Raw genomic sequence first — 72,089 nt, 5'->3', positions numbered from 1 at the left:
TAACATACTGTTCATTTTCCAGGTGATGCAGGATTTTTCCTTCCTTCTTTTATCATTGATTTCCAGTTTCATTCCATTATGGTCAGATATGGTGCATGGTATTATCTCCACACCTTTATATTTACTGAGAGTTGCCCTATGGCATAATATATTGTCTATCTTTGAGTAGGATCCATGTGCTGCTGAGAAGAATGTGTATCCACTTGATGATGGTTGATATATTCTATATATGTCGGTTAAGTCTAGGTTATTGATTGCGTTATTGAGTTTTATAATTTCTTTGTTCAGCTTTTGTCTAGAGGATCTGTCCAATGGCGAGAGCGGTGTGTTAAAGTCCCCCATAATTATTGTGTTGTGGTCTATTTGACTCTTGAACTTGAGGAGAGTTTGTTTTATGAACTTTGTGGCACCATTGTTTGGTGCATACAAATTGATAATTGTTATGTCTTGATGGTGGATGGTTCCTTTTAACAGTATATAGTGTCCTTCTTTATCCCTTTTGATTAACTTAGGTTTAAAGTTGTTTTTATTCAATATGAGTATGGCCACTCCTGCTTGCTTCCGAGGGCCATGTGAGTGGTATGATTTTTCCCAACCTTCACCTTCGGCCTGTGTATGTCTTTTTCTATCATATGAGTCTCCTGAAGGCAGCATATTGTTGGATTTGTTTTTTTAATCCAGGTTACTAGCCTATGTCTCTTGATTGGTGAATTTAAGCCATTAACATTTAAGGTTACAATTGAAATATGGTTTGTACTTCCAGTCATGTTTATTTATTTATTTATTTTAGTTTGGCTAGTTTTTTCTCTTTTATTATTTTTCTCCCCCTTTACTGAGATACCTCCCACTGTTAGTTTTGGGAGCTATTTTTCAATTCCTCTTCTTGTAGTATTTTGCTCAAAATGCTTTGCAGTGCTGGTTTTCTGGCTGTGAGTTCTTTTAGCTTTTGTTTATCATGAAATATTTTAATTTCATTGTCAAATCTGAAGCTTAATTTTGCTGGATACAGTATTCTTGGTTGGAATCCATTATTTTTCAGCATTTGAAATACGTTGTTCCAGGATCTTCTCGCTTTCAAAGTCTGTGATGAAAAATCAGTCGTTAACCTAATTGGTTTACCCCTGAATGTAATCTGCCTCCTTTCTCTCGCAGCTTTTAATATTCTCTCCTTGTTCTGTATGTTAGCTATCTTCATAATTATATGTTTTGGAGTTGGTCTATTATGGTTTGGGATGTTTGGGGTCCTGTAGGCTTCCAGGATTTGGCAACCCATTCCATCTTTCATCTCTGGGAAGTTTTCTAGGATTATTTCATTTAATAGGTTGTCCATTCCTTTTGTTTGAAACTCTGTGCCTTCTTCTATCCCAATGACTCTCAAATTTGTTTTTTTTATGAGATCCCATATCTCTTGGATAGATTGCTCGTGAGATTTAAGCATCTTTTCTGTGTTGACTATATTCTTTTCAAGTTGATAAATTTTGTCTTCATTGTCTGATGTTCTGACTTCTACTTGATCTAGTCTATTTGTAATATTCTCGTTAGAGTTTTTAATCTGGTTTATGGTTTTCTGCATTTCTAGGATTACTATTTTTTTAATCTCTATCTCCTGGTAAAGCTTGTTCTTTGCAGTTTGAATTTGTTTGTTTAATTCGTTTTCAAAATATACTTTCATTGCTTGGACTTGCTGTCTCATGTCTTCTCTAATATTCCATTCCATCTGAGTTAGGTATGCCTTGATTTCTTTCCCTGTCCATGTTTCTGATGCTTCTAGGCCCTCCTGTAGATTTAAGTTGTCCTGCATTGTTTGTACTCCTTTTTTCCCTTGTTTTTTTCATGTTGTTCACGTTACTTTCCAGCTCTGTTTGACTGCTTTGTAACTCTCTCCTATACATTTGTTTTGGCTTTGTATATCTCTGTTGTCTCTCCTTTGTGGTGGGAGATTATGCCTAGAAATGTTGGGCTTTATTGTACTTTAAAGCTGATTCATTCAATTCATAAAAGGCTTCCAGGTTCTGTATGCATATAGTGATTTGTTGTTCATTCTTAGGACTTTATGTTTAGGTTAGGTGCTATGATGGTATGAGGGTTAATATGTCTTGGCTACTTTAGAAGATTGCTCTACTGAAGGTGGATACTAACAGGCAATTGGATCAGGGTGTTGGTAGTAGCTAGGTATTTAGGAGCCCTATAGACAGCCTTGAGACATTCACCTATTTTCATTTAGACAATTACATGTAATGGAAGACGTAATGCTTGGGATGAAAGTTGAGGGGTAGGGGAATGAAGGTGCTCTTAAAAAGAAAGAAGGAGAGAGAGAGAGATAGATTAGAGGAGAATGAAAAGAACAATAAAACTTGAAACGGGAAAGAAAGAAAGAAGGAAAAGGGGAGAAAGGAACAGAGAGAGAAAGAAGAAGAAAAAGAAAAAAATTGAAGTCTTAGAGATCCATTTTCTTCTCTTCCAGTAGGCGGAGCTGTGCCCTCCGGGGGAGCTTCTGCCCTCTACCTGCCGATAGCAATCCCTGTAAGGCATCTCCTGGGAGTCTCTCAGACTTGTCAGTCCAGAGCTGTTTCACTTCTCCGGCCCTTCCCCCCCCTTCCTCCTGTCAGCCAGCCAGCCATGTCCTGTTCACCAGAAGTGGTTCCCCAGAGATCTAGTTACACTTGCAGTCCCACCGCGTGTTCCATTTAAGCCCCAGTGCTGCGGTAAACTGGCGGCTAATAACTTGGGAGTCACCACTGGTGATATGGGGGGTTGGGGGTCGGGGATCCCCTCTGCTTCCCTACAGACACGACCCCTGAGAGATCCCTGAAGTTTCCTGGCTGCTTGTATCTGGATGGGGAGGGAGTCACACACCTGCTAAAGTGGATTCTGCCGGGAAGGAATTCTGTCGGCCCGAACTCCGATGATGTCACCTCTCTGCTATGGCAGGCCCCAGGCTCCTTGCAGGAGTGTCCGAAGGGAGGGGTGGGACTGGTCCATCCCCAGTTGGCCTCAGCTCCCGGCTCGCTAGTTCATGAAGGCTTGGCTAAAGACCTCTTCCTGCCAAGCTGCATCTCGGAGGCTAAGGGGGCCCAGTCATGTTGGCTGCGGGTGGTCGGGCCAGCAGCCGTGCCACGGTGCTCGGACTGCGGCTGGCGGATCTGGACCTCTGTGTCTCATCTCATGGCGGGGATTAGCTCGTCTGGGGCAAACTGTCACTTCAAAAAATTCTAGTAGCTCCCGGCCAGTCTCTCTTCAGCTGAATTTTGCTAGGAGATTCTCCGTTGGTAGAATCTAAGCGTTATCTATGCGTCTTTATGACCCCATCACTGAGGGGGTATTGAAAGCGCTGCCTCTCTACCCGCCGCCATGTTGAATCTCCCATTACCTGTATTCTTGATAATTGCCATTCTGCCTGGAGTGAGATGGAATCTCAGTGTAGTTTTTATTTGCATTTCTCTAATTGCTAGAGATGTTGAGCATATTTTCATATATTGTTGATCATTCGTATTTCATCTTCTGTGAAATGCATGTTCAGTTCCTTTGCCTATTTATGGATTGGGTTATTATTATTATTATTATTATTATTAAGCTTTTTGAGTTATTTATATATCCTGGACATTAATGCTCTATCTGAGGTGAATATGGCAAAGATTTTATCCCATATCGTAGGCTATCTTTTCATGTTATTGATTGTTTCCTTTGCTGTGAAGAAGCTTTTTAATTTGATGCCATCCCATTCATTGATTTTTTGTTTCACTTCTTGCACTTTAGGAGTCTTACTGAGGAATTTGGTTTCTAAGCTGAGATGATGGAAATTTGGTCCTACATTTTCTTCTAGTAGGCACAGGGTCTCTGCTCTGAAGCCTTATTCCACTTTGGGTTAATTTTTTCATGCTGGCATTCTTAATGATTACCTACTTATTGGATATTTGGGAGAAACTGAAGTAAAATATGAAGCTTGGGTTTATTTAGTGGCTTCAAAAGGCAAAGTTGATAAAAACAACTAAAAATTAGAGATATAGTTTTGGTATTATAATACAATAAGTTGAAATAAAATAGATGAGTGAACCCCATCATCAGAATCATCTTCTCATTTCCTTTGCTTTGATCTCATGGTCAGATATTATGTTCTAGAAATTCTGTGCATAGGAATCAAAATGCCCCTAAATGGTTATGATCACTTCAATAGATGCAGAAGAATCATAAGACAAAACTTAACATCACCTGATGATAAAAACTCTCAATATATTCAGTATTAAAGGAATACACCTCACTGTAATGAAGGGCTTATATGATAAGCCCACAGCTTATCATGAACAATAGTGAAAAACTGAAAACTTTCTTCCCAGGATAAGGGAAAAGGCAATGATTCTCACTCTAGCAGCTTCTATTCAACATACTACCAGAAGTCCTAGATAGAGAAATCAGGCAATAAAAACAAATAAAAGGCATCCAAATGGGAAAGGAAGAAGTAAAATTGTTTGTTTGCAGTTGACATGACTTTATATATAGAAATCCCCAAATACTCCACCAACACTATTAGAACTAACAAATGATTTCAATAAGGTAGCAAGATACAAAATCAACATACAAATCAGTTGGGTGTTTGTATGCTAACAATGAATTATCTGAAAAATGAATTAATAAAATAATCCCATTTATAATACCATCAAGATAATAATATATTTAGGAATAAATTTAACCAAGAAGGTAAAAGATTTGTACACTGAAAGCTACAAAACACTGATCAAAGAAAGTGAAAATGATGATAAATAAATGGAAATATATCCTCTGTTCTTGGATTGGAAGAATTAGTATTCTTAAAATATTCATACTGCTAAAAATGATCTATAGATTCAATACACTTCCTATCGATATTCCAATGGGCTTTTCACAGAAATAGAGGGAAAAAATCTTAAAATCTACATAAAACCATAAAAGACCCAAAATAGTCAAAACAGTCTTCAAAAAGAAGAATGAAGATGAAGGTATTATATTTCCTGATTTCAAAATATATTACAAAGCTATGGTAATCATAATAGTATGGTACCATCACAAACGCAAACATACAGACCAATAAAACAGAAAAGATAGCTAAGAAATAATTCTGTTTTTACAGTCAACTGATCTTTGATAGGGTTGTCAGGAATACTCAGTGGGTAAAGGAAATTCTCTTCAATAACTGGTGCTAGCAAAATTAGATATCCACACATGAAATAATGAAACTAGACACCTATCTCACACTATAAACAAAAATCAACTAAAATTTGATTGAAGGCTTAAGTTTAAGATCTGAAACTATTGGGCTGGGGATGTACCTCAAGCAGTAATGCGCTCACCTGGCATGTGCAGGGTGCTGGGTTCCATCCTCAGCACCACATAAAAATAAAATAAAGATGTTGGACCTACTGAAAACTGAAAAATAAATATTAAAAAATTCTCTCTCTCTTTAAAAAAAAGATCTGAAACTATAAAATTACTAGAAGAAAACGTGAGAGGAAAACTTTACGACATTGGTCTGGGTAATGTTGGGAGTTTTTGTTTTTGTTTTTGGATATGTTCTAAGGCACAGGCAACAAGAACAAACATAAACAAATGCCATCACATTAAACTAAGAAGCTCTGCACAGCAAAGGAACAGCAGAGTGAAGAGACAATCTATAAACTGGAAGAAAATATTTGCTAACTATGTATCAATATCCAAAATACATAAAGAGCCGGGAGTGGTTGCGTGTGCCTGTAATCCCAGTTACTCAGTAGACTGAGGCAGAAGGATCACAAGTTTAAGGTCAGCCTGGGAAATTTGGGAAAATCCTGTCTCAAAATAAAAAATAAAAATGGCTAGGGAAGCAGCTCAATATATAGCATCCCTAGGTTCAATCCCCAGTATGTACCAAAATTTAAAATATATTATGTGTGTGTTTATAAACAGTAGTGAAAGGACCTGAATAGACATTTCTTGAAAGAAGACCGATGGCCAATAGGATATGACTCAACATCACTATTAGGGAAATGCAAATTAAAAACTCAATGAGATATCACCTCACACCTGTTAGAATGGCTATTACCCAAAATAAAAAAGATAGCAAGTGTTGATGAGATATAGAGAAAAGGAATTTTTAAACACCATTGGTAAGAACATAATTAGTCATAATGGAAAACAGTGTAGATGTTTCTTTAAAAATTAAAATAGAACTTTCATATGATCCAACAATTTTACTTCTGGGTATATATTCAAAAGCAATGCAATCAGTACCTTGAAGAAGAGATATGTGTATTCCCATGTTCTTTGCAACATAATTCAAAATAGCCAAGATATAGATCAACCTATCTATCAACAGATGGATGGAAAAAGAATATGTGGTTTAATATAATACACACTCATGTACATACAAACACACTACATAATGGAATATCATTCATTCATCCTTAAAGAAGGAAACACTGACAATTGTGATAGCATAAATGAAACTGGTGGGCATTATGCTAAGTGAAATAAGCCAGCCACAGAAAGAATAGATACTGCATGATCTCATTTATATGTGAAATCTAAGAATGTTTAATTCATTGAAGTAGAATAGAATGGTGGTTGCCAGGAGCTGGAGGTTGGAGAAGTGGAGTAATGTTGATTTTTTTAAAGGTACAACTTTTAATTTAGACAGGATAAAAAAAGATCTAGGAATCTAATGTACATCATGGTGATTACAGTTAATAGTATCAGACTGTATACTTGAAATTTACTAAGAGAGTAGATCTTAAGTGTTCTTAAAAATTTTAATGAAAGGTTAATAATCTTGAGAACTGTTTGCTAATCTTGTTCCCAGAATGTGCTGTCCCCAACTGCCAAACTGCAGAATGTATTCCCTCACCTGGTTGCAGGCAAACCGCCCACTCGCCCTGACGAGTCAATGAACTTCCCTCCCTGCCCTTTCCAAGGAAAGTATATAAGCTCTGCTTAAGCTGTTCTCAGGGCTCTTTGCTCTATCTCTCTTTGCTCTAGTGAGCTCTGAGCCCCAGCATGCTGGTCCCCAAATAAACCCTTTTGCTGTTGCATGAGAAAGTCTCTTGGTGGTCTCTTCCTCCGACGTTTCGCCGGTCCCTTACAAAATGTTCTTTAAAAAATTTTTTAGTTGTAGAGGGACACACAATATCTTTTTTTATTAATTTATGTTTTATGTGGTGCTGAGGATCAAATGAGTGCCTCACACATGCTAGGCAAGTGCTTTGCCACTGAGCTACAGCCCCAGCCCCTATCTTCAGTGTTCTTACCACACACATTACACACACACACACACACACACACACACACAAACACACACACAAACACACACACACATACACATATACACACAGTACCTATTCAAGGTGATAGACATGTTAATTGGCTTGGTTTTGGTATTTCATTATGTGTACATATGTTGAAACATAAAATTTTTAATACATAAAATTTTTACGTGTCAACTATATCTCAAGAAGTCTGGGGGAGAAAAGAATGTAGTATGTGTTGTGTTCTAGAGTCAACTAAAAAGTTTATTTTTCTTCCCTGTGTATTGTTACATCATCAACTTGATATACAGTGAGGTTTTCATTTCAGTTTGTTTTCAGGTTTTTAGGGAGCGATTTCTTTTCAAATATTTTATGTAAGTATTAGTGTTGAAACATTTAAGGGCTTGGAATGTAGCTCAGTGGTAGAGAGCTTGCCTAGCATGCATGAGACCCTGGGTTCAATTCCCAGCACCACAAAAAATAATAAGTAAATATTTTAAAACACTTTATAATTACTAAAGTATAAGTTATGTAATAAGATGTATTGGGAGATGTCTAATTCCCATCTCTCTTCCTTCCTCACATTCTCTTCTTTTACCTTTTCATTAAATTTGCTTCATGTTTTCAGTTTTTTCTCTCAAATATAAGAAAATTCATTTTTATATTGTATGTTCTCCATTCCTTATAAGAGGTTATATTATATACATTGTGTTGTGCCTTGCTTTCATTTCTACTTAACACTACATATTTGGGTTCACTCTATAGAAATAATTGGTCATTTTCTTTACCCCTTTTACAGCTGCATAGGACTCCATTTTGCTTATAGCATTCAAAGCTCAGTCAGTATTCAACTGACAGAAATTGGAATTATGTGGCTATTTTTCTATTAAAATAACAATATAATATGCTACCATGTTATTTTCTATTTTGCCAGTAACTTATTGAAATTCAAAGATGAATGTATATTCCATTTTTCTTGCATTTGCATCAATGATGATGATGGGGTTAGGATTCTCTTATGTCAAATGGGAGAGAGATTTTCCCAGATTATGCTCTAGCCTTAGCTCTCAAACCTCTTTCTTTGGGGTTTTGTTTTGTTCCAGATAACAGTACTCAGCTAACTTCCATATCCTAAAACATTTCTCATAAATATTTAAAATATTAGTTTCTGAATTCCATCATGAATAAATAATAAATAAGGGCTGGGGATGTGGCTCAAGGGGTAGCGCGCTCGCCTGGCATGCGTGCGGCCCGGGTTCGATCCTCAGCACCACATACCAACAAAGATGTTGTGTCCTCCGAGAACTAAAAAATAAATATTAAAAATTCTCTCTCTCTCTCTCTCTCTCTCTCCTCTCTCACTCTCTCTTTAAAAAAATAATAATAATAATAAATAAACATGAAAGATCATGTTTATGACGTTTCACAACTTGAATTGGCAGAAAAATCTAGGAACCCATGTCAGTTTGTACTCTTGTTTGTTTTTTAAAAATTTTTCTTGTAAAACTGAGTTTTGTCATATAATGATATCTTACCTATGTTCCCTCACAAATAAAATATCTATGTATTTATTCATTTACTGTTGCTTTTTTAATGATTATATATATCCCTACCTACTTGATAGGTAATAATGGCTATAGTTTTTATAAACAATAACTTCAGTTTTAATGTTTAGTTTGTTATACACAGTTCTCTCAATTTTTAAATAAATCCTGTTTAATAATAATATTCAATTCTCAGAAATGTATTTCTCTTCCACAACTGTGGAATACATTTTATTTTTTGATGGAAAGAATTTTAAATTTTTAACATTTTGATCCAAATATAGTTTATTATAATTTGTAATATGAAATGTAGACCCAAATTTATTATTCACCATACCAACATCCTATAGGATCAACATTATTTAATAATAGTGTTTCCTTTGCCTGTTGATATTTCCTTCTGCTTATTTGGTAAGTACTTAAAAATTAGATTTAAGAACTCATAAAAGTAACTTTGAATTTTACAGATAATTTCATGCAGTTTTAATTTTTTACAGATTTTTTAAATCTTCAACACAGTGAGATAATTTTCAAGGTAATGACTTTCAGTTTTGTTTATTCCAAAAGTTCAGATGCCCTTGGAATTTTTTACTGACACCATACCAAAAGTTTAAAAGTAGTATCAAAGTATTCTTTAGTTGTTTTGTTATGAAGGTGCAAATCTCTATAAGTAAAGTTTTTTCTTGACTTTTGAGCATGGTTTTCCTGGAACATATACTAAGAAGAAGACATTGCAGGTATTCTTGGACCTTCCCATTCAAAATAAGACATATTTTCTCATATTCTTTTAGATGAAATGGCCTTCCTTAAAAACTTCCTCATAGCTTCTATAACTTCTTTGTTCCTCAGAGTGTAGATGAATGGATTGGCCATCGGAGTAATAACACAGTAAAACAGAGTCAAGACTTTGATAAGGTCTTGAGAACCATCCCCTGAGGGCTGCATATAGATGTAGATCCCAGGCCCATAAAACAAAGACACCACCAATAAGTGCGAGGAGCAAGTGTTGAAAGCCTTAAGTCTCCCAGAAGTGGAAGGGATTCGAAATACAGCTCTAGCGATGTAAGTATAAGAGATAAGAATCATGGAGAGGGGACCCATTATCAGGAGGGTGGCCACTACTGCTAAAATAATCTCATTGATTGTGGTGTCCCCACAAGCCATCTTAATAAGACCAGGCAGCTCACAAAAAAAGTGGTCCAGTGCCTGGTTCCCACACAGGGGCAGCTGGAGTGTAAGTGTGGACTGCAGCAGTGAATTAGCCAGACCAGTGAGCCAAGCAGTGCTGGACAGCTGTAGGCAGAGCTTATGATCCATGATTACAGAGTACCTCAGAGGCTTACACACGGCCACATAGCGATCTAAGGCCATGATACCTAGCAAGATACATTCCGTGCAGCCTAGCCAATGAAATATATAGGCCTGGGCCATGCAGCCTATATAAGTGATGTTCTTGTTGGGCCCCCCTAAGTTGAACAGCATTTGAGGTACAGTTGTTGTGGTAAAACAGAGATCCAGAAAGGAAAGATTGGTAAGGAAGAAATACATGGGATTTTGGAGTTGGGAGTCTAGTTGAGAGACCAGAATAATAGCAATGTTTCCCAACAATGTGAACATATAAGACACCAGGAGGACAAAGAAGAGAGGAAAATCCAGCCATGGATATTTGGTAAGGCCCATAAGAATAAAATCCACTGGAAAACTTTCTTTCATGTGCTTCATTGAATTTTGAAAGAAGAGACCTGCTAGAATCAAGAAAGAAAAGGGTGATATTAAAAATTCTGAGTTGGAAAAAGTTCGGTAAACACTAGGAAAAATATATGTCATGGGGGAGAGGTGGTATATAGAAATCACAAAAATAATATTGAGTAGAATAGTTATTATAATTAGCATTGTAAAGAAATATTTGGGAAGTTTTTTCAATACAGAAATTGTTTCACTTTTTTTTTTCTAAATCAAAGCTCTATGCAATAGATTAGTGGATACTAGTTGTCATGTCTTTTCTTTTTGACAAAACAAGCCAGTGGAAGGTGGCCAGTGTATTATTCTCCAGACAGTTTAGTTAATTAGATGCTCCTATCCAGGATTAGAACCTAGTGAAATCATGTAGAGGAATGAAGAGAGCGAAAGGGCCTGTCATAAAATCAGAGCAGCTAAATTCCTAATAATGGTTCATGATGACAATACCAAAGGATGTGTCCTACACAGTCCCTTCCTAGGGTAGGAGCTTGTCTATGTCTTGCTTCTCTTTATTTCTAAATTTTTTTACCAAATTTTGTTCTTCATTCTTCCCATTGATTCTGTGAACTACCATTCTTCTGATATTTTATTTCTGCTTATGTTATTAGTATTACATTCCTCATTGCCAACAAGACAAATACAGAAAGTGGTACAAGAAAGTGAGTTGAAATATTCTCCAGGTGACGAAGATAGAAAAGGACTCTAAGAATTAGAATGAGAACTGACGAAGATAGAATAGGACTCTAAGAATTAGAATGAGAATCTATAGGGCATCCAGAGTATTTAAGATAACCCACCCTCCACCTTCCCCTTGTAGCCAAGGCAGTCTTCCCTTTGATCTGATAAGGTCATTTTGCTTAAAATTCTATACCTCTCAAGAAAATAAAAAGAGAAGCCACATACTTGGAAAATAATATCTGCAAAAGACATATCAGACAAAAACTGTTACAAACATACAAAGAATTCTGAAAACTCAATAATAACAAAATAGACAGCCTGATTTTAAAAACGGGCCAAAGACTTTTATAGACACTTCACCAAAGCAATACAGATGGCAGATAAGCATATGAAAAGATACTGTACATCATATGTCATCAGAGAAATGTAAATTAAAACAGAAATGAGATACCAGTGCAACTTATTGAAATGATCAAAATTCAGAACGCTGACACCACCAAATGCTGGTGCAGATGTGAAGCAACAGGAATGCCCATTCATTGCTGGTGGGGATGCACAATGGCACAGTCACTTACAAGATAGTTTGGCAATTTCTTACAAAACTAAACATAATTTTACCATATGATCTAGTAGTTGCTTGATTTTATCCAAAGTTGAAAAGTTATGTTCACACAAAAACTAGCACACAGATATTTACAGCTGCTTTATTCATACTTGACATAACATGAAAATAACTGAGATGTTCTTCAGTGGGTGAGTGGATAAAAAACTATCATCTATCCAGACAATAAAATATTAAAATTCAGCACTAAAATTAATATACTATATGAAAAGACATGAAGGAAACTTAAATGCATATTAGTAAGTGAGAGAAACCAATCTGAAAAAGGCTACATATGGTATGATTCCAACTATATGACATTCTGTAAAGGACAAAACTATGGAGAAGTAAATTATTCAGTGGATGAATAATTGGAGCACGGGGAATTTTTAGGCAGGGAAGCTAATCTATATAATCCTATAATGGTAAATACATGTTATTATAAATTTTTTCAAACCCACAGAATGTACAACACCAAAAGCAAACCCCAATGTAAATTATGGACTTTGGGTAATGATGATGAATCCATGTTTTTTCATCAGTTGTAATAAATGTACCACTCTGAAGGGGGATGTTGATAATGGGGAAGTCTATACATGTGTAGGGGCAGGAGGACTATGGGAAATCTCTACCTTTTGCTCAAACCTAAAATTCCTCTAAAAAATAAAGTCTGGAAGAAAAAAGGTTATTCTTACTCACTGAGAGGAATATAGGCTAAAAGGAAGCCAGTTCTCCTCAAAACCCCCTCCATAGTAAACAAGGTTAAAACCCTCCAAGTAAACAAGATTAAGTTCTAGGAGGCATTGTCAAGGTCAATTAGAAGACAATCTGAGGAAATAACACATTTTTTAAAATTGCAGGATTTTACTAGTTTAGGGCAGAGATTTGAAGACTTCGTATAAGGCAATGAATTCTGAGATTGTCTAACCAAAGAAATTAGATACAAATTTATCATAACCAGAGATACCTGTTTTTATTTACTGACTGAATCTATGAAGTAGTTTTAATTGATTTTTTTCTGTTAGATGACTAAAATATGGTCTTAAAGTATGTTTATTTGCCAGAACTCCTTTAGTGTATGATAAAGTTATTGGTAATATTTATGTTAAGTCAATTAATGTGAGCAGACTGTGATGACAAGATTATCATTATATCAACCCCAAGAAACTCTTCTGACTGATTTTACTCAAATTTGCTTGTTATTTTTTTTATTTTTGGTCACCTATAAACAAATCCATCTATACTTCATTATTTCATTTCACTCTTATAGGATTTTGCCTTTATGCATTTATTTAAGCTATTTCCTCTTCATTTTATAATTGTTTAGTTAAAAATTCAAAATATGTATTCATCTCTCTTATTTTCATAGATTTTGATTCTGTAAGCCTTTGCTGGGCCCAGGAATTGACATTTCCAGCCAGTATTTCAGATGATTCAAATGACTTTTGGATCACACTTTAAGAAATATTTATGCCTTAGGAAATAAATTATTCAATAAGAATACTTTAATACCTATTATGTATTAGTGACTATTCTAGGTGCTGGAGATATTTGCTCTACATCTCCTCTACCTTCCACCTAGAAAAAATTATTTTTGAGCACTTCATATCTGAAGAACAAGGTAATAACTACAAGAAATGACACAAAAGACATAAGATGTATGAAAATTAACATACCAATAATTACCAAAACATAACTGTAGTCTTAAGTTCAAAGAATATATTGGTTAACTATCCAGTTATTTATTTTTATATTCACTCATTAAATTAATGTTACTTATATGTCTACTCACTTTAGTGCACTGTGTTAAGCACCATAGGACAAGAAAATCAGACAGATCTATCATCTGTTCCAAGAAAACTCTACACCAGGACCTCTCTTCATGTAGTAAATATCTAATAATAATTAAAAATGTGCTAAATGTGTGGTGCAGTAGCATACATCTGTAATCTCAGCCACTTGAGAGGCCGAAGCAAGAGGACTGCAAGAGGATTTGAGGCTAGACTCGGCAATTTAGTGAGAACCTAAGTAACTTAGCAAAACCCTGTCTCAAAATAAAAATTTAAAAGGGATGAGGATATAGTTCAGCGTTAAAGCCCCTCTGGGTCCAATCCCTAGTTGTTGTTGTTTTTAAAGAATGTGCTAAATTTCATCCTAGATGTACAGAAGTAAAAGATAAAGAGTATTTGGAGATGCAAGAAGTTACTTGTAGGTAAAGATCTAGAAGATGGTGGAATCATGAAAATAAGATCTTGAGAATTGGACCTGGATTTCAGGTAAATATAGCCTATGCATTTGTCTCCACCTATTAAAATGTCACTAAAAGGGTAGAATAGGTGCAACTCATAAAGAAAAAGAGAATGAAAAAGAAGATAACAAGAAAAGGGGTGAGAGGAAGCAATGCAATTCAGAGAGATACCAAGCAAACCTGGAAGGACAAAGGAATCAGAGGACCCAGACCCCCGAAAGGGATGGGTGTGATATGGAATTGAAAACAAGAAGATTGTCTGAGAGACTGTATTAAAAACAGAGCTCCGGACACCCAAATTTTTTCATAAATGAAAAGCTGCATCCATACTTAATAACCCTACAGTGAAAACCATCCACCACCAGGCTCTATATATTCACCTGTTAGCTAATAATTAGCATTTTATTTTATTTTTTAAGTGTTTTTTAAATTTTCAATGGACTTTTATTTTGTTTATTAATCTATTTATATGTGGTGCTGAGAATCGAACCCAGTGCCTCACACATGCTAGGCAAGTGCTCTACCACTGAGCCACAAACCCAACCCTAATAATTAGCATTTTAGTGTCTCACTTTGAAATATGAACAGGTCAGGACAACCAAATATCTGTGGAAAGCTTCTAATTAAAAAGACAAAAACAGGGACTGGGGTTGCGGCTCAGCGGTAGAGCACTCACCTAGCATGTGTGAGACGCTGGGTTTGATCATCAGCACCACATAAAATAAATAAATAAAATAAAGGTGTTATGTCCAATTACAACTAAAAAAATATTTAAAAAAAAAAACAGCTGGGTGCAGTGACACACACCTGTAATCCCAGTGGCTCAGGAGGCTGAGGCAGGAGGAGTGCAAGTTCAAAACCAGCCTCAGCAACAGCAAGGTCCTAAGCAACACAGTGACACCCTGTCTCTAAATAAAATACAACATAGGGCTGGGGATGTGGTTCAGTGGTTGAGTGCCCCTGAGTTCCATTCCCAGTATACCTCCCCACCCCACCAAAAAAACACATGGTTAAAAAAATAATTCAAATATAACAGAGACCCTTGTAGAAAGGAGAGGACATCTGAGGACACTGCAACAATGAAACATGAATAAAATCTCTAGAAATGTGAGTGCTATTTATAGAATATGAAATCATAGTTTAAAGTAAGAATATTTTATAAATAAAATGACTGAAAATTTAGCTAAAACATTAAGGGATCAAACCAAGAGATGGGTCAGATTTTAAGGGGGTTAATTAATAACACTTCTTTCCTCTGCCTGAATTCAGAGCAACATGAAAAATGCCAGAGACATGGAGATCAAAGTGTTCACCTTATTGTTATTAGTGCTATTCGGAGATTGTGGTTTTAGTCATGCATATTAAATCATCTTGCTTTCCATCTTGCTTACCCATCTGATTGATACAGTTGGACAGCAATACTGCATACAAACACACACACACACACACCAACCACATAAGAGAGAAGATCTGCCACTGTAATTCAGGGACTAGAGGAACAGAATAAAATTAATCCTGAGTTCAACTAGAGAGAAGGAAAAGTGGCTAATTCAAGAATGATCCGTTCTATCTTTCCAATTTACTGTGTTAGTCAACATTCTATCACTATAACACAATACCTGAGATAACCAACTTATAAAGAAAAAAGATTTATTCTGGCTCACAATTTTAGAAGTTCCAGTCCATGATCAGTTGGTCTGTTGCTTTGGGCTGTGGCAAGGCAGCACATGATGGCAAGAACATGTAGCAGAGTGAAACAACTGACTTTATGACCAGGAAGCAAAGATGAGTTTAGAGGGGACTGAGGTCCTACAATCCCTTTTGAGGGCATACTCCAAAAACCTAAAGATGTCCCACTAGACCCCACCTCTTAAAAATCCCACTGCCTCCCAATTACACCATCATGGGAACTAAGACTTCAACTTCTGGGTCTTTGGGGAACATTTAAGATCCATACTATAGCATATACTGATCAGATAAATTCCTCTTCCTTTCTAGAAACTATGAATGAGGCTACAGGAAAGATACAATGTTCACTGGCATCGTGGCATTAGAAATCAAGAACAAAGTCTGGATATGAGATAGAGGAAGGTGTTAAAAGAAACTGAAATTTTAATCTGAGATGCTAGGAGAGAGGAAATACAATGATCAGAAAGGGATATACATGTAAGAATTTCTTGGAATAGATAACTTAATTTAAAAAAACAAAAACTTCTTTAAAAAGGTAAAATTTCAGTTTGGCCTGTAAGGATTAGCTTGAGGGTTCACCCCAGGATGAATTCCTTCCTCTCCCAGACACATCTATGTCAATTTTACCAGCTACACATTTACAAAATACCTTAAAACTATCTTAATCCTTTGCTAGGATCCTTCGTCTTATAGCTGTTTAACCACCAAGGGCAGGGACTGGGACACACATAGAGGTAGACACTGGCAGAGAAATATGTCTCGAAAAACAAAGAAGATAATAAACTACAACTGAAAGAAAGGCAGCAATTTGATTATAAAGTAATAGTGGAAAATAACAAATCAAGGTCCTGTCCCCTCAAAAATGCCTTGCCTCATTGGTCATTGTATTGTTTGACTGTTTGATCCTAAATCGATCTTGAGAATATGGGCTTGTAGAAAATTTATATTTAGTGACTTGCTTGCCCTCTCATTTCTTCTTTTCTTCTAGACAACTGTATCATTTGTACATACTTCTGAGATAAGATGAACAAGCTATAGCCATTTGTTTTGGCATAATGAAAATTCAGTTAGCTCATTGAAGCATTTTAGCCTGACTGATCTTGCACAACTCAAAACTCTTATTCTCTCTCTTAAAACCAAATAACCCATCCCACCCCTCACCCCTCCACACCAAAAAAATAAAAAGCCACCCCAGGCTCTCTAGCTGGTGTTGGTAGCCAGAGACATCACAAGAACATACCTCTTTTCATTTGAACTTATATTAAGCAAGTATCATCATAGAAGATTAGTCAGGAAAAAGGTTGCAGAAGGGTCTGATTCCAAAGGTTCTGAAAGAGGGAGCAGGGCAGGTATAATCAGGCCAGGACTCCAATAGGACCCTCCAAAAGTCTTGATGTGGCTGACTGGAGTGAATGAATTCTGGAAGCAGAAAATATTCTCTTTGGGTTCCAAATCTGAGTCAAAGGAAGATAAAACCAGTTTTCACCCAGTGTGCCAATGCCCTTAGAGACTATCATTGGTGAATGAATCTCCTTAGAGAATTCACATCAGTCTTGCATTTACCATTTTTGCTATGATTATAGATTGCATCATTTTTCCACTCATTAATCTCATTTTAATAGTAGGGGAGAGTGGGATTTACCCTCCTAATTTTCAGAAAGCAAACAAAGATTATGTTAATAACAATGATGAGAATAATAATTTAACACATTCTAGAATGTGTCTAGAATGTGATATGAGATAATATCTTAATTATCTCATATAATGCTCCTAACATCTCATTGAAGTAGGTGCCGCAGTCTGGCGGGGCACAAATAACCGGGAGGTCACAAGCCACTTGTAGATTCAAGCAGGAACGAACTTTATTCCAGAACCCACGCAAACTCAATGGGAACTCCGTGAGAACTCAAAAGTAGCGGGCACCCGAGGTAGCAGGAATCTCCTTTTTGCCGGACAGCAGAGGTTTATATACACAACTGAATACACAGCTTGTTTCAATTTAGCATCATCCAGTTACAGCAATCAGTTATTATCTTAATAATTATACACAGCTTAACTTAATTATCATCATCTTAATGGCTTACTGGGGTTACTTCTCAACCACTCCTTCTGGCAAAATGCCAGGCACCATCTTGACTTGGTTGTGGCTCTCAACAAGTAGGCACTATTATTGTCCTCATCTTATAGTTGAGGAAATTGAAATTTAAAGAAATTAATTTCTCCAAGGTTTATAAGGCTCTCACATTTCCAGAGCTCAGATATGAAGTGAATGCTTTGCAAATGTCATGAATAAACATTGGTTTTGTCTATAATGTTTGGTACATATGGCTTGTTTGGTTTTTTCAATCATATTGAAAACTCCTTGAGGACAAGAGTCATTCATGTCTTCTTGTTCAACTGGTTTAACCATGGTGCTAATTAAATTCAGAGGCTATTTTTGTTTCTTACATAAGAACAAATTGTACTTTTTATCAATCACATGAAGAATATCTCAGAGTAAATCACTTCTGAGGATAAGGCAGAATACAAGCAGCTACTTAGAAAGTGCTTTAAAGGCTAAATTCTTGTTTAACACCAGACAATACTTTTATGTCAATACTTCTTCACATCCATAAAGCTCTAGGCTGCCCCTCAGCAGCTATTAGATGCTGTCATAATCAAGCTGTTGTTCAGAGATATGGTATACAATACCTCTTCTTACTTTTGAATATAATCATGGGATAAACAGAGCATTCCAAGGTGGAGCAGATAAAGCCTTATAAAAGGAGATTAATTTAGTTTGTTACATAACCTGTTTATTCTTCTCAGAGTACCTCCTACATATCTGAAGTTTTATTTCATATTTTCTTCCTATGAGAATAAAATAAGTTAAGCAACTGTTTACTAGGCTGGTATCTTCCCTTCATAGAAAGGAGACAACAGAAAGTTATTTCAGGTTTCCTAACCCAGACAGTTTGATACCAGTCTAAGTCACTTAATTCTGTTTAGCTCTATGACCATTAATTTCATCCTCAACTCTAATAAAATAGAAGAAAGACACCATGAGAAAAGCATGGGTTCCAGGGTCATACTGACTCGGGTTTGAAACTGAACTTAGTCCACTTCCTATGATATGGTAAACATCACTGAACCTGTTTCCTCATCTTCAAAGAGGTGATTATGATACATATTTGGACAGGATTGTATAGTTAATTAAATAAGATTGTGTCCTAAAATAACTAGAATATAGATTTCTAATAGCCAACTCCCTTCTCTCCTTGATCAGAGGGCAAATGAAGTGTTGATGGCATAGGTGGACCTCACTTTTAGTTCATCCCTTTGTGTAACATTTTAAGCTAGAGTTTTGCAAATGTGATTCATGTGCTTCAAAATTTCTTGAAGCCAGGTGTGGTGATGTGTGCCTCTAGTCCCAGCTACTCTGGAGGCTGAGGTAGAAGGATTGCAAGTTTGAAGCCGTCTGGGAAATTTAGTAAATTTCTGTCTCAAAAGGAAATTTGAGGGGCTGAGGTTGTACCTCAATGGTAGAGCTATTTGCCTGGTGTACATGAAACTTTGGGTTCAATTCTCAGAAGCGCAAAACTAGCAAAATCACTTGGAGTGCATTGTTCAAAGGTGCACATTTTGAGGCTCCTGACCAACCAAGATTAAAACCTCTGGAAATTAGTCCCAAGAAACTATTTTAACCAGTTCCCTAGGTAATTCACTTCTACACTTAAATGAAGAATCAGGACATGAAAGTCTCATTCTGTTTTTTAAATTGCAGAATTTCAATTTCCAGTGGGGCCAATTTATTGATTTCCTTGAGGACTAAAGATATAAGCAAATATAAGTTATTATTGTTATATTTTAGTAATATTTGAGAAATCATTTGGAAAATAAATAACAAAGTTGGGTTCTCTAGAATCAATAATAAATTATATTTAAGTTTAAAAAAAAAAGGCTTCAAGGACTGGGAACATTTTTCTTGTTCTTCCCTTCCCTCCCCCAACCCCCAGAAAAAGGAGAGGATAAGAAAGAACTTCAGCAAAGATGTAACAAAGAAAGCTCTGGAAAGACTAAAGGTACTCATTCTGAGGCTAGGCAACTTCCAGTACAAAAGGAGCACAGAAACTAAAAAGTCATGTTCAAGAACTCCAAATATATTCTGTAATGCAATGTGTATGATTTCCTCTTATAAATTACTATATATATATTTTTTTTCTTTTAATTTACATTTACTCAGATAAGGTAGCAAAAGAGAAGTTGACTCCCTATCTGTGGATTCAACCAAACTTGGACTGAAAATATTTGAAAAATAATTGTGTTCATATTGAATACGTACAGCTTTTTGTTTTAATGGCATTATCTCCTAAACAATATAACAACTATTTACATCTTATTATGTAATACAAGTAATCTAGACATGATTTAGAGCATTCAGGGGGATGTGCACAGGCTATATGCCAATACAGTGCCATTTTAAATAACGGACTTGAGCTGAGCATCTGTAGATTTTGGCATTCATGGGGATTCTTTTTTTAATATTTATTTAGTGGTGAACATAATATTTTTATTTTTATGTGGTGCTGGGAATCAAATCCAGTGCCTCGTGTATGCTAGGCGAGCGTGCTACCCTTGAGCCACATCCCCAGCCCCAATTCATGGGGATTCTGGAACAAATCTCCTACCGATACTGAGGGATGACTCCACCATGAACTACTATTTATTTAGTGTTTATTATGTGCTACATAGTCGACAGATTTTTTTATCCTTAAAATTTGTCTGTAATTTGAGGCTGGGGATGTGGCTCAAGCGGTAGCACACCTGGCATGCACAGGGCCCAGGTTAGATCCTCAGCACCACATACAAACAAAGATGTTGTGTCTGCCAATAACTAAAAAATAAATATTAAAAATTCTCTCTCTCTCTCTCCCTCTTAAAAAAAATTTGTCTGTAATTAATTCTGTGTTCCTGGATACTGGGTATTTCATTGTAAATGTATTATTTTTCTGTATAAATTAAATAAAATTTTAAATTTAATATATTATCAATTTTTAAAGCACTATCAATTTTTCTCAACCTAAATAAGTTAATTATATAGTTTACATAAAAGACAAACACATAAGAATAGCTAAGGAAACCCTCTAAGAGAAGAGCAACATAGGATAAGCATCTAGCCCTGTCAGATAATAATCCATATTATAATGCCTCTATAATTAACACAGTGTACTCTGTGGACTTCCATTCTAGATTATGATAGAGTAACTGGATAATTCAAAAGGACTGATTTCATTCTCCTTTTTTAAACTACTAAGAATTGGACAAAAAGTATGCTATGTGGTTTTCACACATTGGACAACAGACAGTTCAGGGCAATGATCCCTGAAAAAAGGAAAATAAAATGAGTAAGGGCTATGATTGTCTCAGCTCACTGCCTGGAGAGTTTCTAGGTTGCAGCTCAGGGCAGGGAAACTTAAACAGAAGAAAAACAATGTCCCTGAGTTAAAGAGACAGAGATCAATATTCAGGGAGCTGAAGTGACTAGAATTCACAGCAGAAAACCGAAGAAAAGAGTGCCTTCAGAGAAAGAATCGTCAAGATCCGCAGAGGGTTTTATGGCAATTGGGAGGTCTTTCAGTTAGCTCCTATGTCCTTGACATAATGCCGTCTTATATTGTTTTTGAGCACTTTCTTACTTTCTGGCACTAAAAAGATACTCCAGAATTTTCTTGCATATTTCCTGCCCCAATCCTACAGTTATTTCTCCAAGGAGCCTTGGTTCCTGGTTTCATTGCAGAACAGAAATAAAAACCAAAATCAGGGCACTGGGTGTCCTTATTGCTAATGGATGTTTTTGCTTGTAGGTTCTCTCAGCTGGGAAAGCAACTCTGTGTGTGTGTGTGTGTGTATGTGTGTGTGTGTGTGCGCGCGTGCGTGCGCTATGTACCATGTATATGAATATACATGATACAGAGCACATCTATATAAATATTTATAAATGCTTCTATATATCTAGAAATTGTTTTGACTTTATGATTTTTTGACTATACCATGGTCTGGAAGTGATACACATTCTGTAGAAATCATAATTTAAATTTTGATCTTCTCCTGGTTTACGCAACACAGTACTCTTATAAGATGTTCAGCAGTGACAGCAAGCTGCAGCTCTTGCCACCCAGTCCTAAAGATAACAACGTATGCTCTACAGTGTACTGTGTTGCTAAGCTTTGATGATATTAAATGCATCTTCAACTTACGATATTTTCACCTTATGAATTTATCAAAGCATAATAAGTCAACACATCTGTAAGTCAATACATCTTCATATTCAAGTGTAAGTCTACACATATGCATATTCATTTGTATCTATGGCAAACTAATTATGACTTTATATTTATATCCCCAACTCTATTACCATATGGATCCATCTAGTCTCCTTCCCTTTCTTGCCTATACCCTCTGTGCGATTGAGAAACCTGGGTCTCACTATCTATCATTCATTTATTTGATTGTTCAATTCTAGTGTACATATATAGTAGTTTCAAAATTGTTAAACCATATCCCCATGGTAAACAACTTTATCAACTGGAGTACCGTTCTATGAACAGTTCCTTTTGTCTTAGTCTATAGACTACTAATTTCAGAAGTTACTTAAGTCAGCATCATTCCATTTTACTCCCTTCAATGAAGTTTATTTAAAGATATATAATATAGTTATATTCTTTTGTTAGTCTATAGTCCATCCTGGACTCCTGATAGGAGAATACTTGCAAAAGGTATTGTAAGAAAACATTTTGATCTCAAGGCCTATGATTTTTTGCAATACTGGGATTGCTGTGTGCAGTTTTCTTAAAGATATAATATCTACTATTCCTCTTCATTTGAACATTATTACAAATACATAAGAAAACACTTCCAAAATTACCCACACATTGTGTCTCTGAATAAAGAAGAATTTTGAAAATGGCAGCTGTAATTATATTCAGCAGGAACTTGACATGTTTAACTTTGCAATAATTATTTTATGAACACACAATGTTCCGTTATCATTGGCAGTTGTCTGATTTTTTTTTCATTTTTTTCAATTATTTAAATAATTTGTCAATCACAAGTTCTATTTAAAAAATTTTTTTTGGTTGTTGTGGGGAATGGAAAGAATGGAGGAACTTTGGATTGGGCAAAGGGGATGGTGAGGAGGGATTATGGGGGTTGGAAAGATGGTGGAATGAGATGGACATAATTACCCTAGGTACATGTATGATTGCACAAAAGGTTCATCTCTACACTATGTGCAACCAGAGCATTGAAATGTTGCGCTTGATTTGTGTACGATAAACTGAAATGCATTCTGCTGTCATGTACAACTAAGTAGAACAAATAAAAATAATAATAATAAAAAGTTTGTCAATGGACTTTTATTTTTATTTATTTATGTGCAATGCTGAGAATAGAATCCAATGCCTCAAAGGCTTTACTGGAGATATTTCTGTATTCTCCAGGGTATCCAGCTGCTCCCATAAGAGACTCCATCCCCGAAACTCAAGCTATTCTCTATCAGGAGAAGAGTACACAGAGGCTGATATTCTCTAGGAACTCTTAAGAGACAAAGCACCTGTCGATACCTGGTGTCAGTCTCATGCAGGTCTTAAATGCAAGATGTGGAAAAGATATTGCAGGAAGTAAGGACATATAAACCTGTCAAGATTCCGGAGGGGAGATACAACAAAACAACATTCTAATATGGTAACTGTGCCTAGGGAGGATAAATGGAGAAGAGGTACAAAGATGTTTAACATCTGAGTGTAAGGTGATTACTCTCAGCTTTCCTGTCAAATATATAAAAACGCATACATATATAATAATTTTTATTTCTTAAGATTATCTTTTTAAGGTGCATAGGTTCTCACTATGATGCTGCAGCTGGCTTCAAATTTGTGATTTTTCTTCCTCAAAGTCTTCAGTCCCTCGGGTTATGGGAATGTGCCACCACACCTGACTTATCACTCAGCTTTTGTGTCTCTGAATAAAGAAGAAGGATGTTATAGGTGGAAGTGGTGGCAAGTTTTCAAGGTCAGCCTCATCAGTTTAGCAAGATACTATCTGAAAAGTAAAAATGACTGGGGATACATGTTAGTGGCAAAGCAACCCTAGGTTCAAATCCCAGTAACAAAAGCAAAGAATATGCTGCCATTTAAAATAACATGGATGAAGCTGGAGAACTTCATGGTAAGTGAAATGATCCAGACACAAAAAGAAATCTATTGTATACTCTTTGTGGGGAATCTGGGGAAAAAACAGTTGAATGCATAGAGAATGGTGGTTACTAGAGGATGATCATTAATAATAGTGCATCATATACTATAAATTCCAAAGAGCCTAGAATTTTAGGTGTTCTTACTGCAGAATGAATAAATATGTGAGATGATGAATTTTATTAGTACATATCCACTATGCATATTAATGAAATTTGGTGTGATATTTCATATATGCATACACAGGTACTGATAATGTCCAACCCCCCCCTTCTACACTTGATGTCCCAGCCAGAGTCAGAACTCTACTTTCATATCAATTTTATTTTAGCTGCCATATATAATAGATACTAAACAGAATGTGATACTGTTCCTTCTGTGTCTGTCTTTCATCACATAGCATTATGTCATCCAATTCCATCTATTTTGCTGAAAATTACAGGAACTTGTTTTTGTTTATGATTGTATTATAATACCCCTATGTGAATACATAACATACTTTCTGATGCATATTTTAAGTTGCTTACCTATCTCACTAATTTTTCTTTGTGCATATTGTGAAACATACTGTTACACAACTTAAATTTCTAAACAAAAGAAACAAAGAATAAATTAGAAAACTATAAACAAAACAAAAAAGAAATAAGTGCCTCACACATGCTAGGCAAGCACTCTACCACTGAGCCACAACCTGAGCCTCCAGATGCACAGCAATTCTTTTTTTTTTTTTTTTTTTTTTTTTTTTTTTGTACTGGGGATTGAACTCAGGGGCAATCGACCACTGAGCCATAATTCTGAGCCCTATTTTATTTAGAGGCAGGGTCTCACTGAGTTGCTTAGCACCTCGCTTTTGCTGAGGCTGGCTTTGAACTTGTGATTCCCCTGCCTCAGCCTCCCTAGAAACTGGGATTACTGGCGTGGGCCAACACACCCGGCTTTTGATAGCAATTTGAGATCCAGAAATTTCATGAGAAACAAATAAGGCAAAAGCATAATTCTACCTGTTAAACATATATGTCATTAAACTTAAAAAAAATTTCCAAGTATTTCTACATATCCAAATGTCTAATGGTCATAATAAAAATATACACTTCATTCACTAAAATGGACATTTATGCACTAATTTTTTGTGCATAGCATAATGTAATCTAGAGGAAATTACTTTTGGCAATGTGCTTTCTAGAAGGAGTACCTTATATTCATAGCTTGCGAAAACTAGAAAAAAATCTTCCAACTTCAAAAATAATGATTATTACAGGTTAGTTGCCTGTAATAATCATTTTAATAGTTTTTTATTTAAAATTAACACTTGCGGTGATCCAACATGGCGGCCGGCGAGGAAGCAGCGATTCCAACATCTCCACTTTAACGGGATAAGAAAGACCCATCTGAACAGCAGCAGCCTACCTACGGAGGAACTTCTAGCATAATTCCCTTAAGAGGAGAGCAGCCGTGATCTGGTAGGTTTATTGGAAGTGACAGTTTGTCCCAGAGAAGTGGATCTTGGACGGCCACTCGGGCACAGAGGTCTAGTCCCGCAGCCATCAGCTACCTGGCTACACAGGTGGCCCCGCGGTGGGTGCAGAAGTCAAGTCCCAGAGCCAGCAACCACTTTTGCAAGCGGCAGACACCTGGAACGGCTTGGGCCGCCCCGCCCGAAACCGGCAGACGGGCTCCGCCATCCGGGCTCCCCCGGGAGGCATGGCGCTCGCTCGGGGAGCAGCCGCTTCTCCCGCTTTTGCAAGCGGCGGACACCCAGAACGGCTTGGGCCGCCCCGCTCGAACCGGCAGTCGGCCTCCGCCATCCGGGCTCCCCCAGGAGGCCTAGCGCTCACTCTGGGAACAGCCGCCTCTCCCGCCCGGTTCCTAACCACACGGACACAGCTACCCGGCTCCACAGGTGGCACCGCGGCGGGTGCAGAAGTCAAGTCCTGAGGAGGGAAGATGGCAGCGAAGGGAGTGCATCACCCCAGTGCGCTGCGTCACTGAGCGGGAGAAAGATGATGTGAATCGCCTGAAGGCTATCTTGTAGGGAATTTCCAGTGAAATTGAGGTGTTCCAGAATCTAGTGGACAGATTTCCATCGTGCGAAGTTCGACTGCGGGAGCTCCATTTCTCCGCACGGAGGGTCGCATAGCCTGATAGGCAATCGCCCCGCGGCTGGAGTCTGTGGCGCGCACTGGGGAGCGGCAGGGTGCAGGAGCGGAGGAGCAACGATACCTGCGGCCCAATGGAAAGACAGGCCAGGTAGCTTGCCAGCGTGGTGGACACGTAACACCGAGGCAGTCGCGTCACACTGGTTGGAGTGGGGGTGGAGCAGGGTCGCCGACCGGGTCCGGAGGGGGCTCAGCGACCCATTGGAGAGGTAGTCAGGTACCCCCATTGGGAGTGGGGGCTGTGCAGAACTGCGACCCACCGGCCTAGAGGCCTGCCAGCGTGGTAGACGCGTCACACCAATTGGAGTGGGGACCCAGCAGAGCCGCCACCCACATCCAGGTCAGGACCAACGACCCCAGGGCGTGGTAGTTACGTTACCACAATTGGAGTGGGGGCAGAGCAAAGCAGCCACCCGTGCCCGCAGGGGGGACAGACCTGCGACCGATCAGCGTGGTAGACCAATCACCCTAATTAGAGGAGGAGCATAGCCACTACCCGCCCTGCAAGGGAGACTCCCCAACTATACAAGAGCAATATAAATAAATAGGGGGTAAATTTCAAAAACACAACAGCTGCACCAAGCAGAAAGAAACGCGAGCAGTATGAAAAGACAAGGAAAGAAAGGACCACAAGCAATGCAGGTCAACTCAACATTAGAAGAGGTAATAGCTGCAACAGATGGAATGTCAGATAAAGAGTTCAGGATATACATGCTTCAGATTATCTGGAGTCTCAAGGAAGACATGAGACAGCAAAATCAGACAATGAAAGATCACATTGACAAACAAATCCAGGAAGTAAAAGATCAATTTCACAGGGAGATAGAGGTAATAAAAAACAAACAAATAGAAATCCTAGAAATGCAGGAAACAATAAACCAACTTAAAAACTCAATTGAGAATACTACCAGCAGATCACTTAGAAGAGAGAACATCAGACAATGAAGACAAAGTATTTCAACTGGAAAAGAACATAGACAGCTCAGCAAGTCTGCTAAGAAACCATGAGCAGAACATCCAAGAATTATGGGACAATATCAAAAGACCAAATTTAAGAGCCATTGGGATACAGGAAGGCACAGAGCTCCATTCCAAAGGAATAAACAGTCTATTCAGTGAAATAATACGAGAAAACTTCCCAGACTTGAAGAATGAGACAGAATCCCAAATCCTAGAAGCCTACAGGACGCCGAACGTGCAAAATCATAAGAGATCCACACCTAGACACATTATAATGAAAATGTCCAACATACAGAATAAGGAGAGAATTTTAAAAGCTGCAAGAGAAAGAAAGCAGATTACATTTAGGGGTAAACCAATCAGGATAACAGCTGATCTCTCAACACAGACTCTGAAAGCTAGAAGATCCTGGAATAACATATTTCAAACACTGAAAGAAAATGGGTTCCAACCAAGAATCGTGTATCCGGCGAAATTAAGCTTCAGGATAGAAGATGAAATTAAAACCTTCCACGATAAACAAAAGTTAAAAGAATTCGCAGCTAGAAAACCATCTCTTCAAAAAATCCTTGGCAAAACATTACAGGAAGAGGAAATGGAAAATAACAATGAAAACCAACAATGGGAGGTAGGACAGTAAAGGGGGGAAAGTAGTCAAAGAGGATAACAAATCAGGTTTAGTAACATCAATAAATAAATATGGCTAGAAGTACAAACAATATCTCAATAATAACCCTAAATGTTAATGGCTTAAACTCACCACTCAAGAGACACAGGCTAGCAGAATGGATCACAAAACAAGACCCAACAATATGCTGCCTACAGGAGACACATCTGATAGGAAAAGATATTCATAGACTGAAGGTGAAAGGTTGGGAAAAATCATACCACTCATATGGACTGCGGAAACAAGCAGGAGTGGCCATACTCATATCTAATAAAATAGATTTCAAGCCAAAGTTAATCAAAAGGGATAAAGAAGGACACGTCATACTGCTCAAGGGAACCATACACCAAAAAGACATAACAATCATAAATATATATGCCCCAAATAATGGTGCAGCTGTGTTCATCAAGCAAACTCTTCTCAAGTTCAAGAGTCTAATAGACCACCATACAATAATCATGGCAGACTTCAACACACCTCTCTCACCACTGGACAGATCTTCCAAACAAAAGTTAAATAAGGAAACTATAGAACTCAATAACACAATTAACGACCTAGACTTAATTGACATATATAGACTATACCACCCAACATCAAGTAGTTACACTTTTTTCTCAGCAGCACATGGAACCTTCTCAAAAATAGACCATATATTATGTCACAGGGCAACTCTTAGACAATATAAAGGGGTAGAGATAATACCATGCATCTTATCTGATCACAATGGAATGAAACTGAAAATCAATGATAAAAGTAGGAAGGAAAAATCAAGCATCACTTGGAGAATGAACAATAGGTTGCTGAGTGATCAATGGGTTTTAGAAGACATCAAGGAGGAAATTAAAAACTTCCTAGAGTTAAATGAAAACACAGACAAAACATATCGGAACCTATGGGACACATTGAAAGCAGTTCTAAGAGGAAAATTCATTGCTTGGAGTTCATTCCTCAAAAAAAGAAAAAGCCAACAAATAAATGATCTCATACTTCATCTCAAAATCCTAGAAAAAGAAGAGCAAAACAACAGCAAAAGAAGTAGAAGGCAAGAAATAATTAAAATCAGAGCTGAAATTAATGAAATTGAAACAAAAGAAACAATTGAAAAAATTGACAAAACTAAAAGTTGGTTCTTTGAAAAAATAAATAAAATTGACAGACCCTTAGCCATGCTAACGAAGAGAAGAAGAGAGAGAACCCAAATTACTAGCATACGGGATGAAAAAGGCAATATCACAACAGATTCTTCAGAAATACAGAAGATAATCAGAAATTATTTTGAATCCTTATACTCCAATAAAATAGAAGATAGTGAAGGCACTGATAAATTTCTTAAGTCTTATGATCTGCCCAGATTGAGTCAGGAGGATATAGACAACCTAAACAGACCAATATCAATTGAGGAAATAGAAGAAACCATCAAAAGATTACCAACTAAGAAAAGCCCAGGACCGGATGGGTATACAGCAGAGTTTTACAAAACCTTTAAAGAGGAACTAACACCAATACTTTTCAAGCTATTTCAGGAAATAGAAAAAGAGGGAGAACTTCCAAATTCATTCTACGAGGCCAACATCACCCTGATTCTGAAACCAGACAAAGACACTTCAAAGAAAGAAAACTACAGACCAATATCTCTAATGAACCTTGATGCAAAAATCCTCAATAAAATTCTGGCGAATCGGATTCAAATACATATCAAAAAAATTATACACCATGATCAAGTAGGATTCATCCCTGGGATGCAAGGCTGGTTCAATATAAGGAAATCAATAAATGTTATTCACCACATCAATAGACTTAAAAATAAGAACCATATGATCATCTCGATAGATGCAGAAAAAGCATTTGACAAAGTACAGCATCCCTTTATGTTCAAAACTCTAGAAAAATTAGGGATAACTGGATCATACCTCAACATTGTAAAAGCAATCTATGATAAGCCACAGGCCAGCATCATTCTGAATGGAGAAAAATTGAAGGCATTCCCTCTAAGATCTGGTACAAGACAGGGATGCCCTCTCTCACCACTTCTGTTCAACATAGTCCTCGAAACACTGGCCAGAGCAATTAGACAGACAAAAGAAATTAAAGGCATAAAAATAGGAAAAGAAGAACTTAAATTATCACTATTTGCAGATGATATGATTCTATACCTAGCAGACCCAAAAGGGTCTACAAAGAAGCTATTAGAGCTAATAAATGAATTCAGCAAAGTGGCAGGACATAAGATCAACACGCATAAATCAAAGGCATTCCTGTATATCAACGACAAATCCTCTGAAACAGAAATGAGGACAACTACTCCATTCACAATATCCCCCCAAAAAATAAAATACTTGGGAATCAACCTAACAAAAGAGGTGAAAGATTTATACAATGAAAATTACAGAACCCTATAGAAAGACATAGAAGAAGACCTTAGAAGATTGAAAAAGATACCCCGCTCATGGATAGGCAGAACTAACATCATCAAAATGGCGATATTACCAAAAGTTCTCTATAAGTTCAATGCAATGCCAATCAAAATCCCAACAGCATATCTTGTAGAAATAGATAAAAGAATCATGAAATTCATATGGAATAATAAAAGACCCAGAATAGCAAAAACAATGCTAAGCAGGAAGTGTGAATCAGGCGGTATAGCGATACCAGACTTCAAACTATACTACAGAGCAATAGTAACAAAAACAGCATGGTACTGGTACCAAAACAGGCGGGTGGACCAATGGTACAGAATAGAGGACACAGTAACCAATCCACAAAACTACAACTATCTTATATTTGATAAAGGGGCTAAAAGCATGAAATGGAGGAAGGATAGCATCTTCAACAAATGGTGCTGGGAAAACTGGAAATCCATTTGCATCAAAATGAATCTGAATCCCTATCTCTCGCCATGCACAAAAGTTAACTCAAAATGGATCAAGGAGCTTGATATTAAATCAGAGACACGGCATCTGATAGAAGAAAAAGTTGGTTATGATCTACACGCTGTGGGATCGGGCTCCAAATTCCTCAATAGGACACCCATAGCGCTAGAGTTAACAACTAGAATCAACAAATGGGACTTACTCAAACTAAAAAGTTTTTTCTCAGCAAAAGAAACAATAAGAGAGATAAACAGGGATCCTACATCCTGGGAACAAATCTTTACTCCACACACTTCAGATAGAGCCCTAATAACCAGAATATACAAAGAACTCAAAAAATTAGACAATAAGATAACAAATAACCCAATCAATAAATGGGCCAAGGACCTGAACAGACACTTCTCAGAGGAGGACATACAATCAATCAACAAGTACATGAAAAAATGCTCACCATCTCTAGCAGTCAGAGAAATGCAAATCAAAACTACCCTAAGATACCATCTCACTCCAGTAAGATTGGCAGCCATTAGGAAGTCAAACAACAATAAGTGCTGGAGAGGATGCGAGGAAAAGGGCACTCTTGTTCATTGCTGGTGGGACTGCAAATTGGTGCAGCCAATTTGGAAAGCAGTATGGAGATTTCTCGGAAAGCTGGGAATGGAACCACCATTTGACCCAGCTATTCCCCTTCTCGGTCTATTCCCTAAAGCCCTAACAAGAGCATGCTACAGGGACACTGCTACATCAATGTTCATAGCAGCTCAATTCACGATAGCAAGACTGTGGAACCAACCTAGATGCCCTTCAATAGATGAATGGATAAAAAAATGTGGCATTTATACACTATGGAGTATTACTCTGCATTAAAAAATGACAAAATCATAGAATTTGGAGGGAAATGGATGGCATTAGAGCAGATTATGCTAAGTGAAGCTAGTCAATCTTTAAAAAACAAATACCAAATGACTCCTTTGATATAAGGGGAGTAAACAAGGACAGGGTAGGGACGAAGAGCTTGAGAAAAAGATTTACATTAAACAGGGATGAGAGGTAGGAGGGAAAGGGAGTGAGAAGGGAAATTGCATGGAAATGGAAGGCGATCCTCAGGATTATACAAAATGACATATAAGAGGAAAGGAGGGGTAAGACAAGATAATACAAATGGAAGAAATGATTTACAGTGGAAGGGGTAGAGAGAGAGAAGGGGAGGGGAGGGGAGGGGAGGGGAGGGGGGATAGTGGAGAATAGGACAGACAGCAGAATACATCAGACACTAGAAAGGCAATATGTCAATCAATGGAAGGGTAACTGATGTGATACAGCAATCTGTATACGGGGTAAAAGCGGGAGTTCATAACTCACCTGAATCAAACCGTGTAATATGATGTATTAAGAACTATGTAATGTTATGAACGACCAATAAAAATAAAATAAAATAAAATTAACACTTGCATATTCAAAACTACAATAAATTGTCATTTTGCATAACTTTTATTGTCTATACAACTCACATTCATAAAATTAAAGTAGAATATTTTCTTAAAGGACTTGGGCTTTATTAATAAAATAATATCTGGATATTAATAAGTAAAATCTAAATGGAAATGAATGCTCTAACTGCAATGGAATAGTCAAAAATTAACATTTTACTTAAAAGTTCAGATTTTTTTTTTTAAGTGTTAGGATGGCCTTAGGCCTGAGCCTGAGCAACTCCACTTTATTTTTTTATTATTATTTTTTTTTAATACTTATTTTTTAGTTTTCAGCGGACACAACATCTTTGTTTGAATGTGGTGCTGAGGATCGAACCCGGGCCACTCGCATGCCAGGAGAGAGGGCCACCGCTTGAGCCATATCCCCAGCCCAAAAGTTCAGATTCTTAATATTATGGGTGTTGGTTTGACAACAAAGATTAGAATTATGATGCAATATAATAATTTTGTGGGATATGGTTGCGTAACCCCAGCAGCTTGGGAGGTTGAGGCAGGGGAATGTGAGTTCAAAATCAGCCTCAGCAATTTTTAGCAGAACTCTAAGCAACTACAAGACCCTATCTCTAAATAAAATATGAACCGGGCTGGGAACGTAGCTTAGGGGTTAAGTGCCCCCACCTTGTTAAATCCCCAGTACAGGAAAAAAAAAAAGCACCATAAAATAATTTTGACCCTGCCTTTTATTATTTTATAATTTTTATGAATATTTGTTAGCTCAAATAGAATATATGAGCCCATCACTATCACATATATATTTTTTTCCAGTGCTGAGGATTGAACCTAGTGTCTACTGCCACTATTAGGTAGGTGCTGTAACACTGAGTTATAGTCCCAGCACTTTTTTATTTTATTTTGAGACAGGCTGGCAACTAATTTGCAATTCTCCTGCTCCAGCCTCCTGAATAGCTGGGATCACAGGTGTATACCACCCCACTTGACTACATGTACTCTTGATAATTTTATTTAATTGTCAATCTATTTCCCTAATAACTGTTTTAAAGTTTTTTATTGCTTCTATACCCAAACCAATACGAAAAATGATATATTTTTGTTTACTTATTAGAAATCATTAAATTTTTAAACTTTGGAATTTTCATTGTAAGATAGTGTAAGAGCTTAAAAGTTGTTTAAACAAACAATCTCAAGGAACTGCTGGTGTGGCTCAGGTGGTAGTGTGCTTGCCCGGCGTGCAGGAGGCTCTGGGTTTGGTTTTCAGTGTCCCATAAAAGCAAGATAAAGATATTGTGTCCACCTAAAACTGAATAATAAGTAAAAGAATTGGTTCAAGTACTAATAAAGCTAAGCTTTAGGGGGGAGCATTTTGTTAAAAAAAAAGTGATTACTTATTTTTATTTTACAAATGTTTATAGCTATTCTATTATCATCAACTACATAAGGGAAATGAGACTCAGTGGATTTATGTAGTTCACTAACAAACGAAAGCTACGCCAAGGCATTCTGACATGACTTCACATGGATTCTTACCACATGGTCAGTAATGGGGCAAAAGTAAAGCTGAGGGCCAATTGACTATATAAGGATGATATTTATCCTTACTAGAGTAACATGGAAATCATAGTCATCTTGTGAGTACTTGTCATGTAAAGGACAGGAAAACAAAACCAAACAGATCTGTTAGTAATTTATTAAGAAAAAAAAATCCTTTGTGCTCTTCATATACACCCTCCTCATCTTCCTTGTTTTATTTTTCTTCACATAACTCATCACAACCCAACATAGTATTTATTTTGAGTGTTTATTTGTTTATTATCTTCCTCACTTTACTAGATTTTAAGCTTTCAGAGAATGATGTAGGATTAGGGGGTTGGCTCCTTTAAAATGGCCCTATTCTTGGCACTGGTGCATAGTTATCAGAAAAAACTATGTTGAACTAATGGTTAAATAGAAGATGAAAACACATGGAATTAAATAAATCAACTAAGGTTGGCACTTGCTAGTGTCAATATTTTTGAAATTTCCTCAATTTGCTCTATACTTTCAGCACCTTTGTTTCAACCTCAGAGGTGCGTAAGCTTCTGGCAAATACAGTTTTTAATTGACTATTAATAGGAATTTATAATTATTTTCCTCTCCTCTCCAAAAGGCAATGTGATCCTGCAGATATCATGACTTTTCTGTCAGTTTATTGTGCATTAACCGTTCATTAATTTATATGTACTCTTCTGAAATCAGTTACAGAGCTGAACGTTGTTGGATACTAGAGATGAAATAATTTACATGTATATAGGTTTCCAATCTTTGCATAACATAAATTTCAATACATACTTTTCAAGGAAAAAGAATTGTCCCTGTAATTTGTTAAATTCTCCCTTTTGGGAGTGGTAACTATATAGTCATACTGCTTATAATGTCTGGAATTTACAGTAGGCTGAATACTGTGGAGAGTTTAGGTAGAAACACGAGTTATTGTGGAAGGAGGAAAAAAAGCCTGAGGCCCCACTGGGATTCGAACCCAGGATCTCCTGTTTACAAGACAGGCGCTTTAACCAACTAAGCCATGGAGCCCTTGGGCACCAGTTCTTTTGCACTGTATGTATCCATTCTATTAAGTATTCTTCCTATGGAGTTCGTGACTTATAGTCCATCAAGAGAAAATGAATAAACTCTAAGAAGACATTCTACTTAAGTACATGCACTACAAAACTAATACAAGCAGAAAAGGTTTTGGTAACTTAAATATTACTAATAACGTTTCAATTAGTCGAAAGATACACACTTTTTCCACACGAGATAAAGTCTTCTAAAAATCAAACTTTCCTGTTACTGCATCTCATCTATCTAAACTTGGATTCTTCATTCGAATGTCCTAACTGGGGATCCCAGACCAAGGAACTCCACCGGGAGACCAAGTTGGGCACATGCCAGTCCTTACAGGCAATTAGGCTCAACAGAAGTGATTCCGAGGGGAGAACTGAGGTCAGCAACCCCTATCCAAAGCTAGCATCAATGCAGCATTTGCTTTCTGGGTTTATTTTTCTTTAGACCTGTTCTCAGCACTGATTCTCAGAACCAGGATCATTCTGTTTTAACTTATTTCCCTGGCTGCATTTAATAAGATCTGGGGATCTGTTTACATATGTCTCTTGGTTAGGAAAGGGAATACATTTAGATTAAAGGGAATTTTTGAGAGTTCTCTGGAATCTCAATCTTGTTTCCAAAAAAAAAAAAAATGGATTATTAGAGCAATTAATTCTGAAGTGTCTACACAAATTTATAATTAAAAAGTTCAAGGGTGAAGAAGATCAGAAGTCAACTTTATTTCTATCTGTTGCCTATGATAAGGTTGAGAGTTGCCCTGAAACTAAGATTCTTTGAAAGCAGAGACAACAAAATCTGTTATAAAAGCATACATAACTTAAGTCAAATTAAGTAACATTCACAATAAAACTGAAAGAAATTTTCCCTAAATTAATATATGAACATGGAATATTTATATTTCAGTCCATCCTAGCATCCTTCAAACTCAAAGCATTAATAGGGACTGGTAATACCTTTTGAAGCTAATTTTATAAATAGAATTGTAAATTCACAACAAACACTGTATTCTCACACTTCAACTTCATATCAACACAGACCCTTTCATAAATAATACATTCAGAGTAAACAAGCCATTGTTAGTTGAGCCATCTATATAGTACTTATTCTAATGGAAAAACCCAGAACTTAGAAAACAAAATACTCCATTTATAATACTCCATTTGTAATCTATGTAGCAAAATAAAAAAGTCTAAATATAAGTGGAATAAATATATAAATATGAGTATATGATGAAGGTGGTAATTTGAATCAGTAGAAATAAAATGATTTATTTAAAATATTATGTTGGATAACCATCTAAGAAAATGAAAGTTTAAGTCAATATACCACCTGTGGTACTAAAATTACAAATAGATACCAAAATTTTAAAGTAAATGATGGAAGCTCACATTATAATTGCCAGAAATGTGAGGACAGGTTTTAGTTGTTGTTGTTGTTTTGTGTAATACACACACACACACACACACACACACACATCTTTGTTGTAGAAAAATCTTAATATGGTTGCTCAGGAGTCAGAATCCCTTGCCCAGTGGAACAGGGTGGAAGAGAGGGTAGACTTTCATTATGAAAGTTGTGGTAATTTTGAATCATATGTTTTACTTATATTTATTAAGAACATTTTGAAAACTCACCCACACAACAAAATTGTTCCCTTGGACATACAGTCTTGAAGAAAAATTTCCTAGGACTGCCTCATATTACAGAATATATAACACCTTATAGCACTTTAAGTTGAAAACTGCAGAATTCCTAGGAGTGAACCTGATTTCAGATCATGTTGGGAATGGAACCTTAATCTGAGGCCTTCAGACCTCTCCACCACAGCAGCACACAGTAACTCCTTTGGAATTCATCTTAATAATTTAAAAGACATAAGTATGTCCTCTTGATTATTATTATTATTATTTAGAACATATTGCACAAATGATTCTGTAGCCATCCCAACCACCAATCAAGTCCCAGACTCGGACCCTTGCCCTGCAGCTGAGACACCCACACACCCACGTTTACCTCCAGAACTCTAAAACCCCAGAGGAAAAGAGAAGAAGCCAAAGCCTAGCGTCCTTCAAACTCAAAGAGAATCAGCCCTTGACAAAATTGTTAGAAACCAGCCTGGCTGACGCAGCACCAGGACTCCGAGGACGCGGAGATAAAGAGCATTCCAATTTGTCATCCCAGTTTGGGAATCCTCCGTGGGAAGGGAAATCAATTTCAATATCTGCAAACTGAAAATAGAAGAGTTCCCATCCCAATCCACCTGGAACTTGAGCCACAGTTTGTGTGCCTATGTGTGATTTCTTATTTGCAAAACCTCGAAGAGAACACAATTGTGCAAGCGGATCTTTGTTGTTGAAGTTGTTTAATGTGTTCACGTCCTTCATTCCCAAAATCCCGCGTTAAACTCGCTGAGTTTCACTTTCCTCGTCTGTACAAAAATTTGATAACAGAAGTTTCATTTTTTAGTAAATACATAGACATTTTTTAAAAGTGTATCTAGCTCATAATAAGCTCTCAAAAAGTGTATCTGGCTCATAATAAGCTCTCAGTAAAGTTTACTATCACTATTTGTGCCACATAGTCTTCACTGACAACTTTTTTTGTGTCAAGTGTTCAGTCTTTTAAGTGTACTATGAGATATCTCATTCTACAGACAAGCAATTAACTTAAGTCAAATTAAGTAACATTCACAATAAAACAGAGAGAATTTTTCCCCTAAATTAATATATGGAACATGGGATATTTATATTTCAGTCCATCCACAATTTCAAGTTTAGGACATTTTCCACTTTTTCAGATGGCCCTATCTTGAAATCTGATAAATTGTTTCTCGGTTTCCAATCATCTCACCTCATCTCCTCCCCATTACCTCATCTGTATTTAATCTGTTCTCGAGCTCTAGACCTGTAGAGGGCATTCAGGTATCATGATTAGGGACATGGATTCTAAGAACCTTGGCAGGCAAGGAAGTGTAGGGCCAGAGCTCATCAGCTTTCTGTGTTTGTCATTGCTGCTGGAGGGGTCTTCATGAACTGGATCCAGTTCAGGCCTCTTATATCTGTGTGTCACCTTCTAGTTACAAGCTTACAGATGTTGTTTGGGACATTGTGAACTCAGTGAAATGTTGTCTCCCACCAGTAAGTGGTGGTTAAGGTATAAAAGGAAAGCCCACTGTGTTGTACGTTTATTTAATGAAGGACAAAATCCTGAAATTTTTGATTCAATAATTATTACATATTCAGTGAACATGTAATAATGTAGCATGTATTTTTATGTACCCTATCATGAAAGTAACTTTTCATAAATGGCACATAAATTTGAAAGAGAATTAATTTATTTACAAAACCCCTAAGCAGCATGTGCCTTCTTAGCGCAGCAGGCAGCGCGTCAGTCTCATAATCTGAAGGTCCTGAGTTCGAACCTCAGAGAAGGCAGTATGTTTTCCTTTCCAGGTTCAGAACGCTTTCTGTCACTTCTGCGTATTTAAAGTTGATACAAAACACTCGGCGCAGAGGAAAATAGTTCAACCCACTCAACCTAGAACACAAAACCCAGATTTCAGTACAACTGAGGAGGCTGCAGTCCTTCAAGGACTTGACTTCTTTGAAAGACGGTTTTTTGTTTGTTTTTCCCTGCAGTACTGGGAATTGAACCCAGGAGCGTTCTACCACTGAGCTATATCCCCAACCCTTTTTACTTTAATTTTTTGTTTTAAGACAGGGGCCTTGCTAAACTTGTTAGACTGGGCTCAAAATTGCTATCTCGAAATTGCTAATTATCCTGAGCATCGAGGATAAAGGGGGCCTGGCCAAGACACTTTTTAAATACACTGACTGCGATGCATTATATAATGTCATAATCTCCATCTAATATTATAAACCTGTATTAGTTACCTATTTGTACTAGAAAATTACTACGAATCCAGTAACTCAAAATAACACAAATATATTGTTTTACACTTCTGGACGTTAGAAGTATGAAAATGAGTTATATGGACCTAAAATCAAGTGTGGCAGAGCTGCCTTCCTCTGAAGTTTCTAGGGGAAAAGTCCATTCCTTGCCCTTTTTTCAGCTTCTATAGGTTGCCACATGCTCTTGGAGGCATCAACTGACCTCTACTTCTGTTTTATCTGCCTCTGGGGAATCTCATGCAGCCTGGTTATGACAGGGCATTGCAAAGTCAGATATCTCCCACCAGGTGGCGCAGTTCGAGCCAACAGACTGAAGACCCTCCTTACAAGGTATTTGGCCTGTTCCAATGAGAGAATAAATGGGACAGGGACAAGAGATAAACCTATACCACTGTTTAGAGTGGTAGGAGTTAGGAGAGCTGTATTTCAAATGCAGCTTCCTCAAGAATAAAATCCCCTAGAAAACTGTCCATGAAGTCATAATTGCCCTATAGGTGAAGGTAATAAACTCTTGGAAATATGATCCTGCTTCTGTTCAGGACCATTGATACGTTCCCACTCTAGGACAGAAATTCCTATGCACAATGTGGATGCAAAATGACCACCATTGCAGTCTTGGAGAAACACTTCTGCTGTTCAACTGGATTCTACTCAGACCAAAGCAGCTTCTTTACAGTTTCTTTAGAAGAAAATTGGCATTATCACAGCATACAATGGACTTTATATGTCACAGGAAGGGAGGGATGATGATAGAGTGCTGGAATGGATGATTCAAGCAACAATTACAAAAAGTTCATCAGGAAAGATAATTTGAGTAGTACCTCTACTTAACTAGAGTCATTTGTGCCTTAAATACTACAGTGCAGCAGATGAAAAAAAAAAAAAAACAGCTCTACAACATGTGCTGAGCAATACTGAGCTGAGAGATGGAGGATGGGGTAGTCAATTTAGTAATATGGGATGAATCGCAACCTCATAATATCCAACTATTCTTTTTTTACTGCTGGAATGTACTCCCTAGGAATGGTTTGTGATGGACACTGAGGTGTTAACTCTCACAAGGACCCCCATCTTCTAACATGGAGAGATTATTACATTTAGGTTGTGAAAGTCACTGATACCAAGATGAAATTTTTAATGTCAGACAAAATTAGGACCTGGAAATAATGAAGGGGAAAGTTCACAGCTGCTTGTGTGAGTTAAGTACTATTTCAAGGACTTCCTAAAAATCCCAAAAGAAATTCCTTCACATTCTACATGCCTTGCATGACTCCCACATATGCAAGTATTTCTGAAACAAAGTTAAACTTTAACACTGTCACATAAAGTATTCTGGACAGAACACATGCCCAGAAATAACACCTCAGCCAATAACTGACTCTGATTCCTGCCTAAGTCTCCAACACCAATAAACTTTGTATCTAAGTAGTAGAGAAGAACTACTACTTTTATTATTACCAGCCAGCAAACTTAGTTGGCCTAGTCTCATTTATACTAACCAATTTGTACTTTTTACAGCTCTGACTCAGAGCCCCCAGACTCCCTCTTAGTTACTTCTTTTAGCTGACTTTAAATATTACTAGTTCTAGCCAGATATGGTGATGCACACCTATAATCCTAGCAATTTGAATGCCTGGGACAGGAAGATTATAAATTCAAGGACAACACAAGCAACTTAGTCAGACCCTGGATATAGGGATGTAGAAATATAGCTTAGTGGTGGAGTGTCCCTGGTCACATAGCCAAGCTTATATTACTGTCTTACTAGCTTTGCTATAGAAAACACTTCTAGCATATGGAGTGCTAGGTTACTCTTCAGGGGCTTGAAAGCCATTTTTGTCAAAACCACCTAATCTTCTTTTGGTCCTGTGAAAATTTCTGATGAATAATCTTTTGATGTCAGGAGACAGAAAACTCCACCCTCAGTTCTTGCACATATGTCTCATGAAGATTCACAAAGTTCAATAACTCAGACCACTATTTCACCATCTTTCCAAATCATCCCACTTTTTTATCTCACACACAAATACCTCCAAACCATGCAGATTTGAGACTTCAGTCTCCCATCTCCATGATTGTCTCCGTTGTGAATGAGCTCTCTTGCAAAACTAGTCTCAGTGATTGGCATACTATGTGGCAGGCAAGATGGAACTGGCTCAGTAATATATACGTTAGCAATTCCTTGCTTACATGGGATAGTTATCAGTGGTATACCAAAATACACCCTCAACTCATTTTCTGACCTCTTTAGTTGACATAAACCAGACACTTGGAGTTTCTGATTAAGTACCTTCCTCCAGGGATCCTGAGTCTGGTTTGCCTAGTGACTGATGCAATGTTGTCTCAAAATCACAAGGACAGTTTTAGGCATGGCTCAGTGGTAGAGTGCTTGTATAGATGTGTGAAGTCCTAGGGTTTGATCCTTAGCATGGGTGGAGGTAGGTGGGGGGGGGAGAGATTTGTGAGCAGACCACACCCATACAGGCTGCTCATGGACCCCGGTTCCAGCTTCAAATTGGGAATAGGCAGTACTCAGTCCTACCAGATTTGATGTGCTTTATCTGCTATTTCAACAGATAAGCAAGCATGGGGAAGAAAAGGCTTTGGGGAAAGGCAGACATGCTGCACCTTATTTGACCCTTGCACAGTTGCAAAAAGGCATGCTTTAGAGCTGGAACATTTTCTTACACTGAGGTATGGAACCCTCATAGCCTTATGGTTGGCTTATCACTTTGTTTGAGAGAATCCCGTACTGGTCTTAATGTGTGCTTCTTTATTCTGCTTAAGTATATACTTGGCCTACATCACTACTGTACCTGTTGTGGGCTGGAAAAAAAGCTGGGTTCTTTACCTAATACACAAGAGGGGTGTAAAAGGGCCACTTCCCTTTATTAGCTGCAGGGCAAAACCTGCTGGCCACAGGGCACCTACATATACTATTGAAGCTGATCTTCTTGTATCTTTTCTTTGTGAGTAAAGTGTTATTCCATCCAGTACCTGTGTGAGTCATGTCTTTCTTGGAGATCCCAGTACCTGCAAACTGTAATGGTGTGAACTGATTAATATAATCAATACGTCATAGATGTAGGTTATAGGTATAAGGCAAGATAAAATAGATAATCAATAAGCAATAGACATAGGATTTAAACCATAGGACAAGTCAGTGTGTCAGTATAGTTATAAATAAATATAAGCAAGAAGGTTAATATAGATATAGACAAGGTTAGATTAACATGATCTTGTAGACTTGCATAGGATAAAAGACATAGGGTTTATAGATAAATTTAGTAAACTTAGTAAAATAACAGATGAGATAAACTTAGTAAACTGACAGATGAAACTGTGTGTGTAGGCCATAAGATAACTGTAGTTTTAAGTAGGCATCAAATAAGTTACTAGTACTGAGTGTGTAAAGCAATTGCTCTGGTAGAGTCTCATTAGTCACTTGCAACAATTTCCACCTTGCTTGAATTATGAGGGTAGGGTGTCACTGTAGTCATTTGAGTAAAAAGATGTGACTATAGAAACTCCATCTTAGTTTCTTTGTTACTGTCCTTGTGAAGAGAGAACTTCATGACCCATTTCTAGGAAGTAGAAACTAAAGCTGTTTTCTTATTTAAAAAAAAAAAAAATTGGTTTTCTGTACTTTGTACCCCACAAATTGTACCCTACTCAGGATGCAGAGGTGGTCGTGGTGAGCTACATTCTGGGTTTGAATGGCCTTGTGGGTCTATATGACTTTGAAGTAGATTCTCACCCCGCGACCCCTGCCCAAATTCAGGATGTAACTGTCTAGCACCTGCCTGAACCCGGGACTGTGGTCAACTGAACTGCAAAGCTAATGTTTTTTAGCTTCCGTTTATCACTTGCTTGCTGACTGTAAAAGTCCAGTCCTGCCTAAAGCCCACAGGTCCCACTTATTAATGTTGTAATTTCTATGATTGGCTAGTTAATATGACAATAAGCAAGTCACTGGTTGTGAATTTTGTGCTCATATTCTCCTTGGATGGACCAGGAAGCTGCTGTCCTCCCACAGAGCTTGAGTCTTTGTGGTGGGTGACAGTCCCTGGCCAGGTAAACAAAGCTCTCTTTTGATTTGAAATTCAGACTTATAGTGTTTTCTGGAGTGGCTCCCCATAACAAAACCATGCAATGAGTTGACATCCTGGGCCTACAGTATCTGGTGATAGGCTCTGTTACGTGTTTACTGTTATCCCCACCTAGTGGTGATAATGGTGTCACTTTCTGGGTAATGGTATTTCTCTTGTTATTTAAGTCTTCTTTAATTTTACTTTGTAGTTTTTCAATGTGCAGGTCTTTTACATACATTAAAACTTATCCTTAAATATTTCATAGTTTTGAGGATCTTATATATAGTACCTTTTTTTTTAAATTTCCAATTTCTCTTTGCTTTGAACATTATACTGAGCTTGGATTCTTAGAGTTTAATCCAAGGAATATCCTGCCTAGCCATGATGTATTATCATCTTACAAATGATAAATCATGGATTTGATATACTGATTATTTTAAGGATTTTTAAAAAATTTTTGTGAGAAACATGGGTCTTCAGTTTCTTTCTTATATGGCTTAGTCTGGAATTGATATTAGAGTGATGCTAAACTTATAAAGTAAGTTCAAATGTATGCCTTCCTCTTTTACTTTCTGAAAGAATGTGTATAAAATTGGTATTATTTATTGCTTGAATAGTTGGTAGAATTAAACTTGAAAACCATTGGGGCCTAATTTTTTCTATGTAGTCTTAAAGGACAAAATTATAATTTTGATTGAAGATTGGTCTGGTACAGTGGAGCACACTTAGATTTAATCCCTACTACAAAAAAGAAAGAAAGAAAAGAAAAGAAAAAGAAAAAGAGACTGGGCAAAGTGGCATTCACCTGTAATCTCAGCAGCTCAGGAGGCTGAGACAGGAACAGGATTACAAGGCCAGCCTCAGCAATTTAGGGAGGCCCTAAGCAACTTAGCCAGACCCTGTCCAAAATAAAAAATAAAGAAGACTGGGGTGTGGCTTATTGTTAAACATGCCTCTGGGTTCAATCCCTGATAATAATAAAAAAAAAGGAAATGAAATCTAAATTGGCTTCATTTTCTTTTCTGTTTTAAAATTAAATTTATTTTTAACTAATACTTAAAAATGTACATATTGACTTTATTTATTTATTTTTACTGTACTGGGAATCAAACCTAGAGCCTCATGTGTCATAGGCAAGGCCTAATTTGCTTTATTTTTTATTCTAGAATCAAGCAACATTTGATTTCCTAAAATAGAATAGTGTTCTAATGAGCTGAGTGGAAAAATTTGGTTTTACAGACAGAAAACAGCTTGAAGAAAGCAGAAACAGAAACCAAGAATCAGATTGCTCATTTCATAGTTTCTTTCCTTGTAAGGAAGGAACAGGAAGACATAACAATAATAAAATAATTGATTAGCTAATATCAGGTTATTTCAGGTTACTTCTTTTACATAAGGATTAATGTATCATTATCATGACCACTGAAACTGGTCTGTTTTGGAAATTTGGCTGTTATCTTTCCAATCTTAATTTCCCCAGAGGTCAAACAGCTTATTATCAGCTTGACAAAGTGAAGCTTTAGCATAAATAAACTCCATTTTGATTTTTGAGTGTTGGGGTTCCATGTAAGAACAATGACCTACTATAATTTTTACTTACCTGGCAATTCTTGGTGTTCCTTGGCTTAAGGCCAATAATTGAATCTCAGTTGTCACTTTCACATGACCTTTCTCCTTTATGTCTGTGTTATCTATGTTTAAATCTCCTGCTCTCCTTTTTTTGACTGGGGATTGTACTCAGGGGCACTTTGCTCCTGAGCTACATCCCCCTTTTTAAATTTTGAGACAGGGTCTAAATAAATTGCTGAAGTTGGCCTTAAACTTGGGATCCTCCTGCCTCAGCCTCCTGAGGCACTAGGATAACAAGCATATGCCAGCAAGCTGGCTCTTTCTCTTTACTCATAAAATCACCAGTCACTGGATGATGGTTCTCCTAAACCAGTAGTACCTTCATCAAAAATTGATTACTTCCAGGTTTGGTGCTACACACCTAAAAAATCAGCTCCCTGGGAGGCTGAGGCAGGATAATCACAAGTTCAAGGCCAGCCTGGGAAAATTAGGGAGTGCCTACCTTAAAATAAAATAAAAAGGGCTGAGGGTATAGCTTGGTGGTAGAGTACTTACCTAGCATGTACATAACCTTGGGTTTAATCCCCAGAACCTCAAAAAACAAAACAACCACAAAAAGGAAAGGAAAGAAAAATTTTGATTACTTCTGCAAAGAGTCTATTCCCAAGTACAATCACATTTACAGGTACTGGGAATTAAGACTTTCTAAGGGACACAATTCAATTCACAACATCCTTGGAAGTTTTATCCATAAATTTAGAATAATACCTCAGAGTGTTTTAAAAGGATTGAATATTTGGCCTCAAACAATTATTTAGTAAATGATAATAATGATATAAACAACAATGCAGTGAACTTTAAAGACTGCTTTATTTATTTGTTTGTTTGTTTGTTTGTTTGTTTGTTTTTGGTACTGGAGATTGAACCCAGGGGTGCTTAACCACTGAGCCACATCCCAGTCCTTTTTTATATTTTATTTAGAGACAGGGAGTTGCTAAGTGCCTTGCTAATCTGCTGAGGCTGGCTTTAAACTCATGATCCTCCTTTCCTCAAGCCTCCCAAAGTGCTGGGATTACATGCGTGCACCATTGCACCTGGCTATAGACTGCTTTTTTTATGTACCAAATCAGCATCTTCCCCTTCTTCAGGATGGATCATAATTCACAGGTTTGTTTTTTTGTTTGTTTTTTATTTGTGTGTGTGTGTGTGTGTTTGCACATGTCAATTGTTTGTTGCTGTTGAAAACTGCATAATAAAATATTATGTTGTAGCAAAAAAAAGCATCTTAAATATTTCTCAAATATTTTATGTACATTTACTCTTCAAATCCCCCATCAATTCTATTAGGTAAGTTTATAACTATTTTCCTTCCACATATGAGAAAAGCAATCTGCTACAGGTGCCTCAGTCATCACGTAGACCACCTGAGGTTTAAGCATAGACAGTGGGATCTACTTCAACAAGTTCTCAATCAAGATGAACAGAGTAACATCCAGGCATAAAGAATAATTTTAGAATTATCTTGCCATTTATGGTACTTACAATAATTTAGTAGTCATTTTTTTTTCATTAAAGTAAAAACATAATTTAAAATTTTGCAGTGATTTCAAGAGGCTATGCTCTCTGATTACCTGTCCCATCCTATGTACTTCTCATATTCTTTCCTTGCCTTATTTTTCTCCACAGATTTTGTAAGTAGCTAATAAGTTTACTTATTGTACATATTAATATGTACTTATGTACACATACATATAAAATCTATCAGAGCAGGGATTTTTCTTAGCTTTTTTTCATTGCTATATTTCTTGCTTTCAGAAGTATATATGGGGCATAAAAACAGGCAGTCAATGTTTGTTGAGTTAATGGATGAACAAATGGAAAACAAAATGCATTAGAAATTCTGTGAATCCCAAAGCTAAGTTGCTTTAAATACTTGGCACAATTCTTCTGTCTGCTCTTTTCTCACAGCTTGTTGTCCTATCTGGGAGTACTTGGGTCTAGGAAATTTTAGCTTCCAGTCAATCATCATTTGCAAGGTTTCTGGTTCTTTCCTTGAGAGGATTAATATCGGCAAATAACTGTTTTTCTTCTTGTCTTCTTCAAAATGGCAAACACAAAGTTGGCCATATAACTCATTGGCAGAGTGCTTGCCTAGCATGTGGGAAACCCTGGGTTTAGTCTCTAGCAATTAAAAAAACAAGACGAGGTTGCCCCGCAAACATTCTAGTTTTCCTTTTAAGTTGATGAATCGTACCTTATGAAATAAATTATAGAATTGGAGATTGGTAAGATACAGAGATATCATATATACAGCTAAGTACGTTAAACTGAACACACGGTAGCCGCTCAAAAACATTTTAATGCAAAACTTAGGTTAAAAATGATTGAAGGTGTATGCATTCCACTTCCGAAAGGTATTGCATTTGAATTGTTACGTTTTTAAGAATTTACTTCTTTTCAAAGTAAAGAATCTTTGTTATAAGTTTGGTGAGAATTTGAAGGGATGATCAGTAATTGGCCAACATAAAATGATTTTCAGAAAGAGCTAATTTGCCGGGGGGAGAAAAAAGGGAGAATGAAAGGCCCTACTGGGAATCGAACCCAGGATCTCCTGTTTACGAGACAGGCGCTTTAACCAACTAAGCCATAGAGCCACACGAGAAGTGGAAAAAGAACTGAATCTATCACATTTTATGTGGACTAGATGTTTAAAAAAATTAGTTTTTATTATCTGGTGTTATCAGTTGTCCTCACAAGATGTACCAACTCCAAAAAGACATTTCATTTCTTTTGGATGCTCTGAAGACATAAGAGTACACCAGGAAAAGTATTCGGCAGTTAACGGCGTTAAACAAAGGATTTTTTTTTCTCTATTATTTCAAGGAAAGTCATTTCAGAAAGTCGAGGCTATGCAGCATATGATAAAGACCATTACAAACAGATAAAATACACACCTCTGACTCTTCAAAAAGTCGCATAGAAAAGGGGTCCCTAAGTAACAAAGTAACTCGCTTGGAGTGCCTGAAACTTCCAGATTTGTCAGGGGACGGGCCTTAAGATTAACTTCAGCTGCAAGTGTCAGCCCGTTTAGTTACTCTTCGAGCCTCCTACTGTCTGTTTTCAAGAGGACCACAGTAAGATCTGTTCCACCTGGGGCCAGCCAGCCTCGAGAGGAGTGCAGAGATGCAAGAGGGGCGGCTCCGGTCTCAAGGTATTGGGTGCACACTTGAAAAAATCCCACCAAGAAAAAGCCAAGTATTTGGCCAAGTGTCCTCCCGCCCTTTGTCCTTTTCTCCTGCTCAGCTTGTTTTTTTTGTTTGTTTGTTTGTTTGTTTTTGTTGTGTTTGTTTTTCACTCTGGCAGTTCTAAAAATCATTTCGCAAAAGAAAACGCTTTCTCTCCATCTCAGTCTTGCAGCCTGTAGTGACCTCTGCTTTGCTTCCCGCTCTCACCCCCCCCCCCCCGACCAGAAACTGGGGCGGGTGGGCTGTGAGCCTGACCGAGGCTTGGGGCCTGGGTGAAGGCCGGGGAAGGGCGATGGGCGTACTGGTGAGTCTGTGGGTCCCGGGCCCCAGGGACTGGCGGGGGCTGAGACCGCCAAGGGATGAGGGGCAGGGAGCGCGAGACCCGGGCACTATCCCAGATCAGGTTGATGGGGTTAGAGGCGGCAGGGTTCGTCTTCTCAGGGACTGGGAGGACTCTTCCCAGACCTTCTTCAAATTCAAAAGCTCTTTGCTCCTAACTTTGGGAATTAAGGCCTTGAACACTTTCAACAACAACAAAAAAAGTAGGACTGTCTGCACAGACATTTATTTCCACGTCTTTCAAAGTAAGAACTTTATTTAAAAGCAGGGATTTGAATTCCCAGTGAGTAGACACCGGAGGCTGGGAGTAGGTAGAAGAGCTCTTTGTCTTCCAGTTGCAACGTTAAAACTAACTTCCGGCTGATGACGCCTAAAACGTAGGTGGAAAACTTGATCACTAAGCGTAACCACCGTCTCAGAACCAGGCTGGTCATGGTGATTTTCAAACGAATCTCAAAAGTTGATTTTTCTAGACTCTAAAAGCTTTTATTCTCCTGGGCGTAAAAGCTACTTCCTCTTTTCAACTGCGTAGCATAAAAGACAGTACAGAACCAAGGGACAGCTACCTAAAACGGCATTTTTTTAATTTTTATTTTTTAACTCTAGTTGGTGGAACTACAAAGTAATGATGCAGGATGGAGCATCTGATGTTTGGCAGGTGGGAATCCTGAATAGGTCTCTGCACACAATTTTAACTCTGATTTTTCCAAATTAAAGGACATGAAGTTCTTGATGAGTGTGTATTGAAAGGAAATGGAGAAGTTAATATGCACAATGTTTGTAGTAAATTCAAATTTGGCACATTTGAACATTAGAAATAGCCTCTAAAAGAATTTGCTCTTTGTAGAAGTAAAGTAGGTAAGCCATCCACAGTTGTAGGTTTTAGTCTCTTGGGAGTTTGCCGATTGGAACTCCATTTCCATCCATCATTTTCAAAGTGAGTCTTGGATATAAGCCCCCAGAGGGGTCCAGGGAGAGAGCTCACGTTTTGTGCTGCAGTGTTTTGCCCTCTTGGAAATTGCTGGTTTGGAAGAGATGTGTTCAGGAAAGAACTTTATCTTTAACATAATGAATTAAGCGCAATTAAGTTTCAGCTACAAGAAGAGCTTTTTCCTTATTTCCCCTTCTTTTTCATATCTTTGGCAAGATTTGAAGTCTAAAAGAATAGAACTTTATTTTTTACTTGTCCCAAATTTGAAATGTGTCAAAGCACATGGTCCTCATCTCTTTACCCAACTCTCACTCCCTACCCCACCTCATCTCCCAGATCCAGCTTTAAAGCCAAACACTAACTTTTGTGTTTCCTTCTATGGATATGTTCTGCACATATAAGTAGTACATGTGTGTATATCATTATTCCCACTGTAATATTAACTGATAGGGTATCCAACACTCTAACCCTTAATCATATAGTGATTCAAATAGAAAAACACGAACCCCTCCCCCCCCATTACTTTGGTGGCTAGTATTCTGTTAAATTTATCCAATCAGTCACTTGCCCTTACTATCAAAGCTGCCATGAACAACTGTGAACATTGACTATTTCACACATTTGTGGAAAGTTTCTGCCAGTGGAATGGATAAATCAAAATTGATGTGGTGGTAATTTTGATGGATTATCCCTAGACATTAATGACAATTTTTTATGCCCAACAGCAACATTTGAGAACCTATTTACCATACTATGACCAGCAATGTTTATGAAATAGCAACAGCATTTATTTAGGGCTTATTGTTTATGGGACATCTACTATCTTTACATTCTTAAGACTTAATCTTCATAAAAATCCTATGAAAATATTACTGTTTCCCCCATACCTAACAGATAGGAAAACAAATTTTTTTTCAGTTTAAATAGATTGTTTAAAGAGAATGAACAGAAGAATCAAGCTTATATATCTAGGTTTGTAACAAAGGGTTTTGCGTTTGTTTTTTGTTTCTCAATTTGATGAATGAAGAAGAATGGTGGGCTGGAGCTGTAGCTCAGTGGTAGAGCACTTGCCTGACACGTGAGAGGTGCTGGGTTTGATCCTCAGCACCACATAAAAATAAGTAAATAAAATAAAGATGTTATGTCCATCTACAACTAAAAATATTAGAGAGAGAGAGGGAGGGAGGAGGAGGAGGAGGAGGAGGAGATGATGATGATGATGGAGATGGAGGAGATGGAGATGGAGGAGGAGATGGAGATCTCAGGCTGGTATATAGCTCAGTGATAAGAGCATTGCCTAGTCTATAAGAGGCCCTGGATTCAATCCTTAGCACTGCAAAAAAAAAACACCAAGGAAAATTCTATAGATATTTTTCCCCTAAATATTTTTTCAAAAATTTTAAAGCCACTTACTTTTCCTTTCTATGAAATGTTAGTTTTAATCTTTTTCCCTTTTCCTTCAGATTATTTTTTCTTTGTTGATATATGTTCTTTATTTTTTTAATGTGTGTTCTTGTGTATGTTTAATGGGTTGTAAAACAGTGAGTTGAGACCATTGTCTTTCACAGACCAAAGAGAATCTAAAAGAATTAAAACTGTTTTACTCATCCCTTTACCAGGAAGCAAGAAAAGGTATACAGTCTGTAAGGAAAAGTTGGGGAAGAAGTAAAAATTCCTATCTAGGAACTGTTACCCTGCCCTAAAGCTTATCCTGCTTAGGTGACCTAGCTGAATTTCTACCACACCCTAATCTTGCTTATATTTAAGGCCAGAAGACCAGAAGGCTGGAAAGCCCTCTTCAGGAGGGCTAGCTAAAAGTGGTTAGATCTAAGATGGCTGCCAGCATGACCTAGACAACCTCTAACCTCTTTATAATAAAAGACTTGAATATTACTCCCCATTGTTAGCTCACCCCTCTTCCTCATTTCTTTTACCCTTTACCTATAACCTTCTGTTCCTTGGGAAATAGGAAATTGATTTGTAAATTTATTTCCCATTTCTCCTATTCTTGACCAAGAATAAAAGTCTCCACTATTCAATTGGTGCCAAGTCTTATTATTAGTTCCATAATTGTGACAGGGAAAAAGGGTCAAAATTGGGAACAAAATTTCCCAGAGATTCAAAGAAAATAATGCTTGTAATCTGAAACTTGAAAGAACAAGAGAAAACTTGTAGTGAGAGCAATGAAGGCAAAAGAAAATGAGAACTGGTTTTGACCCAAATCACAATATGGGTCAAATGAAAGATATGTGAAAGAAAATTATTTTGACATTTGTTAAATGGTAAGGAAAACTTCACTTAATATTGTTGCAATAGATTAATATCATTGCAATAAGGAGAAAAGACTGAACACTGAACCCAACTCTGACTACAAAAGGGACAAGTGGAAATTTATAGCCAAAAAGCAGGGGAGGGGAGTTAGTGGATGGAAAATTACTAAGAAGAAACATCAAGGGAAGAGAGATATTTGCTAAACTGGCCTAATAGGATTCTTGTTAACAGCAGGACAAGGGCTTATATATCAAGAGTGAGGAGTAAAGAATTCAATCAGTTTACCTTACAGACACAAATCCCTCAATCTTTAACTTCCAGAAAGAATGCTTTGCCTTTTTGTTTCTTTTTCCTTTTTCTTTTTCTTTCTTTTCTTTCTTTCTTTTTTTTTTAAATGTATTTACAAGATCCTTTGACAGTTTCCAACCCTGGGGCTTCTGACTTGCTGATAGTCTCAAAGGATTTACCTACTACTTAACTAAAAACCCACTCATAAGAGTCCCCTTGCAACCAGTAATGTATGACTAGACCCTCAGCGCCAATCTCAATTTGTTCAAAATGACTTCTGTAATAATACAGCCAATAAAAAATTGTTCAAAATAAGTTACTCACTCCAGTGTTCCCCTCTCTTCAAAAACCTCAGTCCTCAGTCCTTCTTCCCTAGACAGGATACTAATGTAGGTTTTTTGTTGTTGTTGTTTCTGGTGATTAGAACCCAGGGCCTTACTGCATGTAAAGCAAGCACTCTACTAACTGAGCTATATCCCTAGCCCCTTAAACCTGTGTCACCTAATTTGCAAATCTAATCTGTACCCAAATAAAAACTATCATTGCTTTGATTTTAACTTTGTTTATTATTTCTTGATTCACATTGTAAAGGATATTACAAAGGGTACAGATAAAGAGGTGCTTAAGGCAAGGTGGGAATATGAAGGGTACATTATCTATTCTTTCTTACGGAGGCCATGCTCTAGAAATCTCCATGTGTTCTCCAAATCTTATTGTTTAGGGGTTTTTGTTTTGTTTTATGTTTTTGTTTTATTTTAGTTATACATAGACACAACATCTTTATTTTGTTTATTTATTTTTATATGGTGCTGAGAATAGAACCTAGTACCTCACATGTGTGAGGCAAGCATTCTGACACTGAACCACAACCCCAGCCCATGTTGTTTAGGGTTTTTATTGGAGGTTTCATCCCTATCACCCAGGAAAATGACAAGAGCTTTAGAAATTCTATGCTGGGAACCAGAAGTAGAGTCTAAATATATGCAGTTGCCCATGACCCTAATGTTATGTGACAAGGGTCCATTGCAGAGCTGAGGTAGCTCTCTCAGTTATGATCATGCCAGAAGGATTTCAGACATGTTGCTCTGAAAACATGGTCTGTGTAAGGGTCACAAATACCCCCCACCACCACCACCACCTTTGGGTAACTTGTGTTATGGTATTTCTGGCAGACAACAGTTGTTTGCTGAGGAATGTAAATATCCTGTTGATTTTAGCCAAGCAGGGTTGTGGGTAAATTACTTTTGTTAAAAAAAAAAAAAAAGAAAAAAAAGCTTGTGAGGGTCCGCACTATGGGTTCATGTTCCCACTGCTCACATCTATTACTTATCACTATCGGACACCAAAATCTGAAGAAACTCAAGTCTCATATAAAATGACCTGGTATTTGTATATAATCTATGTAGTCCTCCTCTATACTTTAAATCTTCTCTAGGTGACTTAAAATAACCAATCCAATATAAAATGCCATGCAAATGATTGTATACTGTGTTGTTAAGGGAATAATTAAAGAAAAAAGTCTGTACATGGTCAGTACAAGCACAATATTTTTTTCCTAAATACAGTATTTTCCATCTGTGATTGTTTGAATCCACCAATGCAGTATGGCTGTGGCTGTGAACAGGAGTCTGTAACCACATGATTACAATAGAAATTCTCCTCACTCATTGTATGTCAAAATGGCAAATGTTTTTGTAAATTCTCCATTGCTTAGAGCAGTAGTCCTAAAACTTTAGCAAGAATTAAGATCACCCGGAAGGCTTTTGAAAACCCTAATTGCTGGGCCTACTCCCAGAATTTCTGATTCAGTGAGTCTAAGAAAGATATGAAAAGTATATTTCTAAAAAAAAAAAAATCTCCAGTAATGCTACCACTACTGGCCAGGGACCACACTTTGTGAAGCATTTTCCTAGGGATAGAAGTCACAAAAGGGAAAATGGTGATTGAGTGAAGGATTGTCAGTGTCCTTTTCTCAGGGTCTCCACTGGGGATCATCCTGAATATTGAGTTGTTTGTGAGGGAGTGATAGATGTCTATGGTCTTACCAAATTTGCTTTACTGGGATAGTGGTGCCACCTCCACTAGCACTGAATGTTGGCTATTAATGGCTTACAGCTGAAAATTCTTTAGAGGATTTTCTTCAGCCAAAGGGAGTGCCTTTAGGCCCCAAGGGTGAACCCACAAGCCAATGACTGACTGCATTACAAAGGCCATCCCTCTTCCTTCCAGAGGGGACCATCATAGTGTAATTTATTCTGATGCTAAACTCCAGAGTGGATTTCAGGAAATAAGACATAAAGGAAATTGCATCTTTACTTCTCTTTCCCCTGCCCTATCCTGCTTCATGGATTCCCTTTCTTTTGAGATGGCTCTCCTAATTATTTATGTGTGTCTGAGGCCCAGATTCTGTTTGTAGGGAACAAAAACCAAGTCAAGAGTTTGTGAGACCACAGGATCAAGATTTGATGTGTTCTGGAATGAACCATGGCCTATTATTTTTCATACAAACATGGAGCAAAAGTTATTCTAATTAGGTTTCCAGTCTTGTGGCTTCTAGCACTGACACAGGCACATCCAAAAGCTAAAAAACGCCAGTATCCACACAATCCACAGGGAAGATGTTGCATTCACAAATTAACTCATATAGAGGAGACTATACTGGAATCTTATATCCAGAAATGGGCTACCGAGTAAATCTTGGGATAGGATAATTAGAAGGTCTGAGTCCTGGTTTTCTGGGAATTTAGAACCTTCTGAACCTGCCTGAGAACCCTCCCCAAAGGTTTTGTGATCAATAGTGCATAGAAATTCCAGATGTGTCATAGGTTCTCAGTGGTATTGTGGCTTTATGGAACTAACTAGCTCCAATTTACCTGATGTGCCTGAGATGTGGGAACTTCTTGTTGGAAGGAAAAGTTCCATAGCAAGAGCAACTCCTGTGATGAAAATCATAGTCACTGTGATAGCAATAACAATCATTTAGCTTCTATAATAGACGGCTCTTGAGCCACTCTTGGGAAGTCCACCTCTTCCCAGAAGTTTCTGTGTATAGCTTTCCTTGGTCACTGAGAGCTATAATGGGGATTGGTTGAGGAGAAGAGAATTAGAATTTTTTTCTTTATCCTCTTTTTATTAAAATTTTTACATTATTATTATTATCAACATTGTTGTCATTGTTTGCAACATTCAAATCTGCTTACCCAACACCTGTCATCCCTTGGCAGACATTTTTTGTTTCTACTTTTCCTGACTTTGGCTTTTCTCATAACATTTACTTTTCTCTTCGAGGACAGCCACTGGAGGGCATCAGAAGTATAGAGGTTGAATTTTTCAGAGCCACAGCAAGATTGCAAACTCTCACAGATATTCCAGCTCAATATGCTTAAATTAAAGGCTCTTTCTTCACTACTTTAGGAATGTTGCTGCCCTTGAGCATTTACTTCTCTACAGCAACAATGCCTGAGATGGTAATGATAGTAATAATAATCTAACTTCTCTCTCTTTTATTTTTTAAATTTGTTCTTTTTAGTTATACATAACAGTAGAGTATACTTTGACATATTTATACAAACATGGAGCAAAACTTATTCTAATTAGGTTTCCAGTCTTGTGCTTGAACATAATGTGAAGATTCACTGTGGTATATTCATATATGTACATAAGTAATCTAGCTTCTATAAGACTGGATATACCAGTATCTGAAAAGAGTTGTATACACTGTGTCACCTCATCCTCCACCCACTTGCTGGACCTTACTTATCCTGATCTGAAAATAGTCAACAGATCTAAAACTCTCTGGAGAACTGTTGAGGTCTGGGGATGGCTTTAAGAACTTCAGAGATTGAGAAGAATTCAAAATTAACACACATTTCTCAATACCACTTGTGGCTAATTCTGTTATGTCCTTACTGTCCTTAAAACTGCCATGGCACCAGATAAATGATAATGGAAGTCTCAAATCCTATAGTTTATGGTCAAGAATGGCCAGATTTTTTTTTTAAATTCATTTCCCTATTAGAGTTTGAATTCAAGAAAGCAAAGCATCCAAATTTTTTATTTTTCTCTTATGTGTCTGCCACTTAGAAATTTTAGACTCTTAAAAATCATTTTCCTAATCAAAGGGAGATCAGTAGAGGAAAGGGACCAAGGGATAGGAGGAGGGGAGGGATGGAAGAAGTGCTAGGGCCCATTATATCGTTAAATTTTGTGCATGTATAAATATGTAACAACAACTCTTATTGTGAGGTAGGTACAGCAATAAAAAATACACTAATAAAAAATGTGGAAATAAAAATAAAATAAATTTTTAAAATGAAAAAAAAATCATTTTCGTGATCATTTCTGTTTACTTTGTCAATTTCCATGTTCCTATATAAAAAATTAAGTCAGAGATCATATTTCTACTTAAGTATGCAGCAGAATTATGATCCCCATAACGTTTGATGTTACTCACTGATACATACTGCTTCTGAAACAATTCTTCCCACCCCACCCTCTCTCTCACAAATACACATACATAATGTTATATTTCCTGCACTTTTGTGTGGTGCTATGGATTAAACCCAGGTACACTCTTACCACTGAACTACATCTTCAGTCCTTTTTTATTTTTTATTTTGAGACAGGATCTTGCTGGGTTGCTGTGGATCTTGCTAAATTGCTGAGGCTGGCCTTAAACTCTTTGCCATGCCAGACTTAAGTATAAAATATTTTAAAGTGCAGCCACCTGTGCCAAAATAATCTGTTGAAAATAAGAGAAAAGCAACTATTTTATTTTCCTTCTCACCTAATCTTTTCTTTCCTTTGTGTCTTATTTCCTGAAATCTCAGTCTATTATAAAATATTTAGTTTCAATTATAAAACTATGGGAGACTAACCTCGTACTTGACTGAGTTAACTCCCCTGCTGGGCAATGAGGCCTTAGGCACCCATGCTGCTATACTGTCCCGCTTTTCTAGGGTTCGAGTGACTGTGTCTTCCTACAGCCCCATGGGTGAAGCTACACTCAACTGTTCCTTTGGTAATATAACCCCTTGCCCTGTTTAGGACAGAATATTCCATGGAAGTGCCTTGTGTGTGTCCCCTTCTCTTACTGTGTCCTTGGGTGTGGCCTACCTAGATGTCAGTCAACCTGCTGACAGAGGACATCATGAAAATAGACTCAGCCCCCTGAAACCTGACCCCTTGCCTCATTTGAATAGCTTTTCCTCAATAAAATGGGTCAGCGCTCGGGTGCCTGTGTCTGTGTGTGTGTGTGTGTGTGTGTGTGTGTGTATGTGTGTGTGGGTGTGGGCGCGCTCTCTCTCTCTTTCTGCGGACCCTTAAGGTCAGAGGAGCCATCACAGCGACCCCAAAGAAAAAGGTATTTGTGTCTCTTGTGTGGTTATTTTGCGCAGCCCAGTCAGCCCGGTTTACCTGGAGTGACCCCTGAGCCTTTTGGTCACGAACTGAAACAACAAAGGGAAAGTAGGGCTTTTCAGAGGTGTTTTGAATCTCCAATTAGGAGTTTTTTTGTTTTCTTTTTTTTTTTTTTTAAGAGAGAGTGAGAGAGGAGAGAGAGAGAGAGAGAGAGAATTTTTAATATTTATTTTTTTTAGTTCTCGGCAGACACAACATCTTTGTTGGTATGTGGTGCTGAGGATCAAACCCGGGCCGCACGCATGCCAGGTGAGCGCGCTACCGCTGAGCCACATCTCCAGCCATGTTTTCTTTTTTTTTGATACACTTTTTATATTTTTTCTGCTTTTATGTGTATTCAGATTTTAATAGTATGAAAATTTTATAAACAGAAATTTATGTGTATTTATTAGAGGTGGGGGGAGGGAGAGAGGGAGGATTCTTTCAGAAGCAAGAACTTCTCTCATACAGGCGCTTAGCCAGGAGACCTGAATAGGAGGCTAGAGGGGCCTGACATTAAGAGGTCAGTGCTCCCACTGGGGATGTAGCTTAGTGGTAGAGTGCCTGCCTAACATGCATGAGGCCCTGGATTTGATTGCAGCACCCCACACACTCACAAAAGAGGTCACAGCAGCTGTATGTCTACAGTTTCACCCAGTAATTTTGAATGTGCCAAGGTGAGCTCTAAAGTGCTTTTGAGAGAAATAAAATTCTGAAAAGCAAAGTAAGGAGGTTAAGAAATCAGGAACAAAGAAGAGGTATGAATGCAGACAAAATGTGGGACTGGAAAAACATCATTGAAACCAAGTTGCTGCAGAATTTTTTTTTTTTTTTATTTGTGTCAATGATATGCTTAAAGTTGGGGAGACTTACAGTGAGGAGAAAACCCATGTTCAGAATGAAAGGACATTCCTGCCCAGGTGTCATGACCTGAATGCACTAAGGGACAGGCACCAAGGAAGGTTCTGGTGGGGTCCAGCTCAGAGGGGCTTTAGGACCCACCATCATGGAAATGCCCCTCCTTTTATGTGAGGTGAGGTTTCTGCTCTCACTGTGTCTCCAGAATCCTACACTAGAATTATAGGGTGGCAGAGGAATAAAGGAGAACGAAGCAGGGAGAGCAAGTTTAACAAAGCATGCCCTCCTTGGAGGACAGTGAGGCTAGGAAGGTGACCTAGAGAGTCTTGTCTACTGGGTATCAAACTGCTTTAGGTATTCCAGGATGTCCAATTTGACTGTACTGACTGGAATCTGGTGGAACCAGCGCATGACAGGGACTCCATCAGGCCCCACCAGGAACTTCTCAAAGTTCCAGCGGATATCATGGACTTTCATGGGCTCCCAGAAGAGTTGTTTTGAAGAACCCAAAAGTTCAGAGGTTGGAGGGCAGGAATTCTGGAGTACAGATATGAAAAATGGAAAAATAAGTTTATTTCTGCTTCTATGTGGTCTGGTCTTCTTCCTACACCTAGGGGGTTTTCTTGCCATTATTATTTCCTCTATTATACATTTTAATATATTAACTATTTAAAATACTTCTAGTCAACCATAGACATTTCAATGTATCATCACCAATACACCAAATACCAAACAACCAGAAGGTAAAAAGCATAACAATAAACAGAGAGCACTCTCCCTTTGTCTCTCTTCTATTCCCATAATTTTATCATGGTATATCAGTAAAAGAGTATCTTCCATTTTCTTAGGCAAGTTATATTCTTTTTTAAATTCTTTTTTATTTATTTATTTTTTATGTGATGCTGAGCATTGAACTCAGAGCCTCACACATGCTAGGCAAGTCCTCTGCCACTGAGCCACAACCCCAGATGACGGCAAGTCATATTCTATAGTTTTATTTTTCTTAGGTAAAAAATAATAGGTTGGTTTAAAGGAATAAGTCCCAGAATTAGGATTTCATAGGCCCCCCCCAAAAAAATTCAATAGCTATTTTTTAAATACTAATATAGAATTATCAACATTCATTTTGACATAAGAATATACTATAGCCATAAAGGATTTTTCAATATTAGGCTTAGCTGCTCAAAAATGATGATATCACTATTTTTTGAGTAATAAAAAGTCAATTTATATGGTGTAACCTAATGGTAATTTGTTATGGATAAATTATAGTCTTTTATATGCAATAGGTTGGGATTTATTGAAAACTTTCTATATTGTCCACCCCACCCCCTGTTCACTGTGGTTGGATGAAAATATCAAGAACCAGACTTGTCCTGCAGATAAGAATTTGGGGACAAGGGTACTAAGATATCCTGGGGAGTCCTTCTATCCTGGTATTTTCTTGTTTTAATGTTCTGTAATTCAAAATTCACTTACCATATGACACTCTACCCTATCCATATCTGTGTTTGTCTCCTGAATAAATATATGAGTTTATTCAGGAAAGAGAATTCATCCTATTAGTATTTGTTAACTCATTGTACAGCATAGTCCTTTGCACATGTTAGGGATTTAATAAATTATTATTAATGAATGAATTATTATCATTCAGTAAGGGAGGTTAGTTCATGTCAGAGCTATCAGATATTACATGTTTCCTCTACTTGAAGCCAAGTCTTCATAGGAGTTATTGCCATAATTTTTAACAGAAAATCTCTTTTTAACACAAGCCCCTTTGCTTTCAGTTTATCTCTACCGATAGAAACCAATCCATACCAAATTTATGTTTACTCACCTTGAGGAATGTAAAGACCTTCTGTTCTTTTTCTCCATTTACATCACCTTTCTCAAAGAGCTGAAAATTGGGGACAAAGCCACCACCTGGACGCACATACCTGCAATGGGGATCCAAATTAAGACAAGAAAGGATAGTAATGCTACCAAACTTTACCACAAAAAGAAATCAGAGATTAAAACGAAGATGTTGTAGACAAGGAAGGTAAAGAGAGGGTCCCCAAGAATCAGGATTTTAACCATAGACTCTAAGGAGCCAATAAAGAATTCCAAGAAATTAGGAAGGCAAGTTTCCTGATTCATTTTCATTTCCTATATTCCCTCCTTTTCTCCTGGACTTCTTTTCTAGAAAATCCTCCAGTGGTTTGACCATCAAAAAAACTCAACGGTAGAGAGAACAGGCCAGGGGTGTAGTTCAGTGGTAGAGAGTTTGTTTAGCATTAACCCTGGGTTCAATTTTTTTTTTTTAATATTTATTTTTTAGTTCTCGGCGGACACAACATCTTTGTTGGTATGTGGTGCTGAGGATCGAACCCGGGCTGCATGCATGCCAGGCAAGCTCGCTACCGCTTGAGCCACATCCCCAGCCCAACCCTGGGTTCAAAAAAAAAAACAAAAAGAAAAAGAAAATGGGGAGAGCAAATATTTGAACACTGCCAACACGGACAGATTGAATCCAAAGCTTCATAGCATTGTGGTGATATTCTTCAACCCATTTGATCTATCAACCACCCGAGAAGTTCCTAGAATGGGAGAGCCTCTAGGCAGAATGAGGAAGGGGAATCATGACAGCCTCTGCAGGACCCCATGCAGTCACTCACTTAAGCCCAGAGAGAATCTCTGAGTTTTTTCCTGGTTCTTGTTTTCCAAATTGATTACAAGGAAAGCCCAACACAATGACATCTAAATGCTTCAGCTCCTCCTGCAGTGCATTCAGTTCTGTAGGTAGAGAACAGTATGGGTCAACTAGTCAGAAGCCCTACCTCAACCAGTGAAAGACCACTAGATTTATCCATTTATCACATGAATAACCAGAAGACTGTGAAAGAAGAGTTTCTAGTTATAGAGACGGATCAGGCAGATCAAAAAACTATCACACAAGTTTCCAGAATCTCATCGGAGTTGTTGCCAGTTTAGTGTTTCCCATAATTGGCTATACTTCACCTTCCAATAGAAGCTCTTATTTAAAGCAAACAAACACAGACTGGTTAGTCTTGCAAAGCATCCTATTTGATTGTGAAGAGAAGCCGGATTTGAATTCTGCTGCCTTTGTTAGTTGATGGGTTTGATTGAGCAAATGTTTTTTCAAGAAAAAGGCAAACGGAATGGACATATTACCCTCCTCTCCCCTCCCCTATATGTCCCACGGTGACACAACCCTACACTTCAATCAAGTTCCCAGGAGCACTCTGCTGGGAGTGGTAGAGGGAATCAGAGAAATTCCAAGCCTGGCTCCAAAGCATTCTCTACTTTCTCATTAATTCGAGTGATCTAACTGATGCCATTTCCCTGGATCACTCAACAGGATCCCAGGTCACAAACTCCAAATTTCTCTTTGCCACTGTCAGGAAGCCTCCGACTTACCTGACTAGATTTGTGCCAGGATTTCCATCTTCAGCTATTTTTAGTTCAGATTTATTCAGTCCCCAGAACCACCCACAGCCAGACTCATTTAGACTCAGCTCTGCTGGCACTTCCCCTAAGAACTCCGAACCTCTTCCCTTCCTATGTTTCTTCAATTCTGTCCACACCTCAGCTCCCTCTTCTCTTTGGCTATCAAGAGTACTTCCTTCTTTAAGAAAAAAAAAATTGCTTTTTGGTTGTAGTTGGGCACAATGCCTTTATTTTATTCATTTATTTTTAATGTGGTGCTGAGGATCGAACCTAGGGTCTCCCACGTGTGCAGTGAGTGCTCTACCACTGAGCCACAACCCTATGCCATGAGTTTTTCCTTCTTACAGCTGAAAACTTAGCAGACCTTGATTGTAGGGCTTTGGCAAGTTCCTTTGACTCTCATATGAGTTCATTTCCTCATATGGAGTAAAATTTGAATGAGATGCTCTCTAAAATTCTCATAAACAAGGTCAATAAATTATATCATAGCAACACAATGGATAACTGCAACTTAAAAATGAATGAGAAAATTCACCATGTAACTGACACAGAATAACATCCAAGATATTTTATTATGTGAAAAGCAAGATACAGAATCAGAGAGACACAGACAGAAGAGGAGGAGGAGGAGGAAGAAGAAGAAGGAAATATTTGCTTATAGTTGCATAAAAGATTTCTGGAAATATATATCATAAACTTTTAACAACAGTTGCCTAAAAGAAAGAGAAAATGAACAGTGTCCCTGTTGAACCCTTTTGTATCTTTTGAATTTTGAACGTTGTGAATGAATTACCTATTCATTCAACACATAAATTTAAATTAGGGACTGGGATATAGCTCAGTGGAAGAGTACAGACTTTGTACACGTAAGGCCCTGGTTTCAATCCCCAGCACTACAAAGAAGAAGAGAAAGAAAAGAAACAAGAAAGAAAGAAAGAAAGAAAAACAGAACTAAATGAAAGCAGTTTTAAAAGCAGGTTCATGTCCCATGCATCCACCATTCACGCATTATGAATTTTTATATTTACCATATTTTCCAAATTTAACCATTTGAAAGAAAGAAAATTTAGACTTACTAAATGATACTAAACTCTCATTTGGATTCTTATAATTAGGTACATTAGGTACTGCACGCTTACTCTCTCTCTGATCCCCAGTCCTGGGGATCAGACTCAGGGCTATATTCACAAACCCCTAATCTGTACTTTTGAGAGTACCTTTTGGTTAAACAATGTATCTAATAATTTCTGAGAAGGCCAATGGTTGCCTGTAATCTATGTTCCCCTCAGGGTATAGATATGTTCAGGGTACAGCTATTCCTAGTAATCTTTGATCAAATCTTTGGGAAAGTCTAAATTCTCAAATCTGGAGATATTTCTTCTGGCATTCTAAGAAGCAGAGCAATAAAAGGATTTAGGGGAATAGACTCTCACATCTTCACTTATCCCATCTCCCACCCACAATGACACATTAGTAAAACCTTCAAGAATTAGAATATGGCTATCTGACAAAACTAGTTCACAAAGAGTTGAACTTTAGTTCTTACCAGGATACTGAGCTGTCAAGCCTCAATAGGTGGCCACGTTGACAAAGAGAACATGCTTGCCAGCATACTTTTTGAACTGGATGTACTCCTCACCACTGAGAGTGAGGGCTCCATACTCATAGATGGTGCCAGTCACCCCTTTGTTGCAATCCATCTGAAATGTAACAAAAGTAACTGTAATATAATCCTATAAACAATAACTCCCAACATCTGTGGATTTGTGGTGGTGGGGGGAGAGTATTGTTTGTTTTGTTTCCTAGAGCAGGGTGTGTGTGGGGGTACTAGGGATTGAACCTAAGGGGTGCTTAACCACTGAGCCACATCTCTCTTTTTTTTTTTCTTTTTTCTTTTGACACAGGGCCTGGCTAAGTTACTGAGGTTGGTCTTGAACTTCTATTCCTCCTGTCTCAGCCTCCCCAGTCACTGGGATTACAGGTGTGTGCCACCACACCTGGCTCTGTGGACTTTTTAAAAGAATTTAAAATGTTTTGTGTAATATCTTGAAATTTTAACAAGTGAAGATAATCTTTTCACGTAAAATTTTAGTTCGAGCAGATGCCACAATGGGAATTTTTGTCTTTTAACGTACAAGTAGCCTTTCTTACTAAGAAAAAGTCACATGGATATCATCCTGTCACTGGTACCTACAAAACTCATTTGCAATGTCCCCTTCTTATCCTTATATTGTGGAGAAACATCCTGGACTGCTCAAGGATTAGGAATTATAATTATAAGCACAAATAGCTAAAGTTTTCTGCCTACAAGCATGCCAAGATAAAAGGGCAGATAGGACTTGAAATAAAAGTCTAAGATGTTGTTATTTGATAAGAAAGATCAGATTACCGGCAATGTGGAAAAAAAGTCATAGAATTTTAGAGCACTTTAAAATGGGCTTCAAGTGATCTCAGTCCATAAAGGCCTGCCCCATTCAAGGAAGGAACTGCCTATGGGTGACTGCTGTGCAGAGTGTGGCAAGAAGCTTGTTATCATCTTTTGTAGGTTCAGTCACAAGAATATCAGGCAACAACTTCTCCTCCACCATCCTTAGAGAAAAGGAGGCAGGCCCCCCCTCTGTATGTTTCTTTAAATCTGTATATTACTATCTATATATGTTAACACAAATATTTGGAAACTTTAGTCAAGAAACTTACTGTGGGGCTAGGGATGTGGCTCAAGCAGTAATGTGCGGGGCACTGGGTTCGATCCTCAGCACCACATTAAAAAAATTTAAAAAATAAATAAAGATCTTGTGTCCATCGAAAACTGAAAAATAAATATTAAAAAATTCTCTCTCTCTCTCTCTCTCTCTCTCTCTCTCTCTCTCTCTCTCCTCTCTCCTCTCTCTCTCTTTAAAAAAAAAACTCACTGTGATGGGGTTGTCTCATATATGCCTACATTTTATTTGCCTTCGTGCCTTTCTTGCTAAAGTAAGAAAAAGTCACTTGGAAATCATTCTGTGTACTGTCTTTTGTGTGCCTCTATCCTCCTTGCCTTCTTGTTACCTTTGCTCTGGACTCAACAACTTTCAAAATTTGTTTATCATCCTATGAACTGGCATGTAGAATCCCAAGAAAATTGCCAATTTGAAAGGCTCCATCTTTCCTGTCCAGTTTTCAGTTCTGCACCATTTTGAAGAGTCAGGAAACCCTAGAACACAGCCTTTCATTTACAAGACAGTTTTCTACCTCAGGAATTTCACCTGCACCAGTAGCTGGATGCCCTTAACAGTAGACTGTGCCCTCACTTGAAGATATGCTGTGATCTTCCTATAGCTGCAATTTTTAAGCATTTTATAGCATCATCTTAGACTTCATATGGAGTTCAAAACAGATCAAACCCAAAGCTCAGGTGTGAGGACATGCACAAGTATCAACTGAGAACATTTTAGAAATACAAATCCTGTTTCCCCCCAAGACAAACAATCAGAAACTCTTGGGTTGGAGCCCAACCACCTGTGCAACAAGCTCTCTAGGTAAGTCTTTTTGAGCTCAAGTCTGGGAATCACTGCACTATAGGATAGGCATTGTTCACCTTTTACAGAGGAGAGAAAGAAGCCAACAAAAGATATGTAATTAGCCTAAGGCCACAAATGAGGCTGAGGTTTTGTTGTTCTGTTTTGTTGGTACTGAGAGTTTGCATGCTAGAGAAGAGCTCTACCAGTGAGCCACATCTCCACTTCTGGGACCCAGTTTTTGAAAGAGTTTGTCTGATTTTAAAGTTCTGGATCTTAAGTCATCAACTTTGATCTCCACCCTACATCTGTGAACACATATACAACATTCACAGTGGCGGCTACCATTGTGGGGACTTTCCTGAATAACATCAAGCAACTTGGAGCTGCACCAAGATCTAAGAAAAAATTCTCTTACTCCAAGCTAAGCCTTTTCACCACCTCACCTCAGCATATAACCTTTCCTAATATCAGTTAACAGAAAACTACCCTGTCCTTCTTCTTATTAGTATTCTTTATTATCCCCTGAAGAAAAATTACTTTTTTCCTGACCCTGAATCTCCTGGAGCATTCCAATAGCAACTTCTTCATGTTTTCCCTCTGGGTTTCTGGTCCAAAAGTCTCTCCAAGAGCAACAAGGTCAGTTTCCCTCCCAATCTATTTGCTATTTTATGCTTTTTTTTTTCCTGAGACCCATAGGGCTGCCTCTCAGTTACAGACCAGTATGAAAGGGACAAGTGAGGGTCTGTCAAGGAGCACCAGGGGAAAGTGGCAAAAGAGAATGCACTGGAGGCAGACTTCATGCACTGCCTGGCTCACCCATATTCAGCTCAAAGAGTTACTGGGTGCAGAGAAAATATACGTAAAACACATAAGGCAGGAGAGATGTGGCAAAAGTCTGCAAAGAAAGGTTTGGAGGAGGGATCTCATCCTTCAAGGAGAGGAGAGAATTCCTAGCATCTCTTGCAACCAAGTTAGTCTTCACATGTTGAAATCAGCCTGGATCCCCTGTGGGTTACCCACCTTCACCATTTGTGGCTTCAGGATCTCCTGACAGAAGCCAATCAGGAACAACGGAAAAAGACAAGTGGTCTGGAACTGCCAGTTCATGGTTCCTACTAGGAGGTCTAGGAGAGTCTGAGGTCCCCTAGAATCTTGGCCACTTTTGAGTCCCTGGCAGGCACCAGTTTGAAGATATGCCATCCAATCTCGGAGCAGCATTCATACACACCCACTCCCACTCCCTCTCTCTTCCTTTTTCTCCTTCCCACCTCTCCATCCCTGCCCCTTTGGGATGTGAGACCTGCACGTGTTCCAATCTTGAAGGTGAAAGCTTCCTTCTTTGGAACCTGAGGCACTATCCCTCCTCTCTCCAAGTGACTGGCAATTCCCCCTAAATGATTGGCTCCGTATGCAGGAAGCAAAACCATCTCCACTGAATCAGAATCTGCTTTTGTTAAAAAGGATTTTGTTAAAAAACCCTCACATAATTTGTATGCAAACTAAGTTTTGAGATATTTACCTCAGATGACTATTTATCCTTTGTCCTTTCCCCTCAAACTTCCAAGACTCAGACAGATCATTATGTTTTCTAATTATGAAGTCCAGTGTGGGAGCCTGAGTGTCTCAGATTCTGACCAGAAGCCCTTCCCCTGGAGAAAGGTTTGTTATTGCAGGAGTAGCACAAATGAGGGTACACATACAAGTAGAAAGTTGTCAAGGAGAAAACTTTAAAGTCCGAGTTAGGGAACTATCCTGGACTTGAGATTCATCCTCTGCTATAAGCCATTATTGTGAGGTACCAATAAGATAACAACCAGACAGCTGTTGCAAAGAATTTGGACTGGGAAGTGTTATAGAGCTGTTTTCCCTAGCTACCTCCTCTTCCTCTCTGCTATCATCTATCTGGTTTTCACTGCCAGCTTAGGTTATGGAACCCTTGTTAGTTGAAAATTCTTCCTTTTCAGCTCTAAGCCTATTGTCATCCAGCCCCCTCCACTTGCCCTGCCTCTTCCAGGTTTACAAAAGGCCTTAAACTGCCTCTTGGAACTTAAGTCTGGGTGAACTGAATTCTTGTGAACTCTCTTGGAAGACAAGGTTTTTGTTATCTCAGATTTCTGAGCTCTTCTCAAAGACCTGTAATCTATGGCTTGATCGCTGATACCTGATCCATCTATGCAGGTCCCTAAGGCATTTAGTCACTCATGCAGAAGTCTTACCTCTTGTGGCATATTCCCAACCTCTTGAACCTTTCTCAATTCAAAGAATGGCTGAATCTTAGGCTATAATTTCCCAATTTACAAATGTAAAAATAAATATTTTCCCAATGTTATAGATCTAGTAATAATATCAAACTGGGACTCATACTTGAGTGTGTTCTCATCTCCAATCCAAACTCTTCCAGGGTAAATAATGGTCCCCACAAATATCAGGTTTTAATCCCTGGAATCTGTAAATGTTATCTAATACAGCAAATACTTTTTTAAGTGAGATTAAAATAAGGATTTTGAGGTGGATGGATTATCCTGGATTATCTGGCTGGGCCTTAAATGCAATCACATGTATCCTTGGAGGCAGAGGGAGAGCTTACTACACAAGACAAGGAGATATATGACAATGGAGGCTACAAGTTGCAGTGATGTCAGGAAAGGGTCATGAGACTGCCTTTCAATTTTATTCCTTTTTAAAAATTATTTTTCTAGAGTAGACACTGAGATGGGCACTCAGGAGGGATGGTAACTGTAACTCTGTGGCAGGGAACAGAGACTGGTCTCCAGTGCTAGTTTCTTTCTTTCCTACTTGGCTAAGAAGTTAGAAGTCTACAGTATATGTTCAAAAAATCTTGTGGGAAACCCAACTAAAACAAATAAATTGAAGTAAAAAATAAATAATTCATTTGTAAAGTTATTTTTCTAATTAATAAAATTTTATTTTCCATGTTCGATAGATTATTTTGAAGCATATATACATTGTGGAATGACTAAACCTAGCTAATTAACATATGCATCACTTCACATATTTACCATTTGTGTGGTGAGAACACTTTATATCCATTCCCTTAGCATTTTTAAGACTATAGTATATTGCTAATTATTGTCACCATGTTGTGCAATGTATTTCCTGAATTAATTTTTCTTGTCTAACTGAAAAATTTTATCCTCTGATCAAAATCCCCCCAAGCCCTATCCCTAACCACCCTTGTCCCTAGTGTTAGAAATACAGAGGTGGCACAAGAAATCAATGCTTATGTAAGTGGGTGGGCAAAGCAAACTTTTCTTCTGACAGAAGGGTGTGCTATAGAACGTGGCTAGCAAGTACACCTGGGCAGGCAGTCTGCCTATTTGTTTTTTGCCCTGACTGGAGGACTCTGGGTATAATCTATGTGATTTAAAGTTAGGGCAGGCAAAGGGAAGGGCTATAATTAAAATGACTACAATTGAATCCAATTGAATACCACCATTCTACTCTCTCTACTTCCTTGAGATTAACATTTCTGGATTCCACACATGAGTGAGATTATGTGGTATTTGTCTTTCTGTTCCTGGCTTATTTCATGTAACATAATGTCCTGCAGTTCTATCCCTCTTGCTGCAAATGACAAAATTTTTTTTTCTTTTTATGAAGGAATAATATTCCATTGCATATGTGAACCATATTTTTCTTTATCCATTCATGTGTTCATGAGTACTTACACTGATTTTATATCTTGGCTATTGTAAATCATGCTAATAAACATGGGGGTCAGACATCTCTGACATACTGATTTCAGTTCCCTTGCCTCCTCTTCACACCTTCCACCAGAACCACACATTAAATCTTTGTGTTACAGAAAGGTTGGTCCTTGTCCCTGATGCCACTCCAATAATGAGGACATGGTTTTGAGAAAAAGGAAAAAAAAGAAGTTTTATTGCTTTGCTCACAAAGGAGAAACATAGGGGGCTCCTGTCCCAGATGTGATTCTGCCCATAGAGGGAACAGAGGGCTTTTAAAGAGGTGATGCAAAGGCTACATTCCAAGTGTGCCTTGTCGGGTCAAGTTCATTTGTAGATTTGAGAGAGAGCCATTTCTTAGATCATCAGGACAAGTAACTTGGCCTATGATGGGAATAAGGGTAGTCTTGCTTTACACAGGATTAAGGATGATGAAAGGGAGAAGAGAAAGGAAAAAAAATGTCAGTTTTAAAATAAGCTACAGTGGCAGAGCAGCAAGAGTTATATTCAAAGCATGAATACTAAGTTGTATTCCCACCAATAGTGTACAAAGGTTCCATTTTCTCCACCTCTTTGCCAACACTTATTGGTTTTTTGTTTGTTTGTTTGTTTTTGGGTTTTTTGATCATATCCTTCCTAAAAGGTATGAGGTGATATCTCATTATGAGGTTGTTTTGCTCAATTTTTTTGTCCTGGGAACCGAACACTGGGGCACTCTACCCCTGAGTAACATCTCCAGCTTTTCTTACTTTTTATTTTTGAGAGTCTCATTAAGTTGTGGAGGCTGGCCTCAAGCTCATAGTCTTCCTGTCTCTGCTCCCCAAGACACTGGGATTTCAAGTATGGGCCACCACACCCAAGTCACTGTAGTATTAATTTGCATTTCCTCTGATAAGTAGTGATACTGATTATTTTTTTCACATTCACATTGGCCATTTGTGTCTTCTCTTGAGACATATGTTTATTCATATCCTTTGCCCTGTTCTTTAGTTTTTGATAGTATGTTTCTCATTTCTGTCCGAGTTCTCACCAGAAGCATCTTTAACATCCTTATTTCTACCAACAGTCAATTCAAGGAATTCTAAGATTTTCTATGATACATCTAAAAATTCTGCTAGCCTTCTACCCATTTTTTAATTTCAAAGCCACTTCAACATTTTTATGTATTTGTTACAACAGCATAAACTCTATATTACTTTCCTGTAGCTTTTGTAAACGCAAAATGATGCAGACCTCAGCAGACTCAGGGAAGCTGTTTATTCATTTTCAGACTCAGGCAACACTGGGACACATTTTCTGGATGCAAAAATGGCTGTTGGTTACAGAGGGGATTTTAGTTTGATAGGGTGTGATGAGGGTGATTTAATCATTGGAGACTGTGGACCTGCCATTCAGATGGTCAGGGGCTAGTTGTATAGGTTAAAATTCAGGAGGGCAGTTGTAAAAAGGTTGAAACATTGTTACTTGGAGAGATGGGAGCCCAGATCCTGAGGGATGAGTACTTAAATTTTGCCCTTTGCTTTTCTTTTTCTGGGATTCTTTTTCTCCTAGAGTTTCCATATTTACTGTCTTTTTTTATGACTAATTTACAATGGAGGAAAGTCAAAGTCCAGAGCCCAGCATTCAATATCCACCTTCTTCCTTCAGGGACCATTGTTATTGGGAAAAACTTTACTAGGAGGTTAATGCTTGGCTGGTTTCACCTCCCTCCTCCTAAGCTGCATCCTCTCTCTGCTTTTCTTTGGGGACTGTTTTGTAGAAATAGTATTTTCCATAACCCTTCAGCTTCTGTAATAAATTGCTACAAACTTGATGATGATGATGAGAGAGAGAGAGAGAGAGAGAGAGAGAGAGAGAGAGAGAGAGAGAGAGAGAGACTGACTTTATCCTCTCATGGTTTCAAAAGTTGGAAGTCCAAATCAGTTTTACTAAACAGAATCAAGATCAGGACTCCAGGGAAGAATCCATTTCATGCTTTCTCTAGCTTCTGATGATGCTGATTTTCCTTGGTTTGTGGTGACATCACTTCATCTTTGCCACCATAATCACATTGTCTTTTTCTCTATTTATAGTCTAATCTTCTTCATAAAGAATGTAAGAACTGACAAGAGGGCTAGGGATACAGCTCAGTGGTAGAGCTCTTGTCCAGTGTACTCCAGGCCCTGGGTTTGATCCTCAGCACCGGGAAAAAAAAAAAAAAAAAAGCAAGCACTGACAGGATGGTAATGAACTACCAAGTCATTTACACAAAAATAGAAACTAAACAATAACATTTTTTTCTCATGAAAGCCAATGTGTGTCCAAGAAGAGTTGAACTTCTGATTGGAAGACTTCCCACAGCTAAGGGAGAATCTGGTTCTCCAGACACCAAATTGATGTCCAACAATACAATTTAATTCTCATATCAACTCTTGGAGTTAGCACAGGGTAAAGACTCAGTCTCATGAGACTGCTATTGTAAGAGGGGCTGCTTTAAAATTGGGAAAATTTTTGTTCTCTACTTCTTGGTTGCCAGGTCTTGAGCTACTTTCCTCTGTCATGCCCTTCTGCAATGATGTTCTGCCTCACCTCAGGCTCAGAGCTATGGAGTCAGCCACTCATGGACTGAACCTCTGAAAATATGAGCTACTGTAAACCTTTCCTCTTCTTTTTTTTTTAACAAGCAAGTATATTTATTTGTGTATTTCCTTTTTTTTCCCTTTAATTTTTATTGTTGGTTGTTCAAAATATTACATAGTTCTTGACGTATCATATTTCACACTTTGATTCAAGTGGGTTATGAACTCCCATTTTTATCCCATATACAGATTGCAGCATCACATCAGTTACACATCCACTGTTTTACATATTGCTATACTAGTGTCTATTGTATTCTGCTGCCTTTCCTATCCTCTACTATCCCCCATCCCCTCCCGTCCCATCTTCTCTCTCTACCCCATCTACTGTAATTCATTTCTCCCCCTTGTTTTTTTTCCCTTTCCCTTCACTTCCTCTTGTATGTAATTTTGTATAACCAAGAGGGTCTCCTTCCATTTCCATGCAATTTCCCTTCTCTTTCCTTTTCCCTCCCACCTCTCACCCCTGTTTAATGTTAATCTTCTTCTCATTCTCTTCCTCCCAAATCTGTTCTTAGTTACTCTCCTTATATCAAAGAAAATATTTGGCATTTGTTTTTTAGGGATTGGCTAGCTTCACTTAGCATAATCTGCTCTAATGCCATCCATTTCCCTGCAAATTCTATGATTTTGTCATTTTTTAATGCAGAGTAGTACTCCATTGTGTATAAATGCCACATTTTTTTATCCATTCATCTATTGAAGGGCATCTAAGTTAGTTCCACAGTCTTGCTATTGTGAATTGTGCTGCTATGAACATCGATGTAACAGTGTCCCTGTAGCATGCTCTTTTTAGGTCTTTAGGGAATAGACCGAGAAGGGGAATAGCTGGGTCAAATGGTGGTTCCATTCCCAGCTTTCCAAGAAATCTCCATACTGCTCTCCAAATTGGCTGCACCAATTTGCAGTCCCACCAGCAATGTACAAGTGTACCCTTTTCCCCACATCCTCGCCAGCACTTGTTGTTGTTTGACTTCATAATGGCTGCCAATCTTACTGGAATGAGATGGTATCTTAGGGTGGTTTTGATTTACATTTCTCTGACTGCTAGAGATGGTGAGCATTTTTTCATGTACTTATTGATTGATTGTATGTCCTCCTCTGAGAAGTGTCTGTTCAGGTCCTTGGCCCATTTGTTGATTGGGTTATTTGTTTTCTTATTGTTTAATTTTTTGAGTTCTTTGTATACTCTGGATATTAGGGCTGTATCTGAAGTGTGAGGAGTAAAGAT

The 72,089-nt window shown here is 37.8% G+C and overlaps 2 protein-coding genes and 3 non-coding genes across 5 annotated transcripts; 1 reads left to right on the top strand and 4 right to left on the bottom strand.

The window, feature by feature from the left end:
- Positions 1 to 9,571: 9,571 nt before the first annotated feature.
- Positions 9,572 to 10,507, bottom strand: LOC113200960 (olfactory receptor 2B11-like). Its single transcript, XM_026414561.1, has one exon. It carries the CDS (start codon positions 10,505 to 10,507, stop codon positions 9,572 to 9,574), a length of 936 nt encoding a protein of 311 aa, XP_026270346.1.
- A 24,072-nt stretch (positions 10,508 to 34,579) lies between these two features.
- On the bottom strand, positions 34,580 to 34,653 carry Trnat-ugu (transfer RNA threonine (anticodon UGU)). The gene has a single exon. It is a non-coding gene; the product is annotated as a tRNA-Thr (tRNA).
- Positions 34,654 to 38,047: 3,394 nt separating this feature from the next.
- On the top strand, positions 38,048 to 38,120 carry Trnam-cau (transfer RNA methionine (anticodon CAU)). The gene has a single exon. It is a non-coding gene; the product is annotated as a tRNA-Met (tRNA).
- An 8,717-nt stretch (positions 38,121 to 46,837) lies between these two features.
- Trnat-cgu (transfer RNA threonine (anticodon CGU)) lies at positions 46,838 to 46,911 on the bottom strand. Its single transcript has one exon. It is a non-coding gene; the product is annotated as a tRNA-Thr (tRNA).
- An 11,005-nt stretch (positions 46,912 to 57,916) lies between these two features.
- On the bottom strand, positions 57,917 to 65,643 carry Gpx6 (glutathione peroxidase 6). The gene is made up of 5 exons (XM_026414558.1): positions 65,557 to 65,643; positions 62,583 to 62,736; positions 60,244 to 60,361; positions 59,424 to 59,523; positions 57,917 to 58,123 (listed from the first exon to the last, which is right to left on the bottom strand). The coding sequence occupies exons 1-5, from the start codon at positions 65,641 to 65,643 to the stop codon at positions 57,917 to 57,919; spliced, it is 666 nt and encodes a 221-aa protein (XP_026270343.1).
- Between the last annotated feature and the right edge of the window lie 6,446 nt (positions 65,644 to 72,089).

Source organism: Urocitellus parryii, chromosome 8, assembly GCF_045843805.1.
Source record: "Urocitellus parryii isolate mUroPar1 chromosome 8, mUroPar1.hap1, whole genome shotgun sequence".
Lineage (NCBI taxonomy): Eukaryota > Metazoa > Chordata > Mammalia > Rodentia > Sciuridae > Urocitellus > Urocitellus parryii.
The sequence above is the reverse complement of the archived record's forward strand: the minus strand, read 5'-3'. Positions and strand labels throughout refer to the sequence as shown.

Excerpts from the sequence above, each read along its gene's own strand:
- LOC113200960 (XM_026414561.1), bottom strand. The coding sequence starts at position 10,507 with ATGAAAGAAAGTTTTCCAGTGGATTTTATTCTTATGGGCCTTACCAAA.